Source organism: Salvia splendens, chromosome 8, assembly GCF_004379255.2.
Source record: "Salvia splendens isolate huo1 chromosome 8, SspV2, whole genome shotgun sequence".
NCBI classification, from domain to species: domain Eukaryota; kingdom Viridiplantae; phylum Streptophyta; class Magnoliopsida; order Lamiales; family Lamiaceae; genus Salvia; species Salvia splendens.
Window position 1 is genome coordinate 12,089,880 of NC_056039.1, and position 72,089 is coordinate 12,161,968.

A 72,089-nucleotide genomic window follows, 5' to 3' on the forward strand; every position below is an offset into this window, starting at 1 on the left:
AGGGAAGCAGCCATTGCAGGTGAGGAGAGTAGATAAGCTGTGGGGGATTTTGTTAACGTTGGATTGAATGTGTGAAGATAGTTGGGATAAGAAATTGCTCCATTCCACATTACCCGCCATACGTTACTCAATACAATAAACTCTTTTCTTTTTTTTAATCTTTGCTTGTCACACTAGATAGAGCTTGGGCTTTCCAACTGAAATTTTGCTAAAATATTACCCCAATATAAATTTAACTCATTGAAATATTGTTTTTTTATTAATATAAAAATTAAGGAATATTGGTCCCCAAAATCATAAACTTTACTCAAATTTTGGTGTTTCCCATGAACTTTAAAATTGGTCTAAAAAATCACAAACTTTACATTTTGTTTGTTATTTCTGATGGCAGCCTAAATAAGAAATCTTCGGCAAAAATCTTATTATACGTGGCAATCGGGAAATGTTTATAATATTTTAGATTACTTTTTAAGTTCATGACAAGTAGGATAAAAAGCTATGTAGAAAATCACGTTGATTTAGTAGTGCCAAGTAAGATAAAAAAAAATGCACGGAAGTTGGTTGGATATGTTGATTGACCTGCCACGGGAAATAACAAACAAAATGTAAAGTTTATGATTTTTTAGACTAATTTTAAAGTTCATGAGAAATACCAAAATTTGAGCAAAAGTTCATGATTTTAGAGACCAATATCCCAAAAATTAATATTGCACACTTTGAACTCAATGCCATAAATACAAACTGGGCAGTCTTTTAATTAATTATTTCTTCATATTTAGGACATATAATATTATTTAATTAATTAAATGTATTGCTGATTTAATTTTACTAACGTTATTTAATATTAGTTATCTTACTCAAGATGCCAACATTTCATTAGATTACGAAAAAATTTCATTCATTATTAAGTCAAAGTAATAAATAATTAATGACAAACTCAATGTTATATACTCCTTTCGTCTCATAAAAATATACATGCACTTTTTTATTTACGTTCGTTCCATAAAAATATTGGTATTTTCAAATATAAAAAGTTGTCCCCAACTCATTACACATGTATATCAATTTATTTACAACTTATATCACTATGGCCCACCATTACAGCTCATTAAATACTAATAATAATGTTGGTTTCACTATCCACAAACACTACTTTAATTACCTTTCTCTCTCTCCCTCTCTTAATTTACCAATTGGGTATTACTTCCCGTGTCATCTCAAACGCACATATTTCTTTGTCGGCATGATTTTAGGAATTGTTGGTTAATGTGTATAATAGGAGAGAGAACATGTGAGTGTAAGTATTAAAGGGGTTATAGCTCAAATCTTTAGTATGACAAAAGTATTAGCTCTAATAGTGTGGGTGTATTGTGTGTATTTATATATTTTGTGTATGTTAGTGTGTAAATTAAAGTGTAGATGTGTGTGCGGTGAGTAGGGGTGTGTGTGTGTGTTGTGTGTGTGCGTATGTTGTGTTGTTCTTGTGTGTAATGTATGTTTGTGCAATTTTTTTTAAAATAAACTCCTATATGAAGGAGGAAATTACAAATAAGCTCATTTAGAAAGGAGGAAATTACAACTGATGTCAAGAGGGCTCGAACTCGGCACCTCATACAATAATGTGCAAGGATTATGTGCGTGAAATTTGTGTGTGTGTGAAGTGCATGTTTAAAACCTACTCATGGAACAAGTGTTGAAACTTATGATATAAAGTAATTTGGTACACCAAATTTCCGGCATATCAATTTTAATATTGATACCATACCACTATTTCGGTATGCCAAAATTTTATTTCATACTGAAATTCAGTACATTATATCGCTATATAGTTGTACCAATATATAATAATATATTATTTATATATTTAATATATATAAGTATATTTGATATTCATGGTATATGTTATTCATACAATATATAATGATATATATATCATAATTTATGGTATATGCTGAAATTTCGGTATGTCACGATATACCGTGATATATGTAAATTTATACTGTTATTGTACCAAAATCTTTCGGTAAGCTATTATACCGTACCAAAAATCACGTTATAGCGAAACTTCGATATTTCCGATACTTTTCTGCATACAATAGGTTCAGTACTTTTTCCCACATATATGTAAGACAATTTATAAATTAAAACTCAAATACAATCAAATTACAAAATGAATTTGACCGGTTGACCCATCTTAGCTTGATCTCATATGCTCCGTTGTAGTTTGTTTTTTCAAACGTCGCTCAACACAATAAAAAGTGCTCATTTCCAATATATATTCTCCGGTACACGGGTATTCTTGATATTTTGAAATGAAAGAACTCCGTATGTGACTCAACTTTATTTTACCCAATTAATACCCGCAAGTGTACGGGGTTATTGTAGCATTTAGCAAGCAAGAGTATATCGTATCCCACAGAGACAATTAAGTGTAAACCTAAGTACCACGAACAAATTTCAACTATTATCCAGACAATCAGGAAATTTAGTTTTGAAACTAACAACTACTAAAAGCATGTAAATTCAGATAATAAAATAGAACAAATAAACAAGAGAGTGATAAAGCAAGTTGTGTAGATGATGGAGAAATATGCAGAATTCAAGGATCCGATGCACAACTCATAGCTTAACCCAATTAAAACCAATTTACCATTTAAAGTCTCTCGAATTGTTGAATCAATCACAATTGTAGATTAAACCCCCTCCCGAGGTGAGAAATCTGTGGATTAGGTGTAATAAGTGAAGTCCCCTTCTAAATCTTAGACCTAACTCCCAAAGGTTTAATTAGATTAAAGATCCCACTCATAATCTCAACTCTCCCGAGTTTTATTGAATTAAGGTGTGAATTATTCTTCTTTCAAGATTAAATATTTCATCTCCCGATTACTCTAAGAAATCCTAACACTCCCAATTGGTGATCAAGCAATTGTTAGGAAAAAGCACAAGAATAATTCAAATAATTACAAGAGCAAAATAAAAACGAAGTCAATTGGATTAAAACTATGAATCAATGCATCTTCACCAAGAATTCTACATAAAAGGTTTAGTTACTCATGTTCAAGGTAGATAACAAAAAGAAACTAAGAAAAACAAGGGAAACCATGATACGGATTACAATTGGCGGAGGAATTGAAGCTTGAATCTCCAATCTTCTTTCAAGAGTGCTTCCTAGAGAGAGAGTGTGTGTTTTTGCGGCTTGGAGAGAATGAATTTTCGTTGCCCTAGCCTTTCTCTTTTTATTTTCCTCAGAAAAATCGATTCTGGGCTAAAAATCGTCAGTTAGACGGACCCGGCCGGGTGGAATTATTGCACATAAAATCCACCCGGTCGGGTAGAAGTCTCTGGACTCTTTATGAACAAAATTGGCCACCCGGCCGGGTGGAATTATTGCACATAAAATCCACCCGGCCGGGTAGCTCCCGGCAGTCCGCGCGGCTTTCGTAGATCGGTCATATCTCTCTCATCCGAACTCCGATTGGGGCGTGTGAGGTACCCACGCGAAGCTCTTTCGATGATGAAGACAATGGTACTCTCAAAATAGGATTTGGACCCCATATTGATAGGCAGATTAACGTTTGAAGCAGACCCCAGTCACGGCTTGGCTCATTTTGACTCCTTTTTACCTATTTTAACTTCAAACACTGGATAAACTCATCAAAGCACCTTTATAGAGAAATATGGACGTAAACTCAAGTAATATGCATTTAAACACCAATTATCATCACGTTTAATGCCCAATAAAACAGTTAAAATACGAGTTTATCAACTCCCCCAAACTTAATCACTTGTTTGTCCTCAAACAAGAAGCAGACAACAATCAAATATAAACTCGTACACATAAGTTGGATCTCATCATTGCCTCAGTTAATAAACAATAGCATGCATCAATAACTTCACACACATGTAAACCAACTGATCATTGCTTCAAGTTACTAACACGTACGCAACCTTGTCAATTTGCCCTCACAAGATAGATATGTAGTGTACTTCTCCCACTCTCAAAGTGTATAGGTAAAATACAAGCTCTCAAATCAATCAATCATGCATAGTTTACCATAGGCTTGCTCGAAATCTAACCTCTCCTCTACTATTTTGTGACTATAAATCAAGGATCTGACAGGTCTTATTTGTAGGTTGTAATGTAGGCTTTTTGGTTAGGTGAGGAAAATTTGGCCAAAGTGACTTATAATCCCTTTCGAAACTATAATAACTTCGTTCTTTAAACAACTCAACTCCTCAGTAGTCTTTATAGACTCTTCTCATCTACCAATTCTCCCCCAAACTTGGTTTCTTACGCATTTCTAGACTTCGTCTAGCTTATACCCCCTCTAGGCTTCGCCTAGCTTATACCACCAAATTATTCTTCTTTTTTTTACAACTCTTTTTTTTTCACAACTAAAAGCATACATCCACTTTTCCAACGATATTCAAGTCAATACTTCATCTTTAAATTCTTCTTATCATCCAAAAGTGTTCTTTTCCCCCAAAATTATTTTCAAGCATATATACAACCCCAAGTTATCAAAGAAAAAGGCTATTAGGCTCAAATATGGCTAACAAAGGATTATGATTTTTATTTTAGGGTGAAAGTAAAAACAAGGCTAGAACGGATGGCCTAACGTCACTTCCTAAATCTATACTCACTATGTAGACTCAAGGAAGATCGCGAGCAAGTTCTAGAAACATATAACACAATGACGATAATCACACATTTAGAAATATATAGGCTCAAGTCTCACAGGGTTATGGCTAAGGACAATGCAACGAGCAATTCACTTTAGGCAAATCACAATAAGGACATACAAGCATGCGTGGTCATATCAACAAGTTTCCACAAACATTTTAACATAAAGCATCATTAGCAACTCATCCAACAAACATGCTTGAATTCAATTCAAATTGCTCCGACCCCATTCAGTTTCATCCAAGTCAATTAAAATCCTAAGCAAAAATTTTAAAACTACCCAAAAATAATATGAAAACAATAAACATGCTCATAGGTTCACCATCCACCATATCACCCCCCCAAACTTATTCAAAGCTACGCAAAGAAATAAGTTTGAAACGTTGGTGGAGAGGTGATGCCTACTGAGCAAACACACTATAAGAAATACATAAAACAATAAAAGATACCTTTCATGGGTTGCCTCCCATGCAACGCACCTTTTTATCGTCGTGTGCCCGACGTCTTCAAATATCAACCGAGATCCCCTTTCATCCCAGAGTTGCCTCCAGGTGATCGCTTGGCTCCTCCTCCATGAGGAAATAGATCGTTCCAAGTCTTGGTGAGCCACCACTTTTCAGGCTCTCTCGGGATAGGCTCCTTCAGTGTTGGAGCAGTTATCTTTCTTCCCTTGACAGTAGTTGGTATTTTACCCCCCATCCTAGGGGGTTCAGTAGTGATCACCGCGTGCACCGGTGAAGAGCGACTATGGTCTGCATCGATCCATGCTAATGGCTCCGAGTCAGTGGAAGCCATCATCTCCATGTGAGGCTCATAAAAGTCCTTCTGCTTCACTTTTCTGACTGCACTCGATCCTCCTTCTTCAGTAGTCACTTGGTGCTTCAGACGCACCACCTTGCACACCTCAGTTCTTCCATCCATGCTTCTCGGTTTGTGGGAAAACGTTTGACTTTCTTCTCCCATGAAGATTGTCAACTCTCCCCTTTTCACGTTTATATTTGCCTCAGCAGTGGCAAGAAAGGGACGTCCTAGCAGTAGGGGGACTCCCTTGTCTTCTTCCATGTCCAAGACCATAAAGTCGACAGGAAAAATAAATTCCCCAACCTTAATCAGTAGGTCTTCTACGATGCCCTCTGGATACGCGACAGATCTGTCTGCCATCTGTAGTGTGGCTGAGGTGGGCTTCAAAGTACCGATGTTCAGTTGCTTGAACACCGATAGTGGCATTAGATTGATGCTCGCGCCTAGATCGCAGAGAGCATTCTCCACTTTATAGCCCCCAATGAGGCACTCGACAGTGAAACTTCCAGGGTCCTTCAGCTTGGCAGGCAATTTCCTTTGCAGCAGAGCACTACAATTTTCAGTTAGGTTAATAGTGTCAACCTGCCCCCAACTGGTCTTCTGGGCTATCACCTCCTTCAGAAACTTAGCGTACTTAGGCATCTGCAGCAGTGCCTCGATCAAAGGAATGTTCACATGCACCTTTCTGAAGATGTCCATAAATCGAGTGAACTGCTCATCTTTCTTCTTCTTCTTCTTCTGATTCAGTACCTGCGGGAATGGCACCTTTACTCCAGAAGTGGTGCCGGTATTCTCCTTTTCGGCCTCCTTTTCCTTCTCTGCCACGGCAGCCTTGGGCTCAAGAACGGTATCAGATGTGGTCGCAGGCAGTGAGGGAGCTTCATAGACAGTGCCACTCCTTAGATGCACAGCTTTGCATTCTTTGGGATTTATGATGGTGTTCGAAGGGAATTTTCCCGGTTGAGTAATAGTACTCACAGTCTGGGAAATCTGGCTGATCTATGTGTCTATGTTCTTCAGATGAGTGGCCATACTTTGCACATCTGTCTCCACCTTCTCAATCCTTTGATTGTTCTGCTCCATGAGCTTGTTGGACTGTAGCATGAAAGACTTGAGTATGTCTTCCGTGGTCATCTTCTTCGGATCATTAACCACTCCATCAGTAACTGTGAACCCCGGGGGTGGTTGCAGAGCATTATTTGGGTTTCCATAAGATAGATTGGGATGCCATTTGTTCCCGAACTGATTATATCCTCCACCTTGAAAGTTGGCGCGGTGATTATTGAAGTACCGGTTGTTGTCCCCTTGATTCACATAGTTCACGTCCCCCATTTTTCCTTGGGGTTCTTGAGATGGTTGCCCCATTGCTATGCAGTCGAATTTCATGGTCAGCGCATCCAACTTGTCGGATAGGGAGCTCATAGGATCATGATCTGTAGTAGAAGCCACCCTATGCACCTTACTCCTGTCGATGCTCCATCCTTCGTCATTAGATGCAAGCTCTTCTATCACTTCCATAGCTTCATTCACTCCTTTCTTGAGAATATTTCCACCTGAGCTCAAATTCAACTCCTGTTGTGCTTCAGGCACGCACCCTTTGAAGAATGTAATGACTTGCACTGTCGGGGTTAACCCATGGTTGGGACACCGCTTCATCAAAGCTTTGAACCTCCCCCATGCTTCTCTGATATTCTCCGCAGGGTTCATCTGAAAGGCAATGATCTCATGTTGCCTCTTAATCGCCTCACTGGGGGGATAAAACTTTTCTAAAAACTTCTCTACCATAGCATCCCATGTTCTGATTGAGCCCGACTCTAAACTCTCCAACCAATCCTTTGTTGAATCCTCTAAAGAGAAAGAAAACAGCCTTAGTCGAACCTGCTCATCTGTCACTACATTCATCTTTGTTGTGTTGCAAATCTGAATGAACTTAGTGATATGCTTGTTAGGGTCATCTGTGGATTTGCCCCTAAAAGCAATGTTCTCCGCTATCTGGATTAGTCCTCTTTTCAACTCAAAAGTATTGGCCGCGATGTTGCTATGAACAGTTGGATTTGCCTGGCCTTGGTATACATATTGATTCTGCACAGGCACGGGTGGTCCACGGTTGACCTGTTGACGCAACTCCTCCAGCTGTCGTAGAAGCTCAGCATAATTGGGAGGAGGGGGTGGTGGACCGTTGTTACCCTCTTCGTACTCCATCAGACTAGGAGAAACGGGATCAAACAGTTGATGGTCCTGAACTGGTGATCGGATGGGTGAAAGGTCCCTCTGAACTGAGGATGCTCCTATGCGGTTAGGCGAAGAAGCTTGAACTTTCTGTGTGAGCCTCCTATAAGCGTTCCTCTTCCGGTTTGTTGCTTCGATCTCCGGATCGAAAGGTTCTAGAGGCAAGCCTTTAGAGCGTGTGTGCATACACCTGAACAAGAAACACAAATGTGAGAACTCAAAAAAAAAAAATTAAACGAAAAATAAAGCAGTAAAATCTGAAGTAGTAATCTTGATTATTATCACGATATCAAGCTATATAACACAAAAATTGTCCCCGGCAACGGCGCCAAAAACTTGACTCAACTTTATTTTACCCAATTAATACCCGCAAGTGTACGGGGTTATTGTAGCATTTAGCAAGCAAGAGTATATCGTATCCCACAGAGATAATTAAGTGTAAACCTAAGTACCACGAACAAATTTCAACTACTATCCAGACAATCAGGAAATTTGGTTTTGAAACTAACAACTACTAAAAGCATGTAAATTCAGAGAATAAAATAGAACAAATAAACAAGAGAGTGATAAAGCAAGTTGTGTAGATGATGGAGAAATATGCAGAATTCAAGGATCCGATGCACAACTCATAGCTTAACCCAATTAAAACCAATTTACCATTTAAAGTCTCTAGAATTGTTGAATCAATCACAATTGTAGATTAAACCCTCTCCCGAGGTGAGAAATCGGTAGATTAGGTGTAATAAGTGAAGTCCCCTTCTAAATCTTAGACCTAACTCCCAAAGGTTTAATTAGATTAAAGATCCCACTCATAATCTCAACTCTCCCGAGTTTTATTGAATTAAGGTGTGAATTATTCTTCTTTCAAGATTAAATATTTCATCTCCCGATTACTCTAAGAAATCCTAACACTCCCAATTGGTGATCAAGCAATTGTTAGGAAAAAGCACAAGAATAATTCAAATAATTACAAGAGCAAGATAAAAACGAAGTCAATTGGATTAAAACTATGAATCAATGCATCTTCACCAAGAATTCTACATAAAAGGTTTAGTTACTCATGTTCAAGATAGATAACAAAAAGAAACTAAGAATAACAAGGGAAACCATGATACGGATTACAATTGGCAGAGGAATTGAAGCTTGAATCTCCAATCTTCTTTCAAGAGTGCTTCCTAGAGAGAGAGTGTGTGTTTTTGCGGCTTGGAGAGAATGAATTTTCGTTGCCCTAGCCTTTCTCTTTTTATTTTCCTCAGAAAAATCGATTCTGGGCTAAAAATCGTCAGTTAGACGGACCCGGCCGGGTGGAATTATTGCACATAAAATCCACCCGGTCGGGTAGAAGTCTCTGGACTCTTTATGAACAAAATTGGCCACCCGGCCGGGTGGAATTATTGCACATAAAATCCACCCGGCCGGGTAGCTCCCGGCAGTCCGCGCGGCTTTCGTAGATCGGTCATATCTCTCTCATCCGAACTCCGATTGGGGCGTGTGAGGTACCCACGCGAAGCTCTTTCGATGATGAAGACAATGGTACTCTCAAAATAGGATTTGGACCCCATATTGATAGGCAGATTAACGTTTGAAGCAGACCCCAGTCACGGCTTGGCTCATTTTGACTCCTTTTTACCTATTTTAACTTCAAACACTGGATAAACTCATCAAAACACCTTTATAGTGAAATATGGACGTAAACTCAAGTAATATGCATTTAAACACCAATTATCATCACGTTTAATGCCCAATAAAACAGTTAAAATACGAGTTTATCATTATGTTACTCAAAATATGCAATACTTTCAAAAAAAAATTCCAATGATTCCCCATAGTAAAAAATAGACTAATTGGGAGAAAGATATTGGGATGGTCAAAAAAATGAGCGGCAAAACAAGACAGAATAGGCGCACGGAAGAATTGAAATCTTAGATCAAAACACTATGTATGGATGGTATGAACTGCCCAAACAAGAATTCTCCTACATATTTGTACGTCAAGGGTTCCTTGCATCTCCCCTTCTTCAAATTCCGATTCGTATTTTCCATAGAGAAATCATTGATTAAAAATAAAAATCATATTACGATAGATTTCTGAGCACAACTCCGAGCTTAAATGAAAACAGCGAGTAGACTTCAAAAATGAGAAATCATATGAGTGGTTTTCGAGCACCACCACGGTGCTCGCAAAACATTACTATCATTTGCATTTTCTTTTGCCACTCGTGTGTGCTCAGAAATTTATTTGTGTAAGAAAATATAAATTATTTCCATTGACTGAGAAACACAATTCCGAGCACTATACAAGCAGAGATGCCCAAGGTTTTCGGTTCCGGAGGTTAACCGCGGAACAGTAACCGCCGGTTCCGGTTCCGAACCGGAACCGTGACTTTTTTCTTGAACCGAAACCGCCATATTTTGAACCGCGGGCCGGTTCCGGTTCCAAATTTTATGAACCGAAACCGTGCCGGAACCGCCGGTTCTGGACGGTTCCAAATCGGAACAGTGAAAAACCGTCGGAAAACTGTGAAATCTAGTCGGAACCGCGAAAAACCGTCGGAAACCAGCGGTTCAAAACCGTGAAAAACCGTAAAAAAACAGCCGGTTTCGGAACCGGAACCGTGAAATAGCCTCACGGTTCGGTTTCGGTTCCACATTTCTCGAAACCGAAACCGGCGGTTCCGAACCGGAACCACCAGTTTACGAACCGTGGGCATATCTATATACAAGTGCTTGCAAACTTCCAAGCACATTATAAGTGCTCGCAAATTTACCTTATAGCAAGCACCCTCGTGCGTGGAAAAAGTGTCCACACTGAGCACACCCGGTGCTCGATATGTGCTCGCTATATTAGCTTTTGTGCCTTGTGCTCGCAAAAGACTTTTTTGTTGTGCAAAATAGCAAGTGATATAATAGCATATATGACCAAAAGAACCATCAAAAACTTTATAGAATGGTCCAAATATTCTATACTCCATATGTACTTTAAACTTTACTTTGTATATGAATATGATTATGTGCTTAATAGTTACTTTAGACAAGAATATGCTGATCTAATTAAGCCCTTTCAACTTATTTATTTTCATTCGTCAGAATTTTTATGTCATCTCACACGACTTTTGGTTATGATGCTATTGTATGTTAGGCGATTATTATATTCGAATATAAATATATACACACTAGAAAGGGAAAGGGAAAGAAATAGAAAAATCCACACTTGTCGAATAAAAGCATTCTGCGACTTGATGGAATAACGTGATTGTAATGATGACCAAATCATCTAAATTAATTAATTGTAATAATCTATCTCCAAAAAAGTTCTAGAGATATATTATTCTCATTGTAGATCAATATTTTAAAATTTGTTTATACTACTCCAGAGCTGATCGGAGCTTACCAGAGCTTCTAGGAATACAATTAACGAATCTAATTACTAGTAGTTAAGATATCATTGACGCATGCTCCATATATTAATTAATAGGGCATATTCAATCAATTTTCTTTGTGAATGGAACCTTCAAAGGTTGAGTAAAAAAGTTGTCATAGTAATACTAAATTTTTATATAATCTTGTCCGCATGGACATGAATAATGAATTAAAGAAGATACTAAAACATGTTACTTAAGTTTAAATTATGGTTGGCTAAGGATTGTGATAGATGCAACAAAAAATAGAGGGAGGAAATATAATGTAATAGGATTGATTCGATTCAAATGCATTAGAGCATCCACAGCGGAGAGCACAATGCTGTCCGTCCGTCCGTGCCAGCGGCACGACACCGCTGTCCGCCGCTGCGCTCTTGCCGCTGGCGCGGCGCTGCTCGATGCATCGATCACGTCCGTGCAAGCGAGCAGCCGACGTGGCGCGTTATGAATGTCCAACGGCATTTCCGTTGGAAATTCAATTTTTTTTAAAAAAAATTGAAAATAATACCAAAAAATAAAAAAATTATTTTCACAATCCCAAAAAAATGGCCGTTTTTTACCCTTTTTCTGTATTTTTTTATCCCCAAAATCATCTATAAATACACACATTCATCATCCATTTTTCACATCAAATCATCTCTCATTCATATTTTTTCATACAACTTATCTACACATTCATCTCTCACTCAAACCCTCAAATGGATTTCACTCATCTCATTGCGGAAAAGGAACGCGAAGAACAAGAATACTATGAACAACATCGTGCCGCCTATGAAGCCTATGTCGCAGCGAATACCCTCGCCCATCCTCCTCAACCAACTAGATCAACTCGCCGCTACATCCATCGTGACCGGGAGGGAGCCAACGAAAGGCTCGTTGCCGACTATTTTTCCGACCAGCCGCGGTTTCCGGAAGATTACTTTCGGCGCCGTTTTCGCATGTCAAAACGCTTGTTTATGCGTATTGTCAACATATTGTCCGCCCATGTTGAATACTTTCAAACAAGTACAGACGCAGCCGGTCGGCAAAGTCTCTCAGCGTTGCAGAAGTGTACGTGTTCCATCCGACAACTTGCTACTGGGCAAACGGCTGACCTCTTCAACTAGTATTTGCATGTCGGTGAGTCCACTGGAATCATTTGCCTTAAAATGTTTTGCGAGGACGTTCGTTCAGCTTTCGGGGATGAATTCCTTCGGGCACCCACCACCGATGATTGCCAACGGTTACTTCGTCTTCACGAAACAGTCCATAGTTTTCCCGGTATGCTTGGCAGCATTAACTGCATGCATTGGAGGTAGAAGAATTGTCCAACTGCTTGGAGGGGGCAACACTTAAGCGGCCACAAAGGCGGCTGCCCAACACTTATCCTTGAAGCGGTCGCCGACTACCGCCTATGGATTTGACATGCATATTTCGTCGTTGCCGGATCCAACAGCGACTTGAACGTGCTCTATTCTTTACCACTCTTCAATGATGTGTTGAATGGTGTAGCACCGGCGGTCGACTTCACCATCAACGGAAATGCATACCACATGGGTTACTATATTGTCGATGGTATCTACCCAAGGTGGTCGACTTTCGTGAAGACGCTCAACAACCCGCAAGACCCGAGACGAGTTCTTTTTGCGCAGCGTCAAGAGTCCGCTCGGAAAGACGTCGAAAGAGCTTTTGGGGTCCTTCAAGCCCGATTCAACATTGTGAAAGCCCCGTCTCGGCTGTGGTACGTGAAAAATATCACCGACATCATGTACACGTGTATTATCTTGCACAACATGATTATAGCCGACGAAGGACCGAGGGCGGCTAGCTTTAACGACGAGGATGAAGCCGGAAGCTCAACCGCGAGGTCTCCACCACGCCGAGGTGTGCATACGACGGTGGGTGAGAGGATCGAAACAAGGCACACAATGCGCGATACCCGAACCCACGTTGAACTACAAGAAGACCTAATCAAACGCATTTGGGCGAAATTCGGCCACGAGTAGTGGGTTTTTTTTAATTTTATGAATTTAATTATGTAATTTTTATTTTTTAGGATTTTAATTATGTACTTTTTAAATTTTAGGATTTTAATTATGTAATTTTTATTTTTTAGGATTCTAATTATGTAATTTTTAATTTTTTTTGTAATTTGTAATATTATTTTGGTTATTTTTAATTAATTTTATTATTGTGGAAATGTTTTTATTTAAATTGAATAATAGAATGGTGGGACCCTTGAACTTGTCCTTGCGGAAGAGCACGGATGTGGGTGTTGTGCTCTTGTGATACGATGATTATTATTATTATTATTATTATTATTATTATTATTATTATTATTATTATTATTATTATTATTATTAGTTAGTTAGTTAGTTAGTTAGTTAGTTAATTAATTATGGATTTGCATATCTTTTCCATATATTTTGTCTTGCTCATTAAGTTAGTATCCACTATTATAAATAGTGGACATTGTTATTCATATTATTCATTCAAGAAATAAAATACTTCTTTTACGCAATTTAACGTTTTTTTCTCTCGTGCACCAAGCACGAACCCTAGAATTCGACGCCGGATTGATCGACGGGCAAAGCTCCCGCGACGTTCGATGCGATTTCCTATCGTTGAGGAACTTTATCCTTAACAAGTGGTGCTTTCATTCTCGAACTCATGGCCGAAGTCAATCTCCGTTCATGGTGGGAGATATCGCAAGCATCTGAAGGCTTGCAATTGAATTCAACAGCAGCAACGTGGGAGAATATTCTCGCTAGGCTCGCCCGGCTCGAGACCCAATTGGTTGAGCATAAGCGCAGGGTAGCAGCAATGCACTCTCCGCTCCGGCCCGAACCTGATCCACCCGACCAACCTTGGTTGTACACCGCCGCACATCCACCTCACGCGCCCTACCAGTCGCCGCCTCCAATCACCTATCAACCGCTGCAACCTCCCCAAACCTACCAGCAGCAACATCTCACATGTAGGGCGATGCAGCCCCGACGGCAGTTCTCGCAGCCTAATTCTTGCTGGTATCCGGCAACCCAACAGCTGCACACGCCTCCGCAGTACCCGTCCTACACCAATGGACCGACGGTATATTCGGGGTATGAACTCTACACGCAGCGCATACCTCAGCCACCGGATCCGGGACCTCCATATGGAGTGCCGACTTACGGGCTCCCTGGAGCACGACGCAAAAGCAGGACCCGATTCATCCTGTTGGACAACCGCCCGACACAGGGCAGCCCGCTATCGGCTGGTGTCCACTGACGAGCCACCACCACTCAGCAGCGCAACTGCCGGCTGCTGTTGTACCGCTGTACAGAGGAGGCCCATTGGAGGCCGTCGCCGTACCCGATGAGGCCGTTGTAGTAGAGGAAGTCCAAGATAAGAGCTGCAGCGAAGTCATGCTCTTCAGCCGCAAGCCCTATGACGGAGCTGAGATGCTAATGGTTGTCCCGCCCTCGCCACCCGCGATCTCTATGCCGTGCAGCCCCAATGTCAATGGACAGGAGGGGGAATTGTTTGAAGATGAACCGCCCCTACCACCCGGAATCCCACCGCCGTGCAGCCCAAGTCAGGATTACAGTGATCACACTTCGGTTCCAATTGAATTGGTCCATTCAGTGGAGTTTGAGCATCTTGGCGAGGGGAATGACAAGATTGAAGTTAATGGTGAAAACAAGGATCTAGATCGAGTTGATGAGAAAGAGTAATTGATTTTGGCGGAAGAAAAGCGTCGTGATGAACGGGAAAGAGTACGTTCCACGGACTCTATATTTGAGATAGAAGCAAAGGAAGCCTTAGTTCATGTTGTGGCTACTTGTTTAGTTGCACATATGGAGCAACTGTCGAATGATGCTGCAATTGCTCCAACGCAGCGACCGGGAACGTTTGATCCAGGAGGGGATACATCAAAGCTTTTGTTGTCTTCGACTCTCTTCGTTGCTTCGTGGTGCCCACCTTGAGGACAAGGTGGATTTCAACCGTGGGGGAGTTGATACGATTATTATTATTATTATTATTATTATTATTATTATTATTATTATTATTATTATTATTATTTAGTTAGTTAATTATGGATTTGCATATCTTTTTCATATCTTTTATCTTGCTCATTAAGTTAGTATCCACTATTATAAATAGTGGACATTGTTATTCATATTATTCATTCAAGAAATAAAATACTTCTTTTACGCAATTTAACGTTTCTTTCTCTCGTGCACAAAGCACGAACCCTAGAATTCGATGCCGGATTGATCGACGGGCAAAGCTCCCGCGACGTTCGACGCGATTTCCTATCGTTGAGGAACTTTATCCTTAACATCTTGTCTAAGAGCAGAGAGTAAAAGTGGGTCCGGGCCAACATCTGTGCTCGTTGGCAAGAGCACGGATGTGGATGCTCTTATTGGCTTGGCGTTGATTTTTTAAAAAAAACAACAATAATGCTCCGTATTACTGTATTAGTATTATATTAGATACAAGGATTTATTGGTTAAATGAAAAAACGTTTTACCAACTAGTTTTAGTCAGAGATCATCTCTAATGGTATACTAAAACCTAAAAGGTTAAATGAAAAACGTTTTACCAGCTAGTCTTAGTCAGAGATCATCTCTAATGGTACACTAAAACCTAAAACAAGACATGTAATTAGCTCCAATGGTTAAACCAATCTCATTTATGGTTTTTGAGTAAAAACCTATTTTAAGGATTAAACTAAACCAAAACAAAAACTAAAAACTTTTTCAAATTTTGTTAGTAAAAAAATATAATATAAAAAATATTCTTTTAGCTTTGAGTGTAATATAAATGGTTAGAGTAAAATCATATTAGATGTGATATTTACATTTGACAAATGTGTTTGAATTTAGTATAAATGGTTGAAGATGTTGTTATGAACTTAAGTTGTTATTGATTTGGCCTCTCAAGTTTCTTATGCTTTCCTATTTATTTTTGTTTCAGTCTTCTCTTTATTAATTAAAAACTTTTCAACTAAAATTGGCTTATGTATATCCATAGATTCCATCATGTATCTGATTAATTATCGAATGAGATTTAATGTGTCACTGTAAAGCATGTGCAGTATTGCAGGCGAGGATATTTTACGCCGGTCCCAAAATCAACCGCATTTTGCAGCTTATTTTTTTTAACTACTATTTTTATTAGTTTTTTTATACATTATTTTATCTATAAGTACCACACTTAAATGTGGTGTTGGGCTTACCTTCTATTATTATTTGGGCATACTTGTAAGTAATTGTTGTGGGCTTGCTCCTCTAACTTGTGAGTTTAGTATGTAATTTAAGTTTTATTTCAATTGTCTGAACTTATATTTAAATAATTCTAAATAATGAAATCTATTAATTTAATTAATCTTAAGTAATTAAAATTTTAATATAATTAATTTTAAGTTAAGTTCCTAATTTAACTAATATCAAGTGATTAAATCTCCTGATATAATTATGCTCAATAATTAAATTTTACTACTATATAATTATACCAAAAGTAATTAAATCTCGTCGTATTATTAGTACTAGCATAAGCCTCCCAAGTGAGGCTTAGAACTAAGATGAATATCTCTAGTAGGATAGGGGCATATCATACTCGGACTTACTTTTAGTTAAGCTAATTAGCTTATTAATTTCCTTTTATATTCGTTGGTTGGACGCAAGAGGAAAGCTAGACCCAAGTCGGGTAAAACGTTTATCTGAAGAATAGGAAACACATTAGGTGGAAACAAGATTGAATAACCTGAAATCTTTGATAACATGTTGTTATGACAAATAGGGCAATTGTGTAATCGACAAAACGAAAAACGTAAAGAGACACAGAATTTACGTGGTTCACCAACGTTGTGTTGACTACATCCATGGGCAAGAACGGAGAACAAATTGTATTATGATTGCGGCTACAGATACCAAGTTGTTGTGCCCTAGCGAGACCCCCGTTTGGCTAGTGGCAAACAGTAATGATTCAAGGCATCCTAACCCATGTTTTATTCAAAACACAAATACAAGTACATTTTCAAGTTATTATGTCACCATTAATGTTTCGTTTTATGTAAACAATATCTCTTTGGATATTCCAAAGTTAACAATCAAATTTTGCTCTTTGTAGGACAAGAAATCCTACTTATACGAGAACCAGCGTCATCCTTCAAGTTGGTCGGTCAACGTGTTAATGGAAGGTGACCACCTTCTCCGCACTAAAATATTTAGATGTAGTAGATCACAGAAAGAAGTTAGATTATATAATCGAACAAAACCTAAAAAGAATTTAGATCACAGAAAGAAGTTAGATTATATAATCGAACAAAACCTAAAAAGAATTTAATAAGCTCGTGCTTTTAATATAATTCATAAAACTATTTGAAGTGAATATATCCTTAGAGTATTTATAAAGCCAAATCCATGTTAGTGTAATCAAGAAAAAGGGTCAATATTCGCCGCCACGGCCATAAACGCACTAAATGCCATTCTATTACAAGATAGAGACTCCCTAACTTGAGCTTGTCCAGCAATTAATTTATTCTTATATTTATAAAGAAAAAGTGACATGCATATTATGCTTGGTTATAGAATATATCACAGCACATAGATATATTGCTTTGAGATCAATCATTTTTTGTGAGTTAAATTTTCCCCTAGAAAGTGAATTAAAAGTTATGTGATGAGGAATCACTATTTTTTAATTAACACGTCATATCATTGTAAAGTATTTGATTTAAGCATAATATCCTTCATTATGTATGCCATTTATCCCAAAGAATTGAATTTTATATGAGGTTGAGATACACAATAACCAACAGAGAATCAAGAATGAAATTATTTAGCTTTTGAGTATTGCGATATGATTAAATACATATATAACATAAAATAGATTTTTTTTAAAAAATGATTTTTAGTGTGTGTGGAGTAAGAGTGAGTAGTAGTGTGGACCACTCATGCCTAATGACATGGCTTGGTGGCGGAGGAACTCCACCTCAACAAATCCATCCTCTATACTATATATAACTACTGTCTGCATATGAGACAAATCAAATAGTTTCTCTCTCCTATCTCTATCACACGTTAAAGCAGTCCTTCCGATCATGCCCTTCTCTAAAATAGCAGCCGAGAATTATGTGCCTAGCTCGGCCAAGAAGCCTCGGGTGGCGGTGAGGCCGTATGATGAATGGAGAGACAAGGCGGCTGTGGAGGAGCTCGAGCAACGGTGTGAGGTTGGGCAACCTGGGAAGCCCTCACTCGTAACCGACCTCATGGGAGATCCTATTGCTAGAGTCCGAAACTTTGTCTCACACATTATGCTGGTAATACTCTCTCTGTTCGACATTATTTGTCAATACCCGTCACACTTACTTTTTACTACTTTTGGTAATTGACCTCTCATATTCATAAAATATAAAATATGATTCACATTGCACTAACTTTTTCAACGCACTTTCCATTAAATTTTTTAAAACCCGTGTCGGCTTAAAATTGGAAATTTTCATTATATTTTTGTGGTCCCTTTTTTTATCTCATGTTATATATGAAAAAGTACTACTCTCACATTAATACCTAGTCATAAAAATAACCTACATGGTTTACGTGGTGGTTCAGCACATCGTTTGGCCTTGGAAAACCAAAAAAATGTGAAAATAGAAAAATTAATGTTGGATAAATATATGTTTTATATAGGTGGTAGAATATGGTGATGGGAGGGAAATAGTTGGGGTGATAAGAGGGTGCATAAAAACGGCGACGAGTGGAAAGAAAAGCTCATCTCCAATCTATGTGAAATTGGCTTACATTCTTGGATTAAGGGTTTCATCCACACACAGGTCTGTCAACCTCTTTTCCCCCATGCAAATTATTTATTTATCTACAAATTAAGATAATTATTGTGTGATCTCATTTTATTTTTTATTTAATGATAATTGTATGTGCCCCATGCATTTGTTACTATTTTGTTTTCCTCTTTTGTTTTATTTTGATGAATGCACGTACATGATTTGACGGAAATCTAAATATGTAATTTGCATGTTTTAATTAATTTTTGTATATTGGGGTGGGAAGTTCATTATCCAATTAATTACATATAAATCCAAATATATTTAAACATATTCCTGCACTACTTTAGGTTTAGATGTGACGTGACTTGCATATGTACTTCCAAATTCATAAAGTTTTACTATACATAACGACATCTGAATTATTAATTCAATACCTTGTCCTCTTCTTTTGTTTCTCAACTAATTAAATAATTAATTATACTTGAAGTGATGAATTATACTTCAATTTTTGTATGGCTCAGGAGACTTGGCATTGCCATAAAACTAGTCCAAGAATTGGAAGAGTGGTGCAAGAATAATGGAGCAGAATATGCCTATATGGCTACAGAATGCAGCAATCAAGCATCCTTGAATTTGTTCACTCAAAAATGCAATTATAAGAAATTTCGAAATCCAACAGTCCTCGTGCAGCCAGTTCATCTTCACCACAAGCCGTTGCCATCAGATATCACAATCGTACGAGTTCCTCCTGATCTGGCTGAATCTGTGTATCGTAAATTGTTTTCGATATCCGAATTCTTCCCTAAAGACATTGATCATTTACTAAGTAACAAACTCAATTTGGGCACATTCATAGCATTACCAAAGAAATTACTCCCAAATTGGGACCCGAACACTGGCGAATTTCCGGCTTCTTTCGCCATACTTAGTGTTTGGGACACAAAGGAAGTGTTTAGGTTAAGAGTGAAGGGAGTGTCGAGCCTAACACATGCTGCCTGCCTAGGAACTAGGGTTGTTGATGCAATGGCACCATGGCTTAAAATCCCATCAATTCCTAACATTTTCAAGAATTTTGGATTTTACTTCATGTACGGACTTCATATGGAGGGTCAGGATGGTCCCAAATTATTGAAAGCTTTGTGCAAAATGGCGCATAATATGGCTAGGAATGACTCTCGTTGTAGGGTCGTGGTGGCTGAAGTGGGCCAAAACGACCCTGTAAGAGAGGCCATTCCACATTGGAAGAAATTTTCATGGGATGAAGATATTTGGTGCATAAAGAGATTTGGACAAATCAATCAGGACTACCATGAGTTTCCAGTGTCGTCTTCTTCTCCTATATTTGTTGATCCACGTGATTTATAGATTTAATGTTGGGGATGTATAGGTGTGTCTTAATCTTTTTTTTTCTTATTCTTTTTGTTTCAAATTGTACACAATCAATCATATCAAGTTCAATTAAATGAAAATAAGAATAAATTAAGCTTTAACTATTACTTGTTTCATAAAATAAATGAAATGTCAATAACAAATTTTGAGATATTAAAATCAAATTAAAATTTGATTGACATCAAAGATACATCCCCAAAAATACTCATGATCGAAGGACAGAAACTGGTTTAATATATATAGTCATATACTACCTTCATCCCACAATAGGACTCACATTTGGTGCGGATATGGATTTTAAGAAACGTAAGGAAAATGGATTGAATAAGTTAGTGAACTATGAGTCCTACTTATATATATATTATTTTATAATAAAATATGAGTGAAATAAGTTGATGGAATATGAGGTCTACTTACCATTTATGATAAATATAAAATGTGTCTCCTATTGTGGAACCGACCGAAATGACAAAATGTGACTATTACTGTGGTACTAAGATAGTGCTACTATAATTTAATTTGTTATAATCATAGATCACATAAAGATCAACCGTCCAAAATAGATCATAGTTCAATTCCTACACTGCAATTTATATATATATATATATATATATATATATATAAATCACCTTCTATATCCGAGTATGTATAATTGCAGACTAGTTCAAAATGAGAATATGAGATGAACATATGAGTACGATATGATATATCACATCATTCAATAATGAAATGATATGCGAGGAGGGTCTTCATGTCGAAGAACCTCTAAGATTTGTATAATGAATTTTAATGTGATCATGTGATCGATAGTGATTCCGTACCAATACAAATCGAAAGATGATTCTTGAAAAATAATTCTAACATGAACAAAAAAAACACATCATTTAATAGCATATGTACATATATACGGTCCTAAATGGTGACTATTAGTGTGGTCCGGCCTTTGTCCAACATATTAAGGACAAAATATTAAATATAGGGTCATTTCATAACAAGCAGATGTAACTTGTTGAGGAAAAAGTATCCACATGATTTCTTCTTATCATCAAATCCTCAAATTGGGATCTTGTCTCCCAATTAAACTTTGTCTCTCTGCATGATTTTCATTACTAGCTAACTATAAAAAAATTAAGTACTATATTACTCACTATACCATCCTTCTTGGAAGAATGCCACGTACACACAAACAATTAACCCTTTAATTGATGATTTCAAGATGAATTGGTCATTTTGATTTCATCTCAATTTGGCTAGGCCACAATTTAATTAAGTTTAATTTCCAAAATCACATATCTATAAGAAAACTTATATCAGCTAGGAAATTGTATAATGTGCATGCATGTGTCTCTGTCAGTGCAGTGCCTCCATGGTTTATGAAACGATTGCTACACTTAGCATTTTTAATATTTTATTAGAACATCCACATTGTAGTCGTAATATATCAGCCTTAACCCTACTTTGCGACTGTCAAATCCAGCCTTAACATCTGCAATACAATTGATCTCATTCCCATCTCAATGTCAATTATTCATTTTCACAACTATATTATTTTTAGAAAAAAAAAATGAGAGAGAAATTACTTTATACTACTATTACTTTAATATGGAACATCACAATAATATAAATCTACCTTAATAGCATGGGATAAAAGCTTTAAACCTACAAAATTCATAATTTTTAAAAACTCATCGATAGGATAATTCAAAATTTCACTTTTATTATAAGGATGAATTCAATTTTATTCAACTACTTTCCAGAGTTGAAGTTCTGTCTCTTTTCTTGTCGATTCCAAAACTATTTGATAAGTTTTACCCACTCAAAGATTAAACGACGATTACATGAAAAGAAAATTTAATAACAAATCAGAAGATCTCGATAGAGTATTCTTGTGATTTTTAGGGTGTGATATTTAAGTTCACAAAATAAGTTTTAATTCCCTAAAAATACTACTTTCGTAAGTGTACAGACGGTGCAATGTAGTACGAAGGGTATTGAATTTATATGGAGGAGATTAATTGCTAAAACTATTAAATCTATAACTAAAAAGCAGTGAATTTGTGGTTTTAAAGGTTTGGACAAACGACTCAAGCAAATAGATTGAAAAGGTAAACCTGAGATTAACACAATAAATGGGATTATGGGAACTACTCCTAAATTGGTTTGGATTTATTTTTCACATGACTCCTATTTCAATTACTTTTCCCGTGCTTTTAGGGATCGTGTTGATTTTACACTCGCTTGGAGCTGAACACTGATCGAGTATTTATACACCTAGGATAGGCGGATAACGTCTCCTAGACTCTACTCACTAACATATCACCCTTACAAGACGCATAGTAGTCTTTAAATTAGCTTCTATCACAGTTCAATACAAAAGATCCACTTGTGGTTTATCCCCTAATCGGTTCTAGCTCGAAAGTTCCTTATCCATGTTTGCCCTTTATTCTAAGTTAAAGATACATTAGAATTAAGGAAATTCTCAAATTAAGTTTTCCTACTAAACTCAACACAGATAAAAATAATCACCAAAGGTAAAAACTAATAAGCATTGGAAATCATAAAAGTTCAATTAAACGAGTTCATGTTCAATAACTGACAAACACATATTTTGCATGTTTTTAAGGACTAGATTTGACTAGTTTTAAATGTCAATCATGCAAATTATGTTCTTAAATTGCATATGTTATACATTTGGTATTTTTGACGTGTTTGTTGATAAATGATAGAAAAAGATAGAAAAAGGTGAAAAAAGGCCAAAATGCAGCAGCCTCTGTTCGAGCCCATTCTGGAAGCGATTTTGAAGTCCAATCAGTGCCTACTAGATACCAGTCTCTTCGTCTTCGAAAGAACTTCGCGTGGATACCTTAAACATCTAAATCGGAGTTCTGTGGAGAAAGTTATGGCCATTTTACAAACATCGCGCAGTGCAGTCAAAATCTGGCGGAAATTAGGCGGAAATTCACGGAAGAAAAGAAATTATTATATTGTGAAGTCAAATCTCTCCTATTTCTTATAGGGCACGAAATTTATCAAAAATAAACCTTTTTCCAGCCTATAAATACCTTTGAACCTAATTCATAATCTTTATCTCAGAGCCTCCAATCCTTCTCACTCTCTGCACTTCTTCCATTCCATATTCCACCCTTAAATTCATCCATCTTCCATTGGAGCGGAGCTCTGCAGATCCAGGCAAGAAAAGACTGAAGATTGAAGATTCAACATTGGGTTTTATCAATTTCTTTCATGTCTTATACTTTTATTTTTGTTTTTACTACTTGTCTATGAGTAGTTAAACATCATTTGTAGTTTTTTTGGTGAAAACTATCATGATTATGTTTTGATTTATTAAATTAAACCTTTTTCTAGCTCTTGTAATTATTTTGCTTGTTCTTGTGCTTTTATTGTTCTTTTGTCTGGCCAACTTTAGAACTATGTCCGTCTAACTAGATTAATCGAGAGATAGCTAGTTTTACGTGGTAAAAGGAACGAGTACAACACATAGGTTTACTACTAGATAAGTGCACTCGAGAGAGGTTTGAGTCTTAGGAACTTAAGGAGTTAGAATCTAATCTATTGGAAGGAGACTTTGATAGTTAGAGTCTAATCTACTAGATAAGTGCACTCGAGAGAGGGCTTATCTGAAAATCGCGACTTTCCATAAAGGTAAAGGTTCTCTGAGATTAATCATCACTAGGTCGTAGTAGTTGGATCCTAAAACTCTACTTTCTTTAGCCTGCTTTGTATTATTTTGTTTCTATACGTTTTTTATATATTTTTTCTCTAGTTTAATCTTACTAAAACCCAAAACTACATGTCTCTAGATAGTATATGACGCTTAGTATATGATAGCCAGTTGCAATCTTATTCCCTGTGTTTGATATTCCGGTACTGACCTTTAGCTATACTAGTTCTACCCTGTATGCTTGCAGGTATTTTTAGTGCTAATAAATAGTGCATCAATAACCCTACTACAAATTAGGAGAAGCTCTAGCCACTCATGGTGGTCACAATAACAAGGAAATAAGCTAAAGATACCATGGAGGACAAGGCTTGGGTGGATGAAGCTTCAATCTTGCTCTCATTCTTTAAAGTGTGGTTTGCAAGCTCAATTCTCTCACCAAAATATGTTCCAGTTGCCAAAAGTTCCTTTGGGAGTGTGCCATACCTATTTAAATAGTTAGGACTTGAATAACAGGCTCAGACACGTTTTTCTCGATTGGGCATTTTTTGGATCAGAAAACACTTGACGGCGTTTCGGTTCACAAACGCTCTGGTCGCGCGGTTTTCCACTTCAATGCACATTTTTCGTAAAACAACCATATCTTATTTTATCGGACTTCGATTGAGGTGTGCGAGGTATCCACGCAAAACTCTTTCGAAGATGAATGCAATGGTGGCCTTGTAGGAGCATTTGAAATTAATCTTGCCATGTTGATTACTTGTTTAGATTCAGACATTTTTTCTTTTCCTATTCTCTCTTAGAGCTCGGTTTTTGTCCTACAATATATCAAACTGAGTCTGTCTTCACCTTTTTTTTATAAGCCAAAACTCTCAAACTGCAAAAGTGGTGAGGGAGAGCACAAGATAGTACCAATCCAACAACACACAAATGACATCACAACAACCATAGAGCTGACAAGAAGATAAGACAATAAGAGTCAAAGCCAAAGGAGAACAAGCCAAACACTAACCGGCAACACCAACGCAGCTAGCACCCAAGAACCGCTCGAAATCACAACAGACACCAAACAAGAGAAGAACCAAACACTTCCCCAACAAGTCATCCCTTGCCCACCTTTTTATATCCTCAAAGTTTTCCATAACATGTCCTGGTGAGAATGCAATAAATGACTACAATTTGATTCATACCAAAGTTTTGGAACATCACGTAGAATTGTGGCGAGCCATCTTCGATTTTTTAGAAAATCATCAATAATATATTTAACTAACCCTAGAAATCACATGTTGGGATTTATGTGATATATTTGCATTCTAAGTATGCAATTAACTATTTAATATGAGGTCAATTAATTCAGTAATCGCCAAAATAAATTCTTTTTGGTGAAGTTATTTGAATTTGCTAGTCTTCTTCTGCTAAACCAACAACGGGTTGATCGACTCCACCGGCGATCCAAATTAATGCCACCAAAAAATACCGTTTCTCAGTCCTCTGACCCAATGTAGATATCATTTCCACGCCATCTAATTTTCTCCATGACGTCGAATATACCATTTAGTCTATTTTTTATTATTTGAAATAGTTAGTCATATCTTTTATATTGTTAGAATTTGATTCGATTTTATTTGTTTAGATTTATTTTCATATTTTTTGTATCTTGATTTGTTTTAAATATGTGTAAAATATTTTATTATGATTAAATAGATTGAATTAAATAAAATCTTTATCATTCTCGTCAATCTCTCTCCTCCAACACGCCATTTTCTCTTCTCCTCAGTTATCTCTCTCAAATATTTCTCCAATACCCTCAGATCCTACAGTAGCGTCTCCATAAAAGAGAAACGAAGAAATCAAAAAATTATAATAATAAAGAATGGGAGAGAAATACATATAAAATATTGTTGTTGATGAAAAAATGGAGAAGACTTCGATAAGAAATTTGGAATAAAATTTGAACAAAGAAAAAAGAGAGCTGGTGATATCCGCATAAAAGTTTTGGGCTTCAGTAATTGGTTGGGATTTAATTTGGGCTTCAATAAATGAGTTTTTAATATTTTAAATTATTGTTTTTTTTTCTTTTTGCAAAAATTCAAATATTATTAAGCTATATAAATGTATTATTTCACAATCCATTTTTTGATTTATGCTCATGCTATTTTTATTTTATTATTTTGAAATTTTGATGTCAGAGAAATTCTATCTATTTCCTACAGTACTAAACTGACAATATATCTGAGTCATATATATTTACATATAACACAGGAGAAACGTAATTATATAAATATTAATATAGGAAAATAAGATGACTCTACTATAAATTAATAGAAGAAAAAACATGTAGAAAAGAAACTAGAAAAAGGGGCATTCCGAGAATTGAACATAAATTTTGTTTTGAACTAAATCTTGAATTCATTTATAATTATTTTCATAATAACCGTACGTGCGTATATAATCACTAACATCCACTGATTATTGTATGACTGTCCTAATCAGGCAACTTCTGTTTTTTGTAGTTGTAAACTTGTAATCATGTCTGAGTGACTAATGTATTTATCATTTTCAAAGTGTGTCTCGACTTTACAAAATATTTGCATTTCCTAATTATTACTTTAATAACTATAAATCTCATCATCTAATTACGATTTAATTTTATATCAATATACAACTATTTTGAAATAAATACGCATTGCATGAGTGAAATATTAGTTATTACTAATGAAAAGAATAAATTTTATGCATATGTAGTGTAGAGCAGATTAAAGGGCCAATCTCTCATTTTGGAAGAGGGTATTTGTTAACAGCCATGAGTTATAAATTTGTAAGTAGGAATCAGAATTTTTGACGTGAACTGATACGTGTGTAATAATGGAGTCAGGAGAGGAACATATATATACATCTATATCTATACATATATAAAATGGAATTTTTGGCGAAATAATAAGAATGGCATTGTAATTTTAATACAATTAAAGAAATGAAAGTGTTTTATTTATTTTTGTAATAATTAGAGAAAGAGGAAGGAAAAATATAAATAATTTTTAATTTGAATTTAATATCCATGCAAGTAACAACTAATTTACTAATTTTAAAGAGTTTCAAATGGTACATTGAATGATTATTGTTACATCTTTTTAGCATGTGAAAGGTCTCTCATGAGTCATGAAGTTATTTAACGTTTTATGGAATTTTAAAGGGTTTAGAGTTAGGGCATATCTAATTAAGATTGAAATATAAGAATAAATTAAGCATCGCATGAAATATAAGAATCGCCTTTTAAAAATAAGATTTTCAATAGTGGAATGATGATTCCATAACTTTAAAATAAAACGAAACACATTAGTTTTCTCTTTAAAAAGACACTCAATAAACTAATAGTATTAATTATAAAAAAAATACACAATACATAAATCCTAAAAGTAAAAAGTAACAAGCCAAATGGTATTAATACGATATTTTATTTTACAAGTTGCATAATTTTATTAAATAAATTATATAATTAATATATTAATAGCTAAAAAAATGAATCGTGCATCGTATGGTGTGATACTAGTTATAATAATGTGTAGGGGTTTATACAAAATATATTTAATAAATTTATGATATTTCATTTTTAGTAAAATTTCAACTGCAGCATTGATTTGCTAGTCCCTTTCAGCAAATTAATGAGCCTAGTTTACTACCATTCATTTAAGCTGTAGGATATACAATAAATTCAAAACATGAAACTAAATATAGGCCAACAATTTCGTTTTTGGTTAAAAAACGTCCAGGTAAACATATGCATGCCACTTTTTCCTAAAAACTAATTTGTAGAACCATATAATTATAATACAAATAATCGAATCAAATCAAATCGAAACTTTTTAAACAAATGGCTTCCGAATAAATTGGAAATTACAATTCATCAAGATACTGCAGAATATACTTTTTAATACTACTATATGTAAACGGTGACATTAAAAATTATGAAAGTGAATTCAATACAAACATTAAAGAGGGGAAATCCAAATTATCAATTAGTATATCAATTACCCACCAATTAATTCAATAAAATCTTTTTTAATGTTTCAGAAAGGAATTCTTCAAGTGAATATGAGTGGCCATTTTTCTTCTTTCCCTTACTTTCATTTTGTTTAGTTTTTGTTATTTTTTGTCTGTTTTCGTTTGTATTTTTGCTTTTTTTTAAATATTAGTTTATGAGTTTAAGTTGAACTTTTATTTCAAATACTTCAATATATTTTGTTTACTTAAACTAATTTCTAAAGAAATTTGTGTCTTAATTAAACAAAATACTTTCATCCATCCACATAAAATTATCTCATTTAGGATAACACGAGTTATAATACACAATTGGTAAATTGTGACGGAAAAAAAAGAAAGATGTGGAAAAGTTAGAGGGAGAAATAGAAAAAGTGAATAAGTTATGAGAGAGGTGGAAAAATATTGGTTAGAATGTTCCCATAAATAGAAATGAGAGTATTTTGATGGACGAAACAAAATAGAAAAATGGACAATATTTATTAGATAAAGAAGCATTTAACTTAATTAAAAAGGCATAAAAAATTAAATGATATAAAAACACTAAAAAGTACATATAAATAGTTAAGAGTGTTAGTGGGTTGTGATATTGTTTTTTAAGTAATGGAGGTGATAAAAAGGGTTGAGATATATTCACTTCGTCCCTGAAGAGTATGCATTATTTCCTTTTTCGTTTATCCCTGAACAGTATGTATATTCCAATTTTGGAAACTATCTTCTCTCTAATGAGGTGGGACCCATTATCCACTAACAATACTTAAAAAACTTTTTCTATCCATCTATCTCTTACTTTACCAATAATGCATTAAAACCCGTGCCGAACCCGAAGTTCATACTTTTTGGGGTAGGAGTGTCACGACCGCATTTGCTAAGGATAGCGAAAGCGGGTAATCCGCGACTAATAAGAGAGATTAACGAAAAGGGGAAAGAAAAGGGATAGAACTCAAGGAACTTGTCAAAATGGCCAAATCGATTGATACCATAAAATAGAAGTCAAGTATTCAATTACATGGTCTCAGAAATAGAATAATCATCTCATCAACTAAATCAGAATTCACTTGTGAGACTTTGAAATTCTCACTTAACAAAAGTACAGCGGAATACTTCCTTACTAAACGACTTCGTGTATAAAGACACGAATCGTCAAAAGATCCACTTGATTAATTAATAACATCGACTCCGATCAATACTCATTCCTCTTGACGTTCAACCTGCATATTTAGAAATACATGCAGGGCTGAGTACAGGAGTACTCAGTGGACATGTGCCGAAAAGCAAAACATACATTATATAGTTGTCATCCATCAACAGTAACACACGGGGGTTTTCTTAAAAAGGCCCGAGCTTACTAAATTCTTTTGTTATCTTAAAAGTTCGTCTGCAGACTAAGTTCTTTAACTTCATACCATATCTGTAAGTCATGTACCGTGAAGGTGGCCACCTTGCACGGACACCATAGCCGGCCAACCCTCTTAGATGGCTCACGGCCGTTGTGCACAATATTCCGAATAGTATTTGCGGTCCTATTGGGAACCGAATGCGTTACATAGCTTTGGCGTCGCCAAAACCCTCGGCATATAGCCCCAACAGATAGGCCTCATAAATAAACATTTTTATGGCATGACAACAACTTGTAAAAATCATAGCTTCATATTGAGAAAAGATGATATTTCATAATTTCGCAAAGTATTTGATTTATATTCACACTAATGTGCTGGATATTAAAAGAAAGTCAACCTGATACGCTTATCTCCAAAACAATTCTCGTCTGGCCTGACTTGCCCTTGAATAATTTATCCTTTGAGAATAAATAGTGTAGCAGGCTAATTAGTACTTAAACTATTTCTACTTCACCATGTATGGTGATAAACAGTGTTCAATTTCTAAACCAGCATAATAATAAATAATACTACTAATAATAATTCTCTTTGGAATTAAAGGATATTCCTTTATTGGTATCGTTTTCGTAAAAATTTAAAAAAAAATTGTGCTCAAACATTTATTCATAGACAAAGGAGATACTATATATAATACTAGTATGATTTAAAATTGCTATTACATTACAAAAGTAGCTAAAAATATGGATCAAATTAACGCAACAAACTTCAAGCATCAGAAACATACATATATATAATTAATCACATTGTAGATTAATTAGCCCTAAGAGCATCCGCAGCGGTGAGTGGATACCCGTCCGTCCGTCCGTGCCAGCAGCGCGGCACCGCCTACTCGCCGCTGCGCTCTTGCCGCTGGCGCGGCGCTGCTCGATGCATCAAGCACGTCCGTGCCAGCGAGCAGCTGACGTGACGCGTTCTGATTGGCCAACGGCATTTCCATTGGAAATTCATTTTTTTAAAAAAAAATTGAAAATAATACCAAAAATTAAAAAATATATATATTTTCAGATTCCCAAAAATATGGCCGTTTTTTACGGTTTTTCTGGAATTTTTTTGATTTTTTTTTATTTTTTATTCTCAAAATTATCTATAAATACACACATTTATCATCCATTTTTCACATCAAATCATCTCCCATTCATCTCTCATTCATATTTTTTCATACAACTTATCTACATCTTCCTCTCTCACTCAAACCCTCTCAAATGGATTTCACCAATCTCATTGCGGAAGCAGAGCGCGAAGAACAAGAATACTATGAACAATATCGTGCCGCCTATGTCACCGCGAATACCGTCCCTCCTCCTCGACCAACTAGATCAACTCGCCGCTACATCCATCGTGACCGGGAGGGAGCCAACGAAAGGCTCGTTGCCGACTATTTTTTCGACCAGCCGCGGTTTCCGGAAGATTACTTTCGGTGTCGTTTTCGCATGTCAAAACGCTTGTTTATGCATATTGTCAACGCATTATCCGCCCGTGTTGAATACTTTCAAACAAGTACAGACGCAACCGGTCGGCAAAGTCTCTCGGCGTTGCAGAAGTGTACGTGTGCCATCCGACAACTTGCTACTGGGCAAACGGCTGACCTCTTCGACGAGTATTTGCATGTCGGTGAGTCAACTAGAATCCTTTGCCTTAAAAAATTTTGCGACGGTGTTCGTTCAACTTTCGGTGAGGAATTCATTCGGGCACCCACCATCGATGATTTCCAACGGTTGCTTCGTCTTCACGAAACAGTCCATGGTTTTCCCGGTATGCTTGGCAGCATTGACTGCATGCATTGGAGGTGGAAGAATTGCCCGACTGCTTGGAGGGGGCAACACTTAAGCGGCCACAAAGGCGGCGGCCCAACACTTATCCCTGAAGCGGTCGCCGACTACCGCCTATGGATTTGGCATCCATATTTTGATATTGCCGGATCCAACAACGACTTGAACGTGCTCTATTCTTCACCACTCTTCAATGATGTTTTGAATGGTGTAGCACCGGTGATCTAGTTCACCGTCAATGGAAATGCATACCACATGGGTTACTATCTTGCCGATGGTATCTACCCAAGGTGGTCGACTTTAGTGAAGACGCTCAGCAACCCGCAAGACCTGAGACGGGTTCTTTTTGCGCAGCGTCAAGATTCCGCTCGAAAAGACGTCGAAAGAGCTTTTGGGGTCCTTCAAGCCCTATTCAACATTCTGAAGGCCCCGTCTCGGCTGTGGTACTTGAAAAATATCGCCGACATTATGTACACGTGTATTATCTTGCACAACATGATTATAGCTGACGAAGGACCGATGGCGGCTAGCTTTAACGATGAGGATGAAGCCGGAAGCTCAACCGCGAGGTCTCCCCCACGCCGAGGTGTGCATACGACGGTGGGCGAGAGGATCGAAACAAGGAACACAATGCGCGATACCCGAGCCCACATTGAGCTACAAGAAGACCTAATCAAACACATTTAGGCAAAATTCGGCCACGAGTAGTGGGTTTTTTTAAAATTTTATGAATTTAATTATGTAATTTTTAATTTTTAGGATTTTAATTATATACTTTTTAATTTTTAGGATTTTAATTATGTAATTTTTAATTTTTTTAAATTTTAAATAGTATTCCGGATATTTTTAATGCATTTTAATTTTGTGGAAATGTTTTTATTTAAATTGAATAATAGAATGGTGGAACCCTTGAGTTTGTCCTTGCGGAAGAGCACGGATGTGGGTGTTGTGCTCTTCCCTAAGAGCAGGGAGTAAAAGTGGGTCCGGGCCCACATCCGTGCTCGTTGGCAAGAGCACAGATGGGGATGCTCTAATACCCAAAGTTTTGCTCGATGTGTAGCATGTTGGTAAGAAGATGTATATATTTAATTGACCAAATGTTATCAAATTTTAATTAGTCTTATAAAATTTGAAACAAAATATATAGTACTAATTTTTTTAAAAAAATCGTTACTAAGGAGTATTATTCTATGAAATCAAAATTATTTTTTTTTAAATAAAGATAGATAATAAGAGAAAGTAATTAATCGCCATAAATCTTTAAATTTAAGAAAATAATTTTCAAATCATCACCCTTGTCTTTGTCTAAAGACTTTGCTAGCCCAAATTTCACAGGGGCAATCCATGAATCCAGTTGCGTCCTAATTTGGAGCTATGAGGCAACTGTAGATTAATCTTGCCGACCAATAGCGCCTCAAATTTCATTATCTTAGACTATTTCCATCAATAACATTGGATGCAAGGTAACACATGAGAAGACAAAATAATAAAAATAAAAATAATTTTAAAATCAATTAATTCAACCTCCCTCATTGTTTGGTGTTATCTTGTCGATCCATACAAAAAGTGGGGGTCAAGTCCACATGTCTTCATTTTATTGGTTGAACATTAAAATGTTTTATTACTTTTATTTTTAAATTTTTTTTAATCAATGATTATTATTCTTCCAAAAAAATCATGTGGAGAGTAAGAGAGATAAAAGGGTAGAGAAGATGTTTCCATTTTAAGAAACGTTTCATTTTTAATAGGATAAATCCAAAAAGTAAACGTTTCATTTTTAATGGAACATGAGGAGGAGTATAATACTACATCTGTCCCACCATAAGCAACTCGTTTATTTTTGCAGCGTCTTGACTAAAGTGGGTCATTTCCTTTTTTGGTAAAAGTATAACACAATGACTCTTTCTTCACAAATTTTTATTGTATTCTCTCTCTTATTTAGTTCTATCCCCACTTAACTTTCTAAACATCATAATATGAATTATAATGCTAAATTATGAACACAACATGTCAATTTTAACTACTAAGTCCTAAAATCACAATTTTCACCGTAAACTATGAATTTAGTGCTAAATTGATATGTTTTGTTCATAATTTAGCATTAACATTCATTTTAACACTAAATTATACAGAAATCATATAAATTACCTTTAGGGGAAAACAATGGGACGAATTTGGGCAATTTTTTTAAGAATTAGACAAAAAGGGGGAATTTTGTTCGAAGGGTTTCACGAAAATGGGGAGTACGGGCGCAAAAACGCTTTGCTACTGTGCTTTCTGAGAATGCATAACTAGACCCACATTTTGTGAATGTGTATTTAGTTACACATTCTCCGAATACCAAGATAGTGTATAACACAACAGAAGTGGCTCATTCATCGAAGACAATTTCCAGATGGGACCATTTATAGAGTTTTGCCATAAAAATACCAAAGTGGATGAATTTTTTATTAGACGAGATAGTGTCTATCTTCAATCTTCTCTTCAATCTTCTCTTGTTTGTAGATCTGTAAGGTTTTATGCTTAACGAATTCCAAGATTGAAGAAAGGTGAAAGATACAGAAGATGAGAAACGAATTATGAGGCAAAAAGATCATTTTAAGGGCATGTTTGATAACATAAGGAGGAAAATCCAAGAGAAGAAAAAAATGAGAAAATAAACCAAATTATTGAGTAAAGTGTGTTTCTCGGTTTTTGTTTGATACAAAATAAGAGGCGATTTTTTAAATTCTGATATGGACAGAAACACCACGTACTCCATTGTGTAGACATTATTGCCCTCAATCTTTTCTACTTTTCTCCAACATACCACAATTTACCCTAACGCTAGAAATATATAATTTCCTCTCATTTCTTCCTCCCAGCAGCCGCTCGAAGACTCCCGCCGAATTTTATGCAAACAGGTATGCTTCAATTAAATTTCCTCAAAGTTTGATTTTATCCCAAGTTATTAACAATATCTTGCTGGAAATCAATAGCATGCTTTTTTTTGAGATTTTAAATAATTATTCAAGCTATACTGTGTGCTCCATGTATGAGCTCAATTTCTTCATTTATTTAGACGAAAATTATCACTTTTCAAGGACTTGACTGAAATTTATGGACAACATTGATTTCAAACCTTTAGATTACCCCACATTTTGAGAGCAGAGCAGATATTTGATTTTTTTTACTCATTCTGCATACTTTCTATCTTAGGATACAATTGCTTACATTCTGCAAACTTCTCGATTACAAATGGAGTATATCCATCACTTAGTTTCCCAACACAAACTAAATGGAATGGTATATGTATATGTTCAGAACCAATGCTTTTTTGTTTTAAGAATGTGTGTTTCCTTATTACTTAGCAGATTTGCTCACTATGGGAGAATCTAGCCGATCGGATCCAATTGGAACACGTCTCAAATGGTTGAAGGTGAGTTATTTTGACTTACCAAATCTTGTATTGCTAGCTATAGAATACCCTACCCACATTCACATGATTTTGTCGGAATAGATTCCCAAATTGGAGAAAGGGTTGGTCGCAGGCCGAAGACAGATCGGACTCGACGCAGCTGGTCTACTCGTGAGGAAGAGGCCTTGATGTTAGCCCTAAAAGACCTTGTTGTAAACAAGTGGAAATCAGATAACGGCTTTCGTGGTGGGTATCTAGCTCGGATTGAGGAAATCATCAAGCGTGAATGCCCGAAAAGCGAAATTAAGGCAACCCCCCATATCAGCTCCAAGCTCCAGCAATGAAAAAAAAACTACTCCTCTCTGGTTAACATGCTCAATTGAAGCGGTGTTGGCTTCAATTACAAGGGCGATCACAAGATTGATTGTGATAACGACCAATGGGAACAAATTGTTAGGTTGTGCTTCTTACTATTATTGACTTTTACTTATGTTTACACCTGTTTTTTGTAAGAGCGACTGTGTTTGATTTGTGATGGGTGTTTAATGTTGTTGTAGCTAGATAACAATGCACGCTACATGCGTTTCAAGTCGTGGCCTCTGTTTGATGAATGGAAAGAAATTTTTGGCAAGGATCGTGCAACGGGATCTTCTAGTCGGGATTTGCAGGAACTTTACCATGGTGTGCGCTCACATCTCAATGTGGGTAATGGGAGTCAAGAGGCTGAGTTTGAAGCTAGCGACGCATGACGCTTATGCGTCTTTAAAAAAAATTCGGAAAAATTAAGAGATGCATGTCCCTCATGCGTCTTTGTAAAAGATGCATAATTGTCATGCGTTTCATTAAAAGGAGACGCATGAGGGTCATGCGTCTCTCCCAAAGGTGGAATAAAAAAAAAGTTCAGTACACTCGAGGAATGATAACTGCAGCCTAGAACCAAAAAAAGAAAAAACCCTTAATGACAGTCTGTGTAATTGACTAACTTCAGGAAGCAGAAAGCCTTTTAGCCAAGGTATGACAACAGCGTCCTAGGTCTACATGCAAAGCACTTGTTCAGACAATGAAGGCTCTTATCACTGATGAATTATTGCACAATGATGATTTAAATGTCCAAGTTGCAGTTGCATCTTGCTGTAAGGAGCTCACCAGAATAACTGCTCCTTCCTTATGAAGATGACACAATGAGGGTATGCAGATGCAATCAGTTATTCTGTGTCTAAATAGATACTCAAGGTCATGTCCTCTTATCTCATCCTTCTGTTTACATTGTACAAAAAGCCCATGGCCCATGCACTTATTCTGTGTTTGCTGGTGACAGGAAATTTTCCAACTATTTATGATTGCTTTTGAGCAATTGTCTTGTGAGTCAGGCCGCAATTACTATAGGGCTTTGCATATTGTGGGAACTGTTGCAAAAGTAAGATCATCGTTGATGTTACTGGATGTAGATACTGATGGGCTGGTTGTCGAGATGTTCCAACTTTTTCTTAACAACATTGGGTAAGTTTGTGGGTGTTTCATTTTGGTATAATTGATCTTTGGAGGACTGAGGTTTTCCGATTCTAATTATGTCATTACTGAAGTTATAGACTGTGTCTAGGAATAATTCCCATGGTTTTAGTGTCAAATTTATTTTGGTGGTGTTCAATAAAGATTCTGATTATGTTGAAGGTCCAACAACCCTTCCGACGTCTTCAAATACATGGAAATGATCATGACTATGGTGATAGAAGAAAGTGATGATATATCATTTAATCTCCTAAGGCCCCTTCTAGCTAGTGTCAAAATGAAAAATAGGGTAATGATTCTCTCATTGATTATATATGCTATGATTATCCCAATCCTTTCTGAAAAAATGTACTTGTGCTTCAGGATATTTCGCCTATTTCATGGGAATTGGGGAAAAAAGTCTTAGAAAATTGTGAAACTAAACTCCAGAGTTATCTCAGAGAAGCAGCAAAGGTAATGAATCTGGAATTTGATGATTATGCTGAAATAGTTGCTTACATATGCCATGAAACATCCAATGATAATAACAAGGTTTGCTCTTGTGATCTCTGAATTAAGCATGTCTCATAGACTCGTACATTATTTTGTATTGACTGGAACCAAAGCCAGCCTTTCCTCTAGTTTGCGCCAGACAATCATTGTTTGACTCAGCTGATGTGACATGTGGAAAACACATTGCGTGATGGATGAAATGTTGATGGCTGACGAACGTGAAGATTAATCGGCCGGCCCTTACTTGGCCTCTGCTTCTAAAATTAACCATTAGTTTTCCTTCTTAGAGCCAAGTTTACTGTGTCATGCTAGAGTAATTTCTCTGAACTATAAGCCCTATACTATTTTTAAGAATGTATTCATGCTAAGTACCCGTGCAACAGAAATATTGTATGGTTAACTGTTATTTTTTGGTATAACATTTTATTGGCCTTTTATTTTGATACATGGCCCAATTATTTAGTTAAAGGTTTAGGGACCAGGGTTTAGAGGAATTTCACCATTTATTTTATTAGAGACTAGAAAGGAATAAAATAATGGTAGAAAAATGCAAGATTCATGACGGATTAAATGCTTTCTTTATATGTGCCTATGTCTCAAAATTTATTTTCATAACTTTTTCTTTCGTTACGAATCTCTATTCCTTAGAGAACATCTATCTTCCTGCTTGTCAAACTCATTTTGTTGGAGTATTTTGAAATTCATTACCTGATCAAACTTGAATGTGATGACCGATCCAAACAACTTGTTACACTCACTTCTGAATGAATAACTGGACGAAGTTTGGTAATTGGAAAAATGCTATTCCATTTCTCAATTAGTGTGTCTTCACTCTTGAGAAGTTGTATATAGCATGAAATGCAGCTTTGGTTGGGGATATTTAAGTCACTTGTGCTATAAGTTTGAAGATAGTTAATCAGAAGAATGTTCTTTGAATGAAAGCAGTATGAACTCAGTTGGATGAGAAAGAGTAGCTTTCAGAAAATTGGATATGAGAAGAAACTTCCAGTGATCCTATAGGTGTGATGTTTATTTGATCATTTGAGTTCAGGTCACAGTTTTTCAAAGATCACCTCTACATGTGATACCTTACCTTTTTTCATTTTCAAAACGGATTCATCTATAATTTGGTTGATGTTTTGTTTTATCAATCAGGTCGAAGGAAGTCTCACCTGCTGCTGCTGGTGTGGAAATCCAAACAGATCGAATTTCAAAGTCTGCATGAAATTTTCTCTCTGCAAACTGATGATGGTAATGTAACTAAGCTGGGCAGTGAAAATTTATTGGAAGCAGTAAAAGAGTCGCATCAGATTGTACTATCAGAAGCAGATAAAGGTGCTTTTCAAAAGAGAAGGAAGAAGAAACCTAGTTCTGCAGTAAGAACCGAGGAGGATAAACATACTATGAAAATCGGAGATTGGTATTCCCATGAAGGATCCCGTGGCAATAATGAGGAGAAAAATGACTTAGCTTTGACGTCAGAGCAGGTAAACTCGAGCATGTTTAGCAATTCATCGCGAAAAAAGATCGATTCATTTAGTGAAGACAGTCTTGCAAAATATGGTCAGTCAAAGAAGAAAAGGAGCATGATTAATCAGCACAAGGAGGACCTTGAGTTTTCATTGACATTAAAAAGGAAAATCTTGAAAATGAAGGAGAGAGGACACAATGCTCCCAAGAAAACAGGTAAAACAGTTATTGCTGGATCTGGTAAGGTGAGGGTGGAAAAGGTAAGAGGGGTGATTGGCGACACAAACAAAGAAGAAAAACATCAGCTTTCGCCTCTGAAACTGTTTGCGAGGAAAGAAATTATTTCCCATAAATATGTATCGAAAGATGCTGCCCAAAAGGTTGTTATGTCTTTCTTATGTCTGATGAAATTTTCTCATACATGTATTTTAAAATAATTTGTGCAGGTGGGGGAATTTCCTATGTCTAAACCTTCAAAAGCCAATTTAGAAAAAGGATAAGGTACCGTCCTGTTCTATCTTTGAATTTGGTGTTATTTCAAAATATCCTTGGAGATGCATAATTTCTTTAATATATTTGCAATAGATATCCGTTCAGAAGAAGTCGAGAAGGCCCAGAGTCGATTTCGGGGAACATTTAGTCAATTTATGGATACAAGTCTGGTGGCCAATGGATGAAATGTGAGTACGCCACGTTAAGCTATATCTTTATGGTAGTTCATTTCATTGAGTTCTTGCTTCAGATGAAATGAACATTGTTTTGAGTTATTCAAGGTTGGCCTTAAAACGTAACCGCATTTCTTCCGATCTAAGTATTTTCTGTCACCACCCTATTGCCCGCAGCTTAAGGAATGAATTCTTTTCACTGAACTCTTCTAGCTTTTAAAAGTCTAATAGTATCTGTTGGTCTTCTCTTTGATTCTTTTGAAGATGCCTTTTCATTTTTTTTGGCTCAAGTATACGTCAAAATTGCATATCAAAATTGCTTGTTTTGAAACGCATTCCACACGTGTGATTCATTTTAAACAATGCATGAATTTCTTTGGGTGTAATCATCAGAGCATCTCCAATGGTCGGCGTCACCACCGGAGCGCCGATTTTTCGCCCACGCCGGTTTGACGCCGAACCATTGGAACCGGCGTGGGCGAAATCGGCGTCAAAATCGGCGTCGCCATGCCGATTCCCGCGCTGACGCCGGTTCCCACGCCGATCCTCACGGGCGCCATTGTGGCTCCCGGATCGGCGCCAAACCGGCGTCGGATTTAAATATTTTTTTTTTTTTTTTCGCAAAACACAATATATACGCGCGTTGAACCTCATTTTCATTCGCACCACTTGTTTTAACGAGTACTCTCTCTCTACCTTACTTTCTGTACAAGATCAATAACGAGCAATGGAGAACAACTACGAAGGTACTCCAGTTAATCCCGGGGGATGGTCTCAGACTCCCCCGGCTCCCGGTGTAGGGTCTCAGACTCCCCCGACTCCCGGGGCAGGGTCCCATACTTCCCCGGCTCCTGGGGGAGGTGGTTGGCCTCCAATGAGCGGGTACTACAACGTGTACCCGTGGCAGCAGATGATTCCGGGGTGGGCACCCGGCATGCAGCCCCCTATGCAGATGATGCCGGGGTGGGCACCCGGCATGCAGCCACCGGCGCAGCAGATGATGCCACCGGCGCAACATATGATTCCACAGTCGCAGGCGACGCACGGGGGGGACAACGCCTATCGGCCGACTTTTGATTTTTCCACCGGTTCTTCGCACACATCGACCCCAACGGATGCACAGTATTCGGAGACCTTCTCCTTAGCGGACTTGGGTTTTGATATTAACGACGTTTCTGAAACTCTCATTCAAAGCCAGGGAGTAGGGCGGGGTAAGAAGAAGGGCAAGGCGAAGAAGGTCGGCGAGTCGTCGCAGCCCCGCGCCGAAATCCGGGGCCGGAGGAAGTGGACGGACGCGGAGAACGTTGCGGTTGCCAAGGCGTGGGTGAGTGTTTGCGACGATCCTCTCGTTTCAAACAACCAGAGGATCGTCAACTTGTGGGCGAAGATAGCTGCAGCCTACAGGGCATTTTGCCCTGAAGGGAGACCGTGCACCGGGGAGGAGGTCCGGAAGTGCTGGGACCGAATCAGGGCTGGCGTCTCTCGATTTTCGGGTTTGTACGCCAACGCCCTCCGCATGCAGACCAGTGGCCAAACAGAGGAAGACTGCAGGAGGATTGCGGAAAGAGCCTACCCCGATCCGGATAAGAAGTACTATGAGTTCACCTACTGGAACTGCTACGTTGTGCTCAACGAGTCGGAGAAATTCCGGGCAGGCGTCGACGCTGGCTGGCCGAAGAGGCAGAGACTGAACTATACCGGAGATTATAGCGGCAGCAGCGGTGGTTCGTCAGACCTCCCCGAGACGGCCCAGGAGGTCCCGACTCCTCGGTCGTTCGGTCGCCGACCTCGCCCGGTTGGGCAAAGGCGGGCGCAGCAGGTTGCGAGGGGGGGCACACCGAGTTCCCAGGATGTCCATTCGGCATCCCCCCTCGGCAGGTCTACCGAGGAGCTCAAATTCTTCGCGCGCCAACAAACGCGCGCTCAAATGGTGAAGACCTTAGCCGACTTCCAAGCGGCGGTGGACCCCGAGGTGAAGGATTTTCTTCGCGTATTGCTCCAGAGCCAGCGTGAAGAACTGGAGGCGATGAGGAGGGACACCGGCGGGAATAGCCGCGGCGTAGGTGGCGACGGAGGCGGCGGCGACGGCAGTGAAGAAGCGTTGGGCGACGACGGAGACGAGGACGGCGGCGATGAGTGATTTTGTTTTACTTTTTTAAATTAATGTACTTTTTACTTTTTGTAATTTTTTTAAATTGTTGTACTTTTTTTAAAAGTAATGTACTTTTTAAATTTTAATATTATTATTCGAATTTTCCGTATTTGTCTCGTAAATTAAATTATGTATGTTGATACAATTGTAAATTAAATTATATAATTGTTATTAGTGATGTGGATAGGTAGTGTGAAGGCTATTTGATGGCTATTTGATGTCCAGTTGATGTGGCAAGCTGATGTGGCAGGAGAATTGTAGTGCTGATGATGTGGCAGTGTGAAGGCTATTTGACGGCTATTTGACGTCCGCCAGCATTGGTAGTACGTTAAATTTCATTGGTTTCCATTTTAAACGCCCCTGTGCCCGCGTGAACTTCTCGAACTCCGCCGCGTACAAGTTCACTTGCTTCTTCACTTGATCTCAGTGCTTGCGGAGTTGCTCACGTTTGCGCTTGTACGCGGTCGGCGGCTTGGCCTCATTGTAGAGGCCGGCGATGCGCTCCCAGTACGCGACCTGCCTCTGGTTGTTTGCGAAAATCGGGTCTTCCGATATATCTACCCAACACCGGGCCAAAATGAGGGTTTCGTCGTCGGTGTAGTTCGTACGGCCGGGGGCGTACTCATCGCAATTTCCGGGAGGCGGCAACTTCTGCGCCCGCTGCCGGTTCCGCTTCTTTTTGGCTGGGGCGGAAGCGGTCAAGGCGGGTTCGGGATCGGCCGCTGCGGCGTCACGGCGGGAGGGAGCGCTTGGTCGGTTTGGAGACAGCTCCATGTCAGACAACTCGTATGATTCCGTACTGAAATCGGGATCGTACTGGGTGTCGGCGTCGAATGAACGATATTCGCTGGGTTCTGTACCCGGCCAACGCGCCTCTCCGCTAAACATAGGACTATTGGGACTTGAATCCATTTCGTAGTAATTATGTAAATGTAATAAGTTTCGAAAGTGAAATCGTGAAATGAAATTACAAATGAACTCTATTTATAAAAAAACGAAACCGCGTGCCATCGTCCGCATCGATCGTCCGCGGCCATCGTCCGCGTAGGCCGCAATGGGGCGGACGATGGCGCTGACGATGGGCATCGTCCGCGCTATACTCCGCGCCCTTAGTGTAGGGCGCGACGATCGTCCGCGGCCTATGTCACGCACCCGCAATGGGGCGGACGATGGCGGGCGCGGACGATGCGCGCCATCGGGCGTGCCATCGTCCGCCCCATTGCGGATGGCCTAATATGAAAACTATACTTGCTGCTGGATCATGCATATGTCCTCCTGCCTCTGTTTGTCTCTGTTATTTTATATTTCTATCGCTAATGCATCTACTTTCGTTCTTTTAGGTTTTGTATGACGACGATGAAATAGAGTTCTTGAATCTGAGAAAAGAAAATTGGAAACTGTGTGGTGACGAAAAGTCTCTGCAAGTAAGTACATAATTATAAAATTTTGAATAATTCTTTTTTTATCCCCTTAATTCAAAAGGGTTATTTGGTGGTGAACACACAAACTTTTGACATTTTCTGTTTTTACCTTCAAACCCATTTATAATCTAAATACATTGGACTTTTCTATTTTCCCCCAAAATTATATTTTCTCCAAAATTGAAGCTCTGACGTGTTCGTCAGAGTGCCGGCGTGAAAAAATCATTGGACCTGTCAGTAGAACGACGTCGTTTAATAGAAGAATGTAGTTTTCCTGTAAATACACAAACTTTTGACAATTTCAGTTTTCCCCCGAACCTTTTTCTAATCTAAATACTTGATCTTTTGTCTTTTATTTTTTCTCCAAATTGAAGCTGACATGTTTGTCCGAGGTGCTAGTGTAATACATCCTCATGTCCACAGAAGTAGAGTCATTTCATTTCTGCACTCGTTTTAGAAAAATAATTATAAATAGTTAAAGTGATGAAAGAGTAAAGTAGGAGAGAGAATACGGTAGATAAGACTCTTTTCTACGTTACTCCCTCTCTTACTTTACTATATCTCCTCTTTAACTATTTATTATCATTTTTCAAAACCAAGTGCAGAAAATGAAATGACGAGTAAAAAATTCGACCGATCATAATAACGACATTGTTTCCTAACAAAGAAGATAATTGAGATTTAGATAGTACTACTAGTGATTGAGATTCGGAGCTTTTCCGATGGGGAAATTTGCGCTATTAATCTATACCCGCAAGTTTTTTTCTCGAATCTGCTCTCAATCTAATCCCCAATACCCCAAATCTGAATTGCCTTATTCTGTTAAAAACGAAAACTTTTGATGACCAAAAATCAGAAAAGCCTATATTTTTAATATATTTTTATTTAAAAAAAGTTAGCAGGAAAACACCAAAAAATGTTGAAAGTATGTGTATAATCTGGTGAATAACCAATTAAATAACCCTCCTTGTCATATTACTTTTTGTGCTCCATTATTTCGCCTTGCTGTTCAGATGTATTGATTTGACAAATCCTTGCGGAAAGAAGTAGCTGATCGTTCATCTCCTTCCAAAGAGCTTAGCAAGTAAGTTTAATCTAAAGGAGTAATGCCTTCTTGTTGTCTGTGTTGTTCAAAAAGATCTTATCTATGCTCAATTGTTCATCACCCAGGGTATCTTTTCTTCCTTAATACCATTGGTCTTTGATTACAGTCCACACGACTGGCATTCTCCACTCGAGGACAGTCGTAAACCAACTTTCCATCGTTTGGTATTTATGGAAACAATGAACCTGATCCGTTTTATGAACTCGATCAGGACTAAAGAACACACAAAAAGAAAAGGGAGCCCATTGAAGAAACAGCTAAATCAGGCTGTCTCATCATCTAAAAGTGTTAAAGTGTGACAAATTCGACTGATCATCAACTAAGCTCAAAACTTTCAGGTCAGATCAGCAATCCCTAATAATGCTGACATTTATCCGGTCAGATCAGAAGTGAAAACCTTGCCCTCGGTATATCTGAATACACTTCTTCGCCTGGTTTTCATCAAGTCGTTACTGAATTTGACGAAGTGACTTGTGAAACGAATGTCTCAGCAAAAGATAGTGGGGTGAATCGTGTGAGCAAGGAAGAGTTTTGCCACACCTCCAAGAAGTTGAAAGAAATGGTTAGTATATTATTAATGCATGGATGCTGGTTTCTAATCTTGATGCATACCGTGTTGAAGGATTGCCGAGAATTTAACTGCTAGGACGAAACCAATTCACCGAGCATGTGACAAGCCGGAAAGAAGCTGTAATCGGCTCCTTGTGTTTCACAAGGATTACCCTTGACTACATATATGGATAGGACACTTATTGAAAGCTGCCTTTTTGATCTCTACAATAGCACTTTGAAATCTCAGTCATGCAGATAAGATTTTGTCACTTATAGTTTCCTAATGTACGATCAAAACTAACTGATTTAGGAACCAAAATCGCCAAATTATTTGAGCAAAACGAATACAATTATTATCCAATACTCCTCCCTATGTATTACTATAGAAATAGTCTCATTTTTTTCATTTTGATTGGTTTCACAAAATTAATCCCTTTCTATATTTGTTGGTTTTTTTTCTTATGAAGTGGGTTTCATTCTTCACTAATAATACTTTAATTATCTTTTTTATTTATCTCTCTCATATTTTTTTATTAATTTTATATTGAAACTCATGTCAAAGTTTTTATTTTTATGGGACAAAGGAAAAGGGAGTATATCTGAATAATAATTGTTTATGAAATTTATTATGCAGATGCTAAGATTAAAAAATGAATGAACACAAATTCACAAACCAAAAGCTAATTGATTTGGGCTTGAAATTCACATCATTGAAGCAAAGTTTGTATGAAACAGTCGAAAGCCTTCAGTAAAAGGGCCATCTTCAGAATCCATATCAGAGTATTCAGTTTCAAATTCAATTTTAATTTGAACTCCCATTAACACAGTTAATTAATTTGAATTTTGAATTTGCTCGGTTTAAGAAATGAAAGAAAAAGAAACTGTATGAAAAGAAATGGTATAATTTGTGTCATACTTTTATATATTATTTTTATAATAAAATATAAGGGAGAAAAGTTGGAAGAATGTGAGGTTCATTTACCAAAAAAATAATTTATGGATCAATGAGAGATAACATACTAGTGGAATTAAATTAGAGAATTAAATTGCACAATCTGGTCTAAATAAATTAAATCATTTGGTTATAAAATGTTCATCGCCCACCTCCGTTCTATCGTTAGAGCATTCCCAACGGTGAGCAGCAGCTCACCGTCCGTCCTTGCCGCTGGCAAGGACGAGCTCCGCCACCATTGCGCTCTTGCCGCTGGCAGGGCGCTGCTCTATGCATAGAGCACGTCTGTGCCAGCGGCAAGAGCACGAGGTGTGACGTGGCAGCTTCTGATTGACCCGTTGATTTATCATTTATTATTATTATTTTTTTAAAAAAATCGAAAAAATCTGAAAAATTCAAAATTAATAAAAAAAAATATTGTCTCACTTCCTAATAAAATATATCCATTTTTTCCACACTTTTAATTTATTTTTTTCATTATTTTTACCCCAAAATTCATACTTTCATCTATAAATACTCTCATTTCAAACACAAAAAATGACACTATACTAAACAACTCTCTCAATCTCAATTTTTAGGATTTTAATTATGTAATTTTTAATTTTTAGGAGTTTAATTATGTAATTTTTAATTTTTAGGATTTTAATTATGTCGTTTTTATTTTATTTGTCATTTGTAATATTATTTAGGTTTTTTAATGAATTTTAGTATTATGGAAATGTTTTTGTTTAATTGAATTTTAAATTAATTGTGCTCGTCCTTGCGGAAGAGCACAGCTGTGGATGTTGTGCTCTTGCCAGAGAGCAGGCATGAATAGTACCGCCCGGGCCCACAACCGTGCTGCTGGCAAGAGCACGGTTGTGGATGCTCTTAAACTAACTTACCAATATTAACAAAAATTGATCAAGATCAAGTATTAATTAAAATAATTTTGCACAAAGATAACTACAATCGACTACTTCGATAAAGCTAAAGCAATACAAAATTAATTAATCACTCGAAAATAATTTAAAAAGTAAGACTGCCATAACTTTCTTCCGATGTGCTTTGGGAAGACATTATTGTCAATAACAAAAGGGACAAGATTGAAATTGACCATCTGAGTACACATTAATTATATTAGGGACAGGTTTAGTATATTAATTAGGCCAATAATTCATGTATATGCCCCACGATTATTTAATTTGACGGCCATAGTTTTGTTGCAAATTCTTTTTGTTATGATGATAAGATATTACGCAGGTGGAAGATCACAATTAAATAATTAAACATGATCATGATGAAAGAAATTATTATCAATTATCATAAGTGGGTCCAGTGAAGCATGCACTACCACAGTCGCATGTTTACTGTCGCTAGATTTGATTTCTAAGAGATTAACAGCCGTTAATTTGATCTTGTTTCGATATTATATTTTCCAGCTTGATTACATAGAAAAGGTGAAGAAGATTATTATATCCAATAATAGTAATGAATGTAGGTTAGAGTGTCCACTATTGGGAGCCCGCGGCTATAGCCGCGGGTTGGGGCGGAGGGCGGGCGGGCGGACAACATTTGGGGGCGGAAGGGGTGACGGACGCGGGATAGGCGGGGTTGGGGCGAGCCCGCGGCTGGGGAGAATTAGTCGCGCCTATAGGCGCGGCGCCCATAGGGGGCGGACAACCGGCGCGGCGGATTCAATTTCGAAATTATTTTTTTTATTTACCTCTATAAATACCATTCCCCACCACCTATTTTTCACCATTTTCACAAAATCCATCCACTCACTATCTACACAACCACTCCCTAAAAATGCACCGAGGCGACTCCGACACCGAGTAGACGGTGGCGGAGTTTTTAGTTGTATTTTATTTTAATTATTCGTTGTATAATTTTATCGGTTTGCAATACAACGCATATTCGGCCCTAATTACCTCGTTTTCTATTTATTTACAATGCGATTATTTTAATTACAAAATTTGTGGGCTATTGGAGGTGTGCACTATAGTGGCGGAAATATAATTTTGGGACTGTGGACAATAAAACTGGGGCTATGGACAAAAACTGGGGCGGGGCTATTGGGTGTGTCTGCCTTACCGTGGATACCCTTAGTATTTAAAACATCATTACTAATTTGCAAAATCAAGGAGAGTCAATTTGACGCATTCAATTAGTATATAAAACATCATTACCAATGTGCAGGCAATTTCGTTCATATGACGCTTGACATATGTGTATTTATAACGTCATTACTATTAAATAAATGCAAAATATATTAACATAATCTGACAATTTTTGGTACGATCTAATTACCCTATATGAATCCGCACAAAATTATAAATTAATCATAAATCATTATAGAAAAAAAAGTTAATAGTAAGTTTCTAATTTTAAAGGACATGTCAAAATGGATATCGTTAAAACTTTTAAATTCTTGTCCGTGATGATCTTAGCTCCTCTATATAAATGTGGATAACCCTTCCCTTATAAGGCCTTTTAAGGGTGAGTGACACATTTCTAATGTATATAGTTTCTATTTTTAAAGGACATACGTTACTTGAGTCATTTCTTTTTCACACTTATTTTGGGGAAAATGATAATAAATAGTTAAAATGGTGAAAGAGTAAAATAAGATAGAATAATGTATAGAAGATTCTTCTCGTTCGTACGTATTCTCTCTTTTACTTTATATTTTCTCCACTTTAACCATTTATTATTATTTTTTCAAAACGAGTGTAAAAGAAATAAGTGATTCAAGTAACGTGGAACAACAGGAGTATATACTATTAATTAACAAGAATATCCCAAAATATTATAACTAGTTAAATTTGGCTGCCATATTGCATAATCCTAGCCGTTTGATATTTTAATCTTAATATTGATGTTGTGTATTAAAATAATAACCACAATATGTTAACTTAATTAGAATCACACTGACACGCATGATTGTTAATTCTGACCGCTGAAAATCCTCCATATGGTAGCATATTTTAATAAAATAAAATAATAAGGGTAATTATAACATTTTTTTAATTAGCATTTGTACGTATTTTGTCGCTAAAGTTGTTACGGAACCAAATTTCTCTTTCCAAAAATACCTTAGAAAATAAAATTTCACACACCTTATTTGATTAATTAAGTATAAAGGCATATACTTACCAAATTGAAGATAATGATATAAGGATTCTATCAAAATCGTAATTGAGTAGGCTGAGATGAATTTTTTTATAAAACAATCAATATTATTTGTAATTTTGTATATGATATGAGTAGTGATTTAGAGAAACCATTACTTAAATGCATAATTAGAGAACACGGATTTAATTCATTATAAGAGCGATTTAGTTCACTATAAGAACGATTTAGTTCACTACACGAAGGAGTGAACCAAAACGCCACGCCATTACAGTGAATTTAATCCTTCACGGAGTAAATACTTCACTATAATGGTGTTTTGGTTCACTTGTTTTCAAATTCATATTGTGAACTAAAAGCCCATATAGTGAACTAGATTGTTTGATCTGATGGCTGAGATTTCTTCTCTAGTTATGCACTTAATATTAGTTATACTTTGATATCTCATGTATTATATAGATAATATGCATGTGTATCATAAATAATATTATAATATTATCAATATGTGTATAATAATGTTTAGTATAAATAATAAATATTACTATTATTAATCATATACGCACAATAGAGTTGTGATCAGTGTCGAACTATTTTAAGGACCGAACTAGAGATCAAATTAGGGCCATTAGATCTAGTTTTTTTATGAGATGCGCTGATGTATAAATTGTTTTTGTCTTCATTAAAAGCTCATTTTACTTCATTATACTAAGTTTATTACTTCATTCTGTACATAATACCTTGAAACTACAATATGTTTTTATTTACTTCCAGTAGGTTTTGAAATGATTCAACACATGCTTCGTTTGAATTCATTAAATTGAGTTTTTACTTTATTCACTTTAAAAAATACAATTCATTCCAGTTGGTTTATTACTTCATTCAAAAATGTTATTACTTCTGGACAAGGGTTTTACTTCATTCTAATATGACTTCAAATGTCTTCTACATATACATCATTCAAATAGTTTATTAGTACATCATTCCATGTGCTTATTACACAATTCAATTAGACTATCATTCCATTTTATTGTCAACGTCGTGGCGGCGGTGATATACATTGCAGAGAGAAAGAACGTTACGCGACGGCGAAACTACATGTATGTACTGGAATGAAGTAATATATATTCTAGATTGAAGTTAAATCCTCCTAATATGTTATGACTTATTTGTCCCGGGCTGAAGTAAAATAAGGTGAAAATAATTTATATATTTGCGCATCTCATCCATAAAAACTAGATCTAAAAATCCTAATTTGGTCTAGTTTTACGATTCTGCAATAAAGAGTGAATTTGCATATAATGAGACTCGGTTATTTACATTTACTTATTTAACAAAGTTATTTCCCAAAGTTACACCAAAAGTTAGCATCTCCAACAAACATATATATTTATTACGTATAATATTCAAAACCTAAACCCTAACATATCTAACGTTTGCATCTCCTACAATTTCACCTGAGAGTAATCATGAAACACATTAAATCTCACCACTCCTGTATTTCTGTATTATTCTATTTCTACCATTACCCTCTATATCTTCTACAGAAATTCATTACAGTATTTAAATGAAATGAAATTAAAAAAAATGTCAGCATGTACTGACAAAACTTTGATTTAATCACGTGATTTGAAGATTTATGTATAGCAAGTGGTTGCTTTAGTACTTTGCTTTTGTTTAGAATTAGATAGTCTGTCAATATTAACTGATAAATCATACCCATTCCGAGGCTTCAATAAATAAAATTCAACAAAGATATGAATGAGTATGATGAACTTTTGAAAAATAAGTATGTATGCATTTTACTTACTTTATGTCCAAATCTAACAATGACTGCACCATAAAAGTTACAACTGGAACATTCAGATTGCTAACCTATCGACTCAAGATAATGAAACAAAAAAACAAAGATAAGATAATTATGAGAAAAACTACAAAATTATATGTCGACTCAGATTAATAATGGAAGTCCTATTTGTCTTTTGCAGGAACCTATGATTTTTTCACTTCTCTGGAAATTTTCCCAATCATACTGATTTTAAATTACAAATCATTACAATATGTCCAAAATTGTGAACGGTTATTTTGAATTTATATACCCGACTTTTGGGGTCATTTGCTATTTAGACTTATTATAAGCTAGACCCTTTATATATAATTTAGACCCAATACATTCTTTACAAGAGATGATCAACTTGATTTATAGACGACATCCATCTAGAATTAACCTTAGAATTCATTGAGGAATTTTTAAGCCAATTAATTGTATAGGTCTTCTTCTTGTGTCTTTAATTCAAAGTTCAAATTTACATTTTGTAATATCGTCAAGTCTTAAAATGATAGTCCAAACTATAAGTGTGAACCGCAAAAGAAGAGTAAAAATAGAGTGGTCTGAACATATTGTCACGTGATGTGTCCAATCAATCACAACTGCAGAAATATTATCTCTCCTATTTTTTCTTGTGTTGAAAAATATTACTATTTCGTATGTTATGGCCAACAATTATGATGTTGGATCAAGCCACGTCCGTTGTCCAACTAAGGACAAGTAGGGAAGAATAGAGAATTTAGTTTTGGTATATGCTATATATTTTAAATTTTGAGTTTGAAATTTCAAGTCAAAATAATCTATATTTTGTTGTGAAGATAGAAACTATTCCACGACTATTTACAATACCAAAAATTCAATAACATTATAGAATAAAAGGAAAAAAATATTAGATTGAAATGGACTTAAGTCCCTTACTTAGTGTATCCGCTACTGAGAACAAGGACATTTATACTCGAATCAAATTTTTTTTTGTGGTATATTACTATTATTCTATTATTCTAACGCATCCTTTAAACTAATAAAATTGCCATTGCCTAATTTTTGTATACAGCCTATTGTTTTAAAAATTTATTTTGTCATTTGGACACTTAATACCTTTAGTTTAGTTTAATGATCGATTATCCATATGAAGATTGAAGAAAATATATTGAAAGATACACTAGTTGGGAGAAAATGAAGAAAAACGGTAGATAACTCATACTCTAACATAAATCATCATTCATGCAGTGACTGCAATTATTTATCACAACCAAAAATATGAATTTTGGAACCTCCAATGAATCGAAGACTCGACGGTTGTCAAAAAAAACATGTGCCAAATCTAAGAGAAACAAGTGCCAAATCTAAAAGAATTCAAGTTTACATAACAATTCAGAAATTCAATATATATCATTATAAAAATGGAGTAAATTCTGCCCATAATATTATAATCCAAAATTGGATTACATATTTTAGAAAGGATTGTTGAAGACTGAAGTAGTTGTGTTGAGCATCGAGATGGTACATTTATCTATTTTTAGTTAACATTAGGCAGTTTTTGTGGACCGAAAATAATGTGTCCAACTTTTCATAAACTAAGATAAGTGGTCCCTATAAATTTGGTGGATTAAACACATATATGCAACTTCAAGAATCTTCCACTCAATCAATGTTTGTTATTGCTTTGACCTTTAATTAACAGTTTCAAGAGTTACGAGAAGAAAATTTGAATTGCATAATATATTATGTAATGTTGTTGTGTGTGTTATAATTATATTATGCAATGTTGTTCCGTGTGTTGAATGTACTGAGAATAAATTTAGTAGAGATACGTATTTATTCTCGCGAGTTAAGATGATACTTTCTTCGTCTGTAATTAGAAGTCTCATTTCTTGGTGGCAAGGGTTTTAAAAAATGTTAATAAAAATTGATGGAAAAAAATTAGTGGAATATGAGTCTCACTTGTATATATTAGTTTTAAATGAAATGTGAGTGAATGAATTAGTTGAATATGAGACCATATTACTATTTGCAGTAAATTAACCGAAACTCCTATTAGCAGGCGGACTAAAATGAAAAAACGGGACTCCTATTCGTGAACGGAGAGCGTATACATTAGTATTATTTTTAGTTTGTTCAAAATAAAGTGATACATTTCTATTTTTAGAAATAATAAAGTAATTTTATCTTTCTAATTCACATATCAAGTCACTTTTTTGCTCTTCAATTAAAATATCAACTATTTTTATCTCTTTATTTAACTTACGCCTATATTTTCAGTCTCTAGTCAAACACATTAACTGATAACTTCTAAAATCATGTGTCAACTAATAAAAATATCATCTTAATTAAAATAGAGGGAATACTATTTTAGAAATGAATCATTTTATTGTGACATACCAAATAGAAAAGTGAGTAATATTCGTTCAAACAAAAGAAATATAGAATTTCTCTTGTCCCAACTAAGTTAAGTTGTATTCTTTTTTGGGACGTCCTAATAAAGTTTAGTCATTTACTTTTTTGATAAAAAAAACAAAATATCTAATCATTTTTACATTTTATTTCATCACATACTTTACTCTCTTTTATCTCTCCTATTTTTTCTTCTCTCTTATTTTATATTATTTATATTATTTTCATTTAATTCATTTAACACTATTTTTTAATCTGCGTACCTAAAAAGTTTACTTAGTTGGAATGAAGAAAGTACATATTGAAAGTACATATTAGCACAAGAAGTAAATCTCATAGGAAGGGGTGTTTATAAATTATAGTGGTGCAGGTCAAGGTCAGATATCTATAAAAATGACATCTCATGGTCATGGTCAATTGGTCACTGTACAATTAATTAGTCTCATGTATAAGTTGGAGGAATAGTCCTATAAGTAATCATGTTTTGTTTGGTAGAATCTCCTTATATAATTTTTAATTCTTTATTACTTGAATTACGAGTGCGTAATTTCTCAATAGAAGAAAAATAGAGTAAGCTAAAATTTTGAAATGGACCAAATTAGTTAGTTACTAAAATAACCGCAAGAGTTGCACCATTTTGAATAATCAATGACGATTTAAGTAAATAAGTCTAAGTTTTCTATATTATAGACTGAGTAGTGAAACAAGTCATCATAATAAATGACTCACTTGGTTCTTTATAGAATTAAAACAATTTCATAAAATTATAGACTTTGGTTACCTATTGTAAAAGCTTGCGGTGTTTGTTTGTAATTTTTCTTATCTAAGAAACTTACAACACTGGTGTTGCATAAAACTGAATGAATCTAAAATTAAGATCAGTCTTTATTGTTATCTATAGAAAGACGAGATCTTGAGGATTTGTATTTCTTAGCATTATAGAGTTAGGGCATTAGCAATGGGGCGCCCTATGGCGCGCCACGTCAGCAGTTTTATCCTCCTACCTCCCCACCTGAAGTGGAGCGCCCTAAGGCGCGCCACGTCATCATTTTTTTAATATTTACAAAATCCATACGAATTTTAAAAAAAAATAATACATTAAAATACGAATTTCATAAACTTCATTTCATTTAATAAAAATTAATACATTACAATGCGAATTAAAAAAAACGCAAACTCAGCGACGGCGGTTACGAGCCCACACTTCTTCAATCATGTCGCTCATGAGCTGCGCATGCTCCTGTCGGTTGCGCATTGAGGCATGTCTAGATAGAACCTCTTCGAAGCCTAACGGTAACCCTCTATCGGGTGTGTCGGTCGATGTGCCGGAAGAGCTAGATGCACGGTCGTCTTCATTCCAGTCGGTGATGCTTCCTCCTTCACTCTCGACTATCATGTTGTGCATGATTATGCACGCATATATAACATCGGCGATGACTTCCTTGTACCAGAAACGAGCCGGCCCTTTCACAATTGCCCACCGTGATTGGAGCACCCCAAATGCCCGCTCGACATCCTTCCGCGCCGCCTCCTGCTTTTGCGCAAATAAAACCCTCTTCTCACCAATTGAGCAGCTGACCGTCTTTAGGAAACTGGCCACCGTGGGTAGATGTCATCGGCCAAGTAGTACCACATATGGTATTGGCGTCTGTTGGCAGTGAACTCGATGGCCGGGCCGTTGCCGTTACATTGGTCGGTGAAGAGGATGGACGAGTTGAGGACGTTGATGTCGTTGTTCGACCCGGCTACGCCGAAGTAAGCATGCCAGATCCAGAGCCGATGGTCAGCGACGGCTTCGAGGATCATCGTCGGGTGGCTGCCCTTGTATCCACTTGTGAATTGGCCTCTCCACGCCGTTGGACAATTCTTCCACTCCCAGTGCATACAGTCGATGCTCCCGAGCATCCCGGGAAACCCGTGCGCCCTCTCGTGCATCTGCATCAGACCCTGGCAATTAGTGGTTGTCGGCTTGGGCAAATATGTGTCGCCATAGGCCTCTACTATCCCCCGACAAAAGCTCTTCAGACACTCGCGGCCTGTAGTCTCCCTACAGTGGAGGTACTCGTCAAAAAGGTCCGCCGTGGTGCCGTATGCCAACTGACGAATAGCAGTCGTGCACTTTTGCAATGGTGTAAGGCCGGGTTTCCCGATGCCGTCCTCCTGAAACGTGAAGTATTCATCACGTGAAGACAATGTACGAACAATGCTGAGAAAAAGGTACCTCGACATTCTAAACCGGCGGCGGAAAACAGTCGGGCCCCATCGCGGTTGATCGGCAAAATAGTCTTCAACCAGACGTCTGTGAGCTTCCTGGTGGTCGTGTCGGACATACGACCTATGTCGAATAGGCCAATGGACTTGCTCAGCCGCCGCTGCCGCCGCCTCCTTCTCGCGCTGCATTTGCGCATAGCATGCCGCCATGGCCTCTTCAACGGCTGCATCTAATGCTTCGTCAAGCGAACCACCGGATTCAGACGAACTAGAACTATTGGTGTCGTCGCCGAGATTCATTTTGGTTGGATGTAGAGAGAGAATATGTAAAGAGATAGTCGATATGTTCGTATGCACAACTGAATGAGAAACGAGATTTAAATAGAAAATCAAAACCGCGTGCCATCGTCCGCGTCGATCGTCCGCACCTCCACAATGGGGCGGACGATGGCGCCGACGATGACCATCGTCTGCGGCCATCGTCCGCGACAGCCGCAAGGGGCGGACGATGGCCATCGTCCGCGCTATCCTCTGCGACCGAAGTATAGGGCGCGACTATCGTCCGCGCCCTATGGCACGCACCCGCAATGGGTGCGGACGATGGATGGCGCGGACGATGCGCGCCATCGGGCGTGCCATCGTCCGCCCATTGCGGATGCTCTTATGGCTATAATTTTACACCCCAAATATAAAACATGGCTATTTAGGCCTGCCCATTTGGAGTGGTTGGTTACACGGGCTGATGCAATCGGGTTGCATCTATAAGCAAGTCGCTTCTATGACCCTGCATTCTTCATTGCCACTTCAAACTTGTTGATACTGTGGCCTATCATTCACCATTGTCGGTTTTCCACCATTAGAAAGTTACATGTGTGCTATGAGATGATGAACCATTTGTATAATTAAAAAGCATACTCCCTTTATTTTCTAATATAGGAACTTTTGAAACAGCACATGTGTTAAGGGTATCCACAATTCATGCCACAACTCCCCGCCACATCATCATTCTCCTCAATTTTTTTTTGTCAGGCAAGAACTCTCACACCCTTGCGCCCCATGCCACGAACAATTTGTATAATAAAGAAGCATATTACTCAAGACACCATGGCATATACTTCTTAGATTGGTTATGGTGTGATATGAGATTATGAACAATTTGTGCAGTAAAAAAGCATATTACTCAAGACACCGTGGCATATACTACTAAGAGTTGATTGGTTTAAAATGGAGAATTGCGGCAAAAGCTCATTACTAGTAATAATGTTTGTTTGAAAAATCATCTTTGAGGACACAGGATCTAGCTGACCTTTAATTACTGTGTGAAATTCGTCAACGACATTAAATTAAATTATCAATTGAAGTAGTAATAGTAGTAGTAGTTAGTTTGACTTGTTCATCCACCCTCTAATCCCTCCCCTCCACACAAACTAACCCAAATATTTTTTTTAATTACAACCAAACCCTTGGCCAACTAAATCTTCAGCAAGTCAATGTGCGCACACTGGTTTTGGTCGACTTCAAAGTCATCCACATTTTCAATAGTACTATAATATTTTAATTTGAAAGATCGATCAAAATTTGATTTGAAGACCAATAATGTTATCATATACTTACATGTGGATTGAGCTATGACTTGTTTTGTGATTTTTTAGTTTTAAAACGATTTTGTTTAATATTAATACTCCCTTCACCCTATCATAAACAATTTCTTATGTCTCACTTGTGAATTTTTTTAAATATAATTACTCTTTTACTTTATTCTTTCCTTATTCATCTATCTTTGAATCTCTAAACATCATTTTCTTGAAACTCATTACCAAAATAAACATTTCAACTTTATTGTATTTCATACTTTATTATTCTTGATACTTTATTTTTCCACGTTAACTCTCTCTACACGTCATGTCTTAAATATCGTGCATGAAAGATACGTCTCACTTATAGCAAGATTGAGGAAGCAAGTACTAATATATTGTAGACTAACCCCAAACGACTTATTTGTAATTTCGCAATTGGGAATGGAAGCAAAATCGAGTGCCCACAATCAATTCACAACATCAAAATCATCGATTCATTGTGCAAAAAGGTTTAATAATTGTGAACATGGAGAGTTTGTTTTGCAATGGCATCATAAGGTAACGAAGAAGAAGGATAATGAGACCATGACGACAGGACCTACCAAAACAAGCCCAACATACAACACAGCCACTACAGTTCCTAGATGGAGTATGATAAATTAAAAAACTCTTAAATTCCAAGGTCCAAAAATATACACACAACCCAACCCAACCCAACCCAACCCAACACATAGTAACTCAAGCCTAAATTAACATTTTAAAAAGGAGAGTATGTACAAATTTGTTGAGACCACAGAACATTGCAGCAGCGCAAGTTTACACAAAATTGGGTCACAACTAATAGAAGGGGAAATGACGGAACTAACCCTCGCAAGCACAGGTCTCCCCTTGCCACGTCCACACTATGTCTTTCAATGCCGGCCTCACTTCCTCCTCGCAGAATTTCCGGTACTCCAACGTGTCTCCGCCGGACTTCGAGAACTCCACCACCGCCACCTCCGGCGCCACCTCGAATATCTCTGCCGTCACCGACAATCGCCCCTTCCTCCCCTCCGCCGCGCCCATCATTCGCACCTTGTACTCCTTGCTCAACACCACCCCGAAATTCAGCTTCTGAGCCAACCACTCCAGCTTCGCCACCACCGCCGCCGCCGAGCACCGCGACGTGAAGAGCGATCCTGATCTCCTCCCGCTCTCGAACAGATTCGACAGATCGAACCCCGACGACATCGACGATATGAACTCGAACGCATTGTAGAACGGCGGCGACGATTTGGATCGCTTCAGCTCCATCTCCTCGATCGGCTCCTGATCCGATTCCTTCACCGAGAAGGCCACCGGCCGCGTGAATCCTTTGCGGAACCACGGCACTCTCATGATCGCCGCGATCGTGATCCGCTTCTCCGGATTTACCACCAGCAGGCGCGAGATCAGCCGCTTCGCCTCGTGCGAGATCCACGGCGGAATAGAGAACTCCGCCTTGAAAATCTTCGTGTACATCTTCATCACGTTTTCGTCCTGGAACGGCAGGAATCCGGCGAGGAGCACGTAGAGGATGACGCCGCACGACCAGATATCCGCCTTCGCGCCGTCGTATCCCTTCTTCCGCAGCACCTCCGGCGCCACGTAGGCCGGCGTGCCGCACTGCGTGTGGAGGAGGCCGTCGTTGCGGTGGTGCTCCGGCAGGGCGGAGAGGCCGAAGTCGGAGACCTTGAGGTTACCGTCTTCGTCGAGGAGGAGATTCTCCGGCTTGAGGTCGCGGTGTGAGACGCCGCGGCTGTGGCAGAAATCGACGGCGCTGACGAGCTGCTGGAAATACTTCCTGGCAACATCCTCCTTCAGCTTCCCCCTGGCGACCTTCGCGAAGAGCTCGCCGCCTTGAACGTATTCCATCACGAAGAAGATCTTCTGCTTTGTGGCCATTACCTCCTTGATCTCCACCACGTTCGGGTGGCGGACCAGCCGCATCACCGAGATCTCGCGCGTGATTTGCTCCATTAGCCCTTCCTTCTTCACCTGATCCTTACTGATCACTTTGATAGCGACGCTCTCCGACGTCTTGAGGTCGCGGCCGTGGTACACCTTGGCAAAGGTGCCCTTGCCGAGGAGGCGCCCCATTTCGTATTTCCCGAACAAGATGTTCCGGTCTTCCATGGATGAAATTCGAGGATTGATTAATTAGGTCAAAGGAATTGGGGATTGATTTGGATGGGGAATTAGGCGGTCAATTTGAAGGTGAGAAAAGAGAGCAAGGGGCTAAGAAATTAGCCATACGTCTAAGTCGATGATGACTGATAAGAGTTGGAGAGTGTGTTTTGCACGCTATTTGGTGGTGGTGCAGCTGTTGCTGCGGCGGCGGATGGCGGAGTGAAGATTGTGTATTTTGTTTTTGCTCTCTTGCGAAAGAGAGGAGCTGATTTGCTCTGCTACATGTTATAGTGGTGTTGGGCAATGGTATTGGGCTATCTGTATCACTAAGAGCATCCACTACGCGTCCCGTCATCGTCCCGCGTTCCGTTACGGAGGGACGGAACCGTGAAGGGACGCGTTGCAGCAGGGCGTTCTGTCCCCAGCCCGTCCTCGTACTGTCCCGAGACCCGTCACGCCGCGACGCGGGACGCGACGTCTCGCCACGTGCCGAGGCGACGTGGCGAGCTCCTAGGCCATGCGTGACGCCCACTCGCTGGCCCGCGAGTGAGTTTCGTCACGCTGACGCAATAATTTAATTTTTTTTAAATTCGAATTTAAATATAAAAAAATTCAAACGGTAATGTTAACGTTTTTTTAGACGTTTTTCAATTTGTTTTTAATTTTTTTTAAAATTTCTTTACTATATAAATACTGCTATATTATACTCATTTCACACACAAACACACATTTATTCCTCTCAAATCCCCTCTATATCCACTCCAATTTCCATCTCAAATCAACTCAAACTAATGGATCCTTTTGAGCAAATATGTCAAATAATGGAACAATCACTTGAAGAAGATCGACGCCGGGAGGCGGGGGAAGCCGCGCCGCCCCAACGACGCTCCCGGACGTACATCCATCGTAACCGGGAGGAAGCCGCCGCAAGGTAAGTACGCGACTACTTCTGCGATAACCCGGTTTGGGGAGATACCTACTTCCGTCGCCGTTTCCGCATGGGGAACCGCTATTTCTCTACATCGCGAATACTTTGGCGGCCCGGGAAGAGTTCTTCCGAGAAGGGTTCGACGCGGTCGGTCGTCCCAGCCACACGACGCTGCAGAACTGTAGTGCAGCAATCCGTCAGCTTGCAACTGGACAAACGGCCGACATGTTCGACGAATACCTCCACATCGGAGACACCACTGGGCGCACGTGCTTGCTCAAATTCTGCAAAGGCGTCCGGGCAGCCTTCACCGACGAATTTCTTCGGAGGCCAAGCACGACCGATTGTCAGTTCCTCCTCGACCTGCACGAACAAGTGCACGGATTCCCCGGGATGCTTGGTAGTGTCGATTGCATGCACTGGCAATGGAAGAATTGCCCGGTGGCGTGGAGGGGGTCCTACACGAGCGGCCACAAAGGCACCCACCCAACCGTTGTACTCGAGGCCGTTGCCGACTACCGGCTTTGGATCTGGCACGCGTACTTCGGGGTCCCCGGGTCGAACAACGACGTAAACGTGCTCCACCAGTCCGACCTCTTTACCGAAGTTTTGGGTGGTAAAGCGGCGGCCATCAACTTCGTCGCCAACAACCGGTTGTATAAAATGGGGTACTATCTCGCCGACGGCATCTACCCGAAGTGGCCGAGCTTCGTGAAGACGTGCAGTAGGCCAGCGAACCCAAAGCAGGCTCTTTTTGCGCAGAAGCAGGAGGCTGCTCGCAAGGATGCGGAGAGGGCGTTCGGGGTTCTCCAAGCGCGCTTCATGGAGAGCATGGTCGACATCATGTATACGTGCATAATCTTGCACAACATGATTGTCCAAGACAAAGGACGCGAGGCGGGAAATTGGTTCGACCCCGAATCCCCCGGAAGCTCAACCGCAAGTAGTCTGCCTCGAAGTGGAATGCATCTGTCTATACAAGACCGGTTATCTATTCGTGCAAGGACACGCGACTCTAGCGCCCACACCCAACTCCAAGAGGATCTAATTGAGCACATTTGGGCAAACTTTAGCGGGGGAAATTATTAAATTATGTATTTTTATTTATTAGGGAATTATTAAATTATGTGTTTTTTACGAATTTTATGTTGTAAGTTTATTTTATTTAATGAAGTGTGTTTTTATTAATTGAATTTGGTTGGAAATAAGAAAATGAAATTGAATGAATAGTAATTTAAGGGACGGTTAAAGGACGGATAAGGGATGGAGGGTTGCAGGTTCCGTCCCTTAGTTAAGTGTTGGAGTAAAAAAGGACAGTGAGACCCTCAAATAGTAATTTAAGGGACTGGGTACTGGATGGCCTAATTCATTTATTTTTGTTTGTATTCTTCTACTACCAATTAAATTAAAAGGCCTCTCATTTATTTTACTAAAAATTAATGCGTTTGTTAGACAAATTTATAAATAATTTATTACGGATATGTTTTTTCAACCATTGATGTCCAGTATATTTATCAACCAACATGGGCTAAATATTCCAAAATTTTAGTATTTCATTTTACAGGAACATTTTTGCTTAATTTTTCATAATTATTGTTTTAATTGGTCAAACTTGATGGGTTAAGTAGTATTTTAAAATTAGTGATGATTTGAGATCATTTTCATTAAATTTAGCAATCATGGTTTTCCTCATATTTGTTTTTTAAGCGAATTTAGCAATCATGGTTTTCCTCATATTTGTTTTTTAATCGCTTATGCTATCATGTGAATATATCTTGACGGTTTTGCAAAATAATTCTAATTTTTTTTAAAAATCTATAATTTCCGATTCATAACAATTACATCCTTCTAATTTATATCCATATAGTGTCAAATTCAACATCAAATGATAATTTTGATGATAATCATCTGAAAATTTCTTTTGTGGTATCATTTCTGTGTTCGAATTTGCGGAAGTGCAACACAATCTATCATAAATCTCTAAATAATTTTAATAAAAAAAGGCCCTCCATAGAATTTTGGAATCATGTAAATAATGTAATCGCAAGCCCATATTAATGAGACAAAATAGGAGAGATTAGTAGTATTACAATAAACGAAAGGATGAATAATTGAATATCATGAAATGTAACAAAATTCCAAAGCTGAGAATTAAAAATATGAATATACTACTATCACCAAAAATAGAAACAACAATAATGTTACCCCTTCCGTCCCAGCTAAGATGATACATTCTTTTTTTCACGTATTTTAAAAAATGATAATAAATAGTTAAAGTGAAGAGAAAATAAAGTAAAAAAAATTATAATATAGAAGATAATGTCTTCTACAATATTTTCTAACTTACTTTATTTTTTCTCTATTTTAACTATTTATCATCATTTTTTTTAAAACAAGTATAAAAAAAATGTGTCATCTTAGCTTGGACAGAGGCAGGAGTATAAAAGAATGCAAAGATATTGTGGTGGAGTTTGGTGATTGGAGCACTTGGTTTTGTTTGATACAGAAAATGAGGCGCCCATAGAGAGAGTAATATCTGCAAAAAAAAAATATTAAAGAAATATGCTTTGAAATTAATCATGTAAGTGTCAAGTGTGAACCTTCCAATTTGTAAATGGCGCATTATGAGGCTTGAAATGTAACGGATCTTTAAATAATCTTCATTTTTCATAATTTAAATGACAAAAAAAACAAATCAGCACTTATTTACACGATTAGCTAGAAGTGGTATATGAGCTGTAATGAATAACACCAAGCATTTCATTTTAATACAATTGTTAATTTGATATTAACAAGATATTTTCTTGCATCACAGTGGCCCAATATCAATATAGTTTTTTGGCATTGTTTAATTTAGCTTTTTGGCAGTGTATATTCTCTAATGCTATTAAGAAAAGCCGAACATCAGCTACATATAATATGATGGGTTGTTACAATTGTTATTATTATTGTTGTTGTTATGATATTGTGCACTTCTATGCTGACGAGTTGAAGCTAGAATTTAAATTAGCTTAGTATCCAGGCTTATCTGTTAATTTTCATTCAATAATTGAGATTTTTGCATCTTAAATGGTATGAAGGATATAAACGTATTTTTAATGCTTAATATGACAAACAAAATATGCATATATTTAAACAAAAAAACTCGTAAACTAAAAATATAATGTTTGGAATTGGACATTATCCATTTTAACAGAATTTGAAAGTGCAGTGATGCTGAAATGTTTAATGTAACACACAAAAATGCATGAGTAAATTTTTCAAAATTAATATTTCAATAACAGACCTCTTCTTAATTTAATGAATTACACCATACAATATATTTATATGGTTAACTAAAAAAATGCACAAATTAAATTTACAGGGTATGCATTTTATCATGGTAAAACCCCCTGTCATATTTTAAAAGTCGAAATTTGCGTGAAATGCATATGAATCGTCTATAATTTCAATGTCAATTATCAAATTTGGTACTTAATGTATAGTCTGCTTAGGGGTGTTCAGTTTGCAAGATTATATCCGAGATTAAATTTATAGTGTGTTCGGTTCATGAGATTCAACCTCACAACTCAATCCTAGATGGATAATCATGGAATAATTAGTCATAGCTAATCCCCTATGAATAAAATAATCTCACAACTCAATTCTAGATTATATCTTGGTATTATTTATCTTGCAAATCGAACACCACCTTAAGGCATGAGAATTACATAAACCCAACTGTTCCAATCCATAAATAGGATATGTAGATCGAATTATTGGGTTAATCAATGAACTATGATATGGAGTACAAATCAATTAACCCACAAACCAAGTGATGTTGAGGTCTAAAATTGACACCAATGAGACATACTCTATATTACGAAGTATGTTATTTTTTTATACGTTTTTTTGTTTAAGAAAGAGAAATTGATGATGGGAACTCGATCATTGATCATATAAAGGCAATGAAGAATTATTGAGCTACAAATACTACCTCATGGAATATCAAATGATGTACTACTAGTTTAGGCAAAACTTCAACATCGAATTGGGCCTTTAAAATTTAGATCGCATTGGGCCTTCAAAATTAAAAGCAATAATTATAAACATAGACACTAGTTTACTCATCTATTTTTTTAAAAAAAATATGAAACTAATACTCCATCTGTTCGATTGTAGTTGACACACTCTTTTAAGCACAAGATTTAAGAAAAAATGAATTTGGTGAGCTAAGTAGAAAGAAAATAGAATAAGAAAAAAATAAAATAGAAAAGTAAAAATAGAATAAAGTATGAAAAGAGTAAAAATGTTTAATCGAAAGTGCTCCCACGTTGCTGCTTTAAAAGTCTTGAAGCAACCCCTTCTACGTTTCACTTCGGTTGGTAACGTCAGAAATGTTGATTTAATAAAATAATTTAATGTGCTCCCTTTTGATGTTGCAAGGTGCAAATTAAACATTCTCAAGTTTTACAAGTGACACGTATTTTGATGAGAATCTGATGATCGTTGAAAAAATAAGCAAAATATCAAATATATATGAAAATCAATTTCAATATTTGACGTTAAACCAATGTGAGAAGCGCAAACCAAAGCAGATGTTAGAGTGCACAATTTTGCAACAACAGCTGTAATTGTTGTTATGTAAAAGGACAGAATTCGTAAATATATGTGACTAAGTTCACATATGCATATATCAAGCAGGTTTGTTCATCCCCAAATAATTCACACATTTCTCGTGCATACCAGATTTAAGAAAATTAATACTCCCCGGCGTTCCCGAATTATTGTATCATTTTTCTATTTTGGAAAATTTCCTCATAGGTGAGTCATGTGTATATCGTAACACTTTTCTCACTCTTACTTTACTCTCTTCTACTTTATTCCATTTATACTATATCCTCTCTATATTTTTCTTCCTCTTATTTTTTATCTATTTACTTAATACACGTAACATCTTTTTCTTAAAATCCGTGCAGAAAAGTTCCACTCAACTATGAGGGAATGGAAAGAGTATTTAAAAGTTAAAATAAAGAAAGAATATAGTATAAGAAAGAAATAGAGAATAAAGTAGGATGGATAATAAAATTTATTTAAAAAAATGACTCAACTATTAGTCTGGAAAAAGAATATGACTTGATTATATTAGGACGGAGGAATACAATACATAATTATTGCTAGAAGCTCTTTTATCGTATAAGGTACTCCCACAGTCCCATTCAAAATGTCCACATTCTTGAGCACGAGATTTTATGAGAAGTTGTTAGGTGGAGTAAGTTAAGAGAAAAAAGTAGTTGAATATTTTAATGAGAAATAATGATTTATTTGCAAATATACAAAATGAACATATTAAATGGGATAAACCGAAAAGAAAAAATTGACCTCTTAAATAGGATGAAGGGAGCATATAGGATTGTATTAACGTACTATCAAATATCATACGACTAAGCGATGCTGGTGGTGTTAAAATTTGAGGATCAAAAGGAAAAACTGTGGAAAGAGGCGAGAAACCGCCATTGATGAAGTTGAAGATACTGCTCTGTAACTGCCGAGAGAAAAAAGAGAGTAAAAGTGGATATTTCATTAAGGACTACATTTTGGAAAAAGTTGACTACAATTTACAATAATATGTCTTATATAAGCTGGATTAATGCTAAACTAACTAATTAAAAGCTACTAATTACATTTAAATTTTTCTATTTCAACAGCCTCCCTCGATATGGAAGCATAACAAATGCAACCATCTTGACAAAAACATCAATCAACAAAAACAACTACAAACATCAAATTTTATTATAACTTTCCCTTAGAATATCCATCTTCAACATTTGTAAATCATCCACTTGCTGGAATTGGAGTTGCCGCTCTCAACAAATGCAACCTTTAAAGGTAACACACCAGTACTTCTTGAATCAGATCCATATCAAAAACCAACACCAAATACCACAGCCGAGAACACCTAGGTTTATTCCATGTCATCCTAACCCCCCCTTCACAAAAAACTTGATTATCATCTGATACAACAATGTTGTTGATGGAACCAATCAAGTTGAAGAAAAAAATGGAACGGATGGTCCACAACTGCCATCCGGAAGAAATTATGCAGCCATCCTTAAATTTTATGGACTTTGACAAGCTGAGCTCTAAGATTCCTACTAATGATAACCTCACAACCAAAGGAAGAACAATAGAGAGACTAAAAACAGATCAAAGATGTAAAGGAAGATGAACAGTAGAGCTGAAGATGAAAAACACCATTGATGAAAAACACCATTGATGAAAAAGGAACAGAGAATCATCCGATTTTGAACGTCCACTAAATTTAGAGGATTATGATTAAAATTACAATCCAAACCAGGTGGGCTGGCCCGATCGTCCACTAAATTTAGAGGATTATGATTAAAATTACAATCCAAACCAGGTGAGCTGGCCCGATTGTCCACTAAATTTAGAGGATTGTGATTAAAATTTCAATCCGATTATAAATCAGGCCACCGGGCTAGTTCATGTAGACTGGTGGGTTAAGCTAATCAGCTCGGCGGGCTGGCCCGTTGGGCTGCAAGAAAATACTACTCCCTCCGTCTCACTTAAGACTTTTTAGTTTGTTCCAAATAAGATGACACATTTCTATTTTTGGCAACTTTCTCCCTCCAATTAATACACTCAACCATTTTTTCTCTTCTCAATTAAATATTCTACTCTCTTTCTCTCTCTATTTAATACTTACACTCATCTTTTCCCTTTTCAATTAAATACATTAACCAACAACTCTTAAAATCTCGTGCCAATTTTCAAATGTGTCATCTTAGTCGGGACGGAGGGAGTAGGTTTTTTTAATTTGTTGTTGTTTGTTCTGCATCGCACCCTTCAAACCATTCATCTGCATTTCTTATTTGTTCTCTTTAAAATACTCCCTCTATTCCCAAAGAATATGCATTTTGGGGATGTCACGGTTTTAATGTAAAATTGGTAAAAAAGAGAGAGGTGGAGAGAAAAAATAATTAAAGTATTATTAGTGGAGAATGGGTCCCACCTCATTAGAGAGAAAAGACTTTTCAAAATTAAAAAGTGCATATTCTCGTGGGATAGATTAAAAAAAGAAAGAGTGCATATTATTGTGGGACGGAGGGAGTATATGTCTTGATGTAAAAAATGGACTACAAATATAAATGTCCTAAACTACAAGATAAAAGCTAAACATAATTTTTTAAAAATAAATGCTTAATTGATTATATTTTCTTACGATTTTGATATTTTTCTTTCTTTTTTAGTTTATGCTAAAATAATTTAATTTGTAACATATATAGGATCCTTAAGATTAAAAAATGAACAAGGTAATTTCAATTAATTGTTTTAGCCCGATGGGACAACTTGACACCTGTTATGGTTAGAGCTGAAAATTAATAATCCGTTAAAATTAGAGTCCGATTAGTTCGTAATGAGAGTAGGGTTAACCCGATTAAATCTCTAATCGCATTTCCGTATTAATGCTAATATCAAGCCTTCTAAAATTACAACCTGTCAGATTGGAACAAGTTCTTGGGATTTATGTTTAAATTTCATCATTAAAGTTCTTCCAATAATTTGGGAAAACGTTAGTTTGAGGTTTAGAAACGTGAGGTCGAAAATTGAACATTGACTTGCATAGTTGTTGAAAAGGGAGTAATTAGGGGTGTGCATTCGGGTTTCGGTTCGGTTTTTTATCAAAACCGAACCAAAACCGAAAAACCGAATTTAGTTCAAAATCCAAACCGAATCGAACCCGAAAAACCGAAACCGAAAAACCGAAAACCAATCTTAAAAAACCGAAAAACCCGAACAAAACCGAAAAAACCGAAAAACCCGAAAAAATAAATATAATATTAATATATATGTGTGTGTGTAATTTATTTTATTTTATATATACTAATAGAATATTTATATATAATATAAAATTAATACTACATATAATATATATAATATAGTAGAATTTATTAAAAGAATATACTATATATTATATATAATATAATATATTAAATTAATAGAATATATATATATATAATTCGGTTATTCGGTTTTCGGTTTTTTTCTTCGCCCGAACCGAACCGAACCGAACCGAAAAACCGAAAAACCGAAATAACCGAACCGAATTTTAAAATTTCGGTTTGGTTTGGTTCGGATATTCGGTTTCCGGTTTTTTTGCTCACCCCTAGGAGTAATACACTAGAAGTCTTGGAACTTTTTAAAAATGCATTCAAAGTCGTTTCTTTTTTACTATAATAGCTTATTCGAGATTGTTCAGTGAATGATAGTATCATTCAGTGAATCATGCAAGTGGAACAAACAAATTGGAGCTAGGCTATCCTGCTAGTTAAGTGAAAACTAAAACATAAACTAACTCAACTTAGATTTTTCCAATATTATAATTATGTTTGTCTGAGAAAATAAATGAATATTAATGGCTTATTGAGATTAAAATAATGACACAAATAAGTCTTGAAAATGAAGTAGAACTAGAACCTCTTTTTTTTTTAAACAAAAAATTGGAGAGTACCACAGCATTAAATTTGAGTGTCAATTAAACGTGACAAGCGACAAATATTTGTAGACAGATAAATTGGAGCTATATGTAAGAAGATTAAATTTGTGGGTCATTTTTAGTAGTTATCATCATGCCCTGCCATCTTATTCTTATCCAAGTATTTCAAACTCAAATGAGAGAGACTCTATATATAACACACTTACCCATCATTGTAACTAGTATTTACACCCGTGCTATGCACGGAGCATATAATTTTTAAATAATGAATATAAATTTTAATGAAATATAGAAACTAAGAATTAAAAACAATATAAAGATTTACAAAAATATAAACGTGATTATAAATAAAACATTTATAATAAATGAAGAATTTACTCATCAACTCTAAATGAAATATTTCATATTCGGCAATCAATTTTATACAATTTTAATTTATGATATAAGTGGAGTAAAATAAATGACAAATAAGAGATGTATGACTAATGATCAAAGAGTATGAATTACTTAGAATAAGATACACAAATAAAGAACATGTTATTTGAGTAGAGATTAAAGAAAAAAATTAGAAAACAACAACAAACCAACCAATAGTTCATAAGTTTTGAAAAACTTCTTTGTAAACAACATTAACAGTAGTGTCGCTTCTATTATCATCTTCATCTCCACAAACTAAAATCTTGAGACCTCCACGACACGTAACTCTAGATATAGCAACATACAACTGTCCATGACTGAACACTGGTTTTCGTAAAAATAATCGAACATGAGACAGAGATTGACCTTGACTTTTGTTAATGGTCATTGCATACGACACAACCAAAGGAAATTGGTTGCTTCTGAATTTGAATGGCAACCTTGGATCAGATGGTATTAAAGACATTCGGGGAATCAAAACTTTATGACCAACATTATGGCCACCCAATACTTGTCCCTCCAAAACATAATCACCCAAACGCGTAATTACCAGTCTGGTGCCATTACACAATCCATTCGAGTGATCTATATTCCTTAACAACATCACAGGAGTACCAACTTTCAACAACAATTCATGATTAGGTGTACCTGAACACTTCAACTTATTTAAAAATTCATTAGAATGTATCTCAGCTAAGCCATTTGAGGTCAAATCTGAGTTTGAGATACTATCAGAACTCAAATAAACTCGACACTGAGACTGATCCAACGACATCATGAATTGGTTAACCTCATCAACAACCTCTAAAGTAGGAGCAAGTATGGCACGATCATGCAAACAATTTGTAACACCCCTTAACCGGTAGGTAAACCCACCGAATAAGTGATGTCACGTTTCAGTATCGAAAACCCGTGCTGAAATTTTCCTTTTTTCTTTTTAGCTTAAAAGCACAATTAAAAACTTAACATTTATCCAACGAAAGATTAAAGATTAAACTATTACACAACATGCCACGACTACTAAACCAAGTTGACCACCAGTGACTCACCAAAGATGCAAAGCTGCGCAACACCAATGACATAAGATCAACTCCAACCTGCAGGGGGGGAAAAGAGGGGGAGTGAGCTCGAAAGCCCAGTAGCAATATCCAAACTACAGAATCCGACCCTCTCGGCTAAGACAATAGTAACTACATTATTTCCTTTTTAATCTTTTGCTGGTTTTCATTTTAATTTCACAAATTTCCAAAAATTACTTACAATATCACTATATCAAACCTATATGTATTTTCATCATACAACCTTTTCATATATTCTTACTTATGTCTCTTCAGATATTTCACATATCGTCATATATTATTTCATATCATATTTTTCTCCTTTTATCATTTATTTTCATATACTATTTTTCCGTGTTAATTACCCCGAGCGGGGACCGATCAACATAATATATCATTTCTTCCGCGTGAGGTCCGATCAACAATCATATCATATATCATATTTCACAAATCACATATCACATATCACAGATCCTTATTCCCACGTCATCAGATATTATTTTATCCATCACATATTATTATTCACAAGTCATCAGATATTATTTTATCTTGTCTTATAAATATCACAGATCACAAATTACAGATCCTTTATTCAGAAGTCGTCAGATATTATTTTATCTTATCTTATTAAATATCACAGATCACATATTACAGATTCTTTATTCAGAAGTCATCAGATATTATTTCATCTTATCTTATTATATTATCACATATAACAGAACTTTATTCACCAGTCATCAGATATTATTTTATACGTAACAGATTACATATTCTTATTCAGAAGTCATCAGATATTATTTTATATTATCTTATCATATAACCCCTATATCTGCTTGGTTTCAGGTAGGGTACACGGACCAGATCAGAAACAGAATCAGATGCAGACACGGATTTTGTCCTCGAGAGGACTCCGCACAGACCACCCATAGGGTGCATATCAGATAATCAGACCACCCATGAGGGTGCAGACAGATAATTCAGACCACCCATTAGGGTGCAGACAGATAATCAGACCACCCATGAGGGTGCAGATCAGACAGATCAGATAGGGGCCCATCAGATAACAGACGATCCTCGCTTCGGTTATCCAGAAGACGAGTGATCACATATAATGCAGCGCTGCTGTCCTATGGCATGCCAATTGTACCCAACACGTATGACCAAGCAAACAGGACGTTTTATTTCATATTCTTATTTCAAATCTCTTTTCTCTCACATTTATTCCATTTCCAAAAATCACTTCAGATAATCGTTCTTATCGAATTCACAGACATTCTAAACTTTTAGTATATGCTTTTATAACATTTATATAATATTCTCTTGTTTCATTTTATTCAGGCTCTACTTATCAGATAACTTCTTTTTCATATACATTCAGATATCTTTTCATAATCTATTCAGACATATATCACACTATTCAGATCTTCATAATTTATTACATTTCATTGCATATCATATCCAATGTCTTTTATTCATATTCGTACTATTTTTCCGCAGATCATTCATATCAAAATGAATTAGTATCATAATAATCCACATATTAAACCATAAAAATATTTAAGCACATTATTTAATTAACATCTCACATATAATCACATTATAACACACATCATCTCAGCCAAAGGAATCAAAAACCATAGAGAGGATACGCTACCTCACAGGCTTATGAATATAAGCCTATTTCACCTTCCTACCCTTCGCTATCTTCTAGGTCCATTCCTTTTGTGTTCAAAACACGCTATAGGCTCCTTCGCCTTTATGCATAATATAAATAGCATAGCAATCAATAACTCATATTTACCCATGATCATGTTTTCATCATTAAATCATCTAAATAAATTAATTTGCTATATTAACTTAATATCTTCTTATTCTTTAACTTTCTAATATAACAACTGCATTGGACTGATTCGTCATAAAACTTCTATGTTCATACGGAAGGATTTAGAGACTTACCCTAATATTTTTAAATACCCAATGAAGTCTGGTTTATAATCCAATAAAATTCATTCAAAGATTACTAATAGTTTAAGAGATATTCTCGTTTTCCCACAGACTACCAAAATCAGACCATTTCCGGCAGCAGTTTCTAAACAATTTTTATAAATGATATTTGTACTCTTTAATTCGTCATAAAATTTAGAGAACAACTACACACCTTATAGTTAATTTAGAAATTATGCAATCAAGTTTTCATCGACCTTAAATGCCCTGAATATTTCGGATAACACATACCAATATATGATAAAGTACCAGAATTTTGACAGTTCGTAGCTGTATTGTTATAACAATTTATACACATAGTAAAAGAACTCCTAAATTCTACATAAAAATCAGGGATCCTCTAGACTCATCATAGTTATTATAGAAATTGTTAAACCAAAGTTTCCACTATTCTACTCATGCCAAACAATTCGGAACCTGTCACTGAAAAACAGGGGATTAAACCTTGATGATCCAATTCTATTTCAATTCATGTTTAATCATAAATTTCATCTAACTTGAGCATCTAACTACTAAAACCACAAACCCTAAGGTGTATTTTCAATCTCAACATCAAGTTCATACCATGGCAATTTAACTTTGAAATTATCCATCAAAACGTGGCATACGGCGTCTATACGCTACGTATTCGACAATTAATCGAACATAAAACCATTTATGCACCAACACCTATGGAGCTCGAAATTTTCAGATTTCCAACCTTAATATATATATTGAATTTCATGCTATAAAAATAGTATAGGAAGAAAGACCTTACTTGATTTCTTAACGTTTACGCGATTACATGTTCGATTCGCCAATAAACTTAAGAAAATGTGAGAGGAAATAGCCATGGTGATTTGAGAGAGGTGGCTGCCAATTTTTTTATAGAGGTGAAGAATGAGGAAGAAAGATGATATCTCATGTTTTTTAGTCTCCCAACATTAGTATTTTTCCATGGCTAAAAATGGAGACATTTGGCAACATTTAGTTAAACTACTTGTAAAGCCTTGTCTCTAGACTTCTCTCTAATATTTAAAATAAAATTTGCAGCCATTTCGTTCC

General features: G+C 36.7%; 3 protein-coding genes and 2 long non-coding RNA genes across 18 annotated transcripts in view; 2 read left to right on the forward strand and 3 right to left on the reverse strand.

Moving 5' to 3' along the window:
• LOC121745148 (photosynthetic NDH subunit of subcomplex B 1, chloroplastic-like) overlaps window positions 1-95 on the reverse strand; it is a 2,299-nt gene extending 2,204 nt beyond the window's left edge. The window contains exon 1 of the mRNA XM_042138942.1: window positions 1-95. This exon is cut by the window's left edge and continues 550 nt beyond it. Within this exon, the coding sequence (XP_041994876.1) occupies window positions 1-14 (14 nt within the window). The 5' untranslated portion in view covers window positions 15-95.
• Window positions 96-18,061: 17,966 nt separating this feature from the next.
• Window positions 18,062-20,295, forward strand: LOC121743539 (probable N-acetyltransferase HLS1). The gene is made up of 3 exons (XM_042136867.1): window positions 18,062-18,417; window positions 18,788-18,930; window positions 19,404-20,295. Exons 1-3 carry the CDS (start codon window positions 18,199-18,201, stop codon window positions 20,245-20,247), a joined length of 1,206 nt encoding a protein of 401 aa, XP_041992801.1. The 5' UTR covers window positions 18,062-18,198; the 3' UTR covers window positions 20,248-20,295.
• A 13,674-nt stretch (window positions 20,296-33,969) lies between these two features.
• On the forward strand, window positions 33,970-44,281 carry LOC121744339. Of its 13 annotated transcripts, none has more exons than XR_006038561.1 (13): window positions 33,970-34,060; window positions 34,511-34,575; window positions 34,657-35,011; window positions 35,112-35,566; window positions 35,676-36,054; window positions 36,226-36,352; window positions 36,427-36,516; window positions 37,501-37,575; window positions 37,711-38,526; window positions 38,611-38,705; window positions 42,183-42,266; window positions 43,277-43,347; window positions 43,475-44,281. It is a non-coding gene; the product is annotated as an uncharacterized LOC121744339 (long non-coding RNA). The 13 variants fall into 13 exon arrangements; XR_006038565.1 differs by lacking the exon at window positions 37,501-37,575 and having other exon boundaries at window positions 37,711-38,241; window positions 38,472-38,526; XR_006038562.1 differs by lacking the exon at window positions 37,501-37,575 and having other exon boundaries at window positions 33,971-34,060; window positions 37,711-38,042; window positions 38,124-38,526.
• Window positions 44,282-56,464: 12,183 nt separating this feature from the next.
• On the reverse strand, window positions 56,465-58,446 carry LOC121742945 (CBL-interacting serine/threonine-protein kinase 25-like). Its single transcript, XM_042136093.1, has one exon. The coding sequence runs from the start codon at window positions 58,145-58,147 to the stop codon at window positions 56,855-56,857; it is 1,293 nt and encodes a 430-aa protein (XP_041992027.1). The 5' UTR covers window positions 58,148-58,446; the 3' UTR covers window positions 56,465-56,854.
• A 9,646-nt stretch (window positions 58,447-68,092) lies between these two features.
• LOC121744252 overlaps window positions 68,093-72,089 on the reverse strand; it is a 9,889-nt gene continuing 5,892 nt past the window's right edge. The window contains exons 1-3 of one of the 2 annotated variants that reach the window (XR_006038525.1): window positions 71,803-72,089; window positions 70,696-70,795; window positions 68,093-69,080 (exon numbers count right to left, since the gene is read on the reverse strand). The exon at window positions 71,803-72,089 is cut by the window's right edge and continues 371 nt beyond it. This is a non-coding gene — a long non-coding RNA (uncharacterized LOC121744252). The remainder of the gene's footprint in view (window positions 69,081-70,695; window positions 70,796-71,802) is intronic. The other variant, XR_006038526.1, reaches the window with a different exon arrangement.

Bases quoted from the DNA above. Each gene is read 5' to 3' on its own strand.
- LOC121743539 (XM_042136867.1), top strand. From the start codon at position 18,199: ATGCCCTTCTCTAAAATAGCAGCCGAGAATTATGTGCCTAGCTCGGCC. The intron at 18,418-18,787 runs GTAATACTCTCT...TGTTTTATATAG, and splicing joins TTGTCTCACACATTATGCTG to GTGGTAGAATATGGTGATGG. The intron at 18,931-19,403 runs GTCTGTCAACCT...TGTATGGCTCAG, and splicing joins AGGGTTTCATCCACACACAG to GAGACTTGGCATTGCCATAA.
- LOC121742945 (XM_042136093.1), bottom strand. From the start codon at position 58,147: ATGGAAGACCGGAACATCTTGTTCGGGAAATACGAAATGGGGCGCCTC.